The sequence below is a fragment of the Mytilus galloprovincialis genome, chromosome 11 (genome assembly GCF_965363235.1).
Source record: "Mytilus galloprovincialis chromosome 11, xbMytGall1.hap1.1, whole genome shotgun sequence".
Taxonomy (NCBI): Eukaryota; Metazoa; Mollusca; class Bivalvia; order Mytilida; family Mytilidae; genus Mytilus; species Mytilus galloprovincialis.
Window position 1 is genome coordinate 50,451,652 of NC_134848.1, and position 72,089 is coordinate 50,523,740.

The following is a 72,089-nucleotide window of genomic DNA, read 5'->3' on the forward strand; positions in this document are numbered from 1 at the left end:
AATCGGTTATTGACAATTGTATTTGAAGTAAACTTGAACCAACCACTGATATATTTAAAAATTGAAACATTTTCAGTAATTTTGACCTCTTTTTGAATATTCATTCAGATGTTACCTATATTTATAATTGTGCATGATTTACTGACAATTATCACTACTTTCTGGATAACTTTATATGATGTTACCTTTAATCGGTCATTGACAATTGTATTAGAAGTGAACTTGAACCAACCACTGCTATATTTAAAAATTGAAACAATTTAAATAAATTTTACCACTTTTGAAATATTCAGTTGTTACCTTTATTGATAATTTTTCCACATTCTACTGAAAAATATATCTTTTTGGATAATTTTTTATGATGTTACCTTCAATCGATCATTTGATCATGATAATTTTATCTTATGTATTGACAATTGTATAAGAAGTAAACACAACCAACCACTGCTTTTTTTTAAAATTGAAACATTTTCAGTAAATTTGATCTGTTTTTGGATAAATATTCAGATGTTACATATATTAATAATTTTCCACGATTAACTGACAATTTTGACTACTTTTTGGATAATTTTATATGATATTACCTTAAATCGGTCATTTGATCATGATAAATTTTTTCGAATGTATCGACAAATGTATTAGAAGCAACCTTGAACCAACCACTGCTATATTTAAAAATTGAATTATTTTCAGTAAATTTGACCTCTTTTTGTATATTCATTCAGATGTTACCTATATTAATAATTTTCCGCGATTAACTGACAATTTGGACTACTTTTTGGATAGTTTTATATGATGTTACCTAAAATCGGTTATTGACAATTGTATTTGAAGTAAACTTGAACCAACCACTGCTATATTTAAAAATTAAAACATTTTCAGTAATTTTGACCTCTTTTTGAATATTCATTCAGATGTTACCTATATTTATAATTGTGCATGATTTACTGACAATTATCACTACTTTCTGGATAACTTTATATGATGTTACCTTTAATCGGTCATTGACAATTGTATTAGAAGTGAACTTGAACCAACCACTGCTATATTTAAAAATTGAAACAATTTAAATAAATTTTACCACTTTTGAAATATTCAGTTGTTACCTTTATTGATAATTTTTCCACATTCTACTGAAAAATATATCTTTTTGGATAATTTTTTATGATGTTACCTTAAATCGATCATTTGATCATGATCATTTTATCTTATGTATTGACAATTGTATAAGAAGTAAACACAACCAACCACTGCTTTTTTTAAAAATTGAAACATTTTCAGTAAATTTGATCTCTTTTTGGATAAATATTCAGATGTTACATATATTAATAATTTTCCACGATTAACTGACAATTTTGACTACTTTTTGGATAATTTTATATGATATTACCTTTAATCGGTCATTTGATCATGATAAATTTTTTCGAATGTATCGACAAATGTATTAGAAGCAAACTTGAACCAACCACTGCTATATTTAAAAATTGAATTATTTTCAGTAAATTTGACCTCTTTTTGTATATTCATTCAGATGTTACCTATATTAATAATTTTCCGCGATTAACTGACAATTTGGACTACTTTTTGGATAGTTTTATATGATGTTACCTAAAATCGGTTATTGACAATTGTATTTGAAGTAAACTTGAACCAACCACTGCTATATTTAAAAATTGAAACATTTTCAGTAATTTTGACCTCTTTTTGAATATTCATTCAGATGTTACCTATATTTATAATTGTGCATGATTTACTGACAATTATCACTACTTTCTGGATAACTTTATATGATGTTACCTTTAATCGGTCATTGACAATTGTATTAGAAGTGAACTTGAACCAACCACTGCTATATTTAAAAATTGAAACAATTTAAATAAATTTTACCACTTTTGAAATATTCAGTTGTTACCTTTATTGATAATTTTTCCACATTTTACTGAAAAATATATCTTTTTGGATAATTTTTTATGATGTTACCTTAAATCGATCATTTGATCATGATAATTTTATCTTATGTATTGACAATTGTATAAGAAGTAAACACAACCAACCACTGCTTTTTTTAAAAATTGAAACATTTTCAGTAAATTTGATCTCTTTTTGGATAAATATTCAGATGTTACATATATTAATAATTTTCCACGATTAACTGACAATTTTGACTACTTTTTGGATAATTTTATATGATATTACCTTTAATCGGTCATTTTGATCATGATAAATTTTTTCGAATGTATCGACAAATGTATTAGAAGCAAACTTGAACCAACCACTGCTATATTTAAAAATTGAATTATTTTCAGTAAATTTGACCTCTTTTTGTATATTCATTCAGATGTTACCTATATTAATAATTTTCCGCGATTAACTGACAATTTGGACTACTTTTTGGATAGTTTTATATGATGTTACCTAAAATCGGTTATTGACAATTGTATTTGAAGTAAACTTGAACCAACCACTGCTATATTTAAAAATTGAAACATTTTCAGTAATTTTGACCTCTTTTTGAATATTCATTCAGATGTTACCTATATTTATAATTGTGCATGATTTACTGACAATTATCACTACTTTCTGGATAACTTTATATGATGTTACCTTTAATCGGTCATTGACAAATGTATTAGAAGTGAACTTGAACCAACCACTGCTATATTTAAAAATTGAAACAATTTAAATAAATTTTACCACTTTTGAAATATTCAGTTGTTACCTTTATTGATAATTTTTCCACATTCTACTGAAAAATATATCTTTTTGGATAATTTTTTATGATGTTACCTTAAATCGATCATTTGATCATGATCATTTTATCTTATGTATTGACAATTGTATAAGAAGTAAACACAACCAACCACTGCTTTTTTTAAAAATTGAAACATTTTCAGTAAATTTGATCTCTTTTTGGATAAATATTCAGATGTTACATATATTAATAATTTTCCACGATTAACTGACAATTTTGACTACTTTTTGGATAATTTTATATGATATTACCTTAAATCGGTCATTTGATCATGATAAATTTGTTCGAATGTATCGACAAATGTATTAGAAGCAAACTTGAACCAACCACTGCTATATTTAAAAATTGAATTATTTTCAGTAAATTTGACCTCTTTTTGTATATTCATTTAGATGTTACCTATATTAATAATTTTCCGCGATTAACTGACAATTTGGACTACTTTTTGGATAGTTTTATATGATGTTACCTAAAATCGGTTATTGACAATTGTATTTGAAGTAAACTTGAACCAACCACTGCTATATTTAAAAATTGAAACATTTTCAGTAATTTTGACCTCTTTTTGAATATTCATTCAGATGTTACCTATATTTATAATTGTGCATGATTTACTGACAATTATCACTACTTTCTGGATAACTTTATATGATGTTACCTTTAATCGGTCATTGACAATTGTATTAGAAGTGAACTTGAACCAACCACTGCTATATTTAAAAATTGAAACAATTTAAATAAATTTTACCACTTTTGAAATATTCAGTTGTTACCTTTATTAATAATTTTTCCACATTCTACTGAAAAATATATCTTTTTGGATAATTTTTTATGATGTTACCTTAAATCGATCATTTGATCATGATCATTTTATCTTATGTATTGACAATTGTATAAGAAGTAAACACAACCAACCACTGCTTTTTTTAAAAATTGAAACATTTTCAGTAAATTTGATCTCTTTTTGGATAAATATTCAGATGTTACATATATTAATAATTTTCCACGATTAACTGACAATTTTGACTACTTTTTGGATAATTTTATATGATATTACCTTAAATCGGTCATTTGATCATGATAAATTTTTTCGAATGTATCGACAAATGTATTAGAAGCAAACTTGAACCAACCACTGCTATATTTAAAAATTGAATTATTTTCAGTAAATTTGACCTCTTTTTGTATATTCATTCAGATGTTACCTATATTAATAATTTTCCGCGATTAACTGACAATTTGGACTACTTTTTGGATAGTTTTATATGATGTTACCTAAAATCGGTTATTGACAATTGTATTTGAAGTAAACTTGAACCAACCACTGCTATATTTAAAAATTGAAACATTTTCAGTAATTTTGACCTCTTTTTGAATATTCATTCAGATGTTACCTATATTTATAATTGTGCATGATTTACTGACAATTATCACTACTTTCTGGATAACTTTATATGATGTTACCTTTAATCGGTCATTGACAATTGTATTAGAAGTGAACTTGATTCAACCACTGCTATATTTAAAAATTGAAACAATTTAAATAAATTTTACCACTTTTGAAATATTCAGTTGTTACCTTTATTGATAATTTTTCCACATTCTACTGAAAAATATATCTTTTTGGATAATTTTTTATGATGTTACCTTAAATCGATCATTTGATCATGATCATTTTATCTTATGTATTGACAATTGTATAAGAAGTAAACACAACCAACCACTGCTTTTTTTAAAAATTGAAACATTTTCAGTAAATTTGATCTCTTTTTGGATAAATATTCAGATGTTACATATATTAATAATTTTCCACGATTAACTGACAATTTTGACTACTTTTTGGATAATTTTATATGATATTACCTTAAATCGGTCATTTGATCATGATAAATTTTTTCGAATGTATCGACAAATGTATTAGAAGCAAACTTGAACCAACCACTGCTATATTTAAAAATTGAATTATTTTCAGTAAATTTGACCTCTTTTTGTATATTCATTCAGATGTTACCTATATTAATAATTTTTCGCGATTAACTGACAATTTGGACTACTTTTTGGATAGTTTTATATGATGTTACCTAAAATCGGTTATTGACAATTGTATTTGAAGTAAACTTGAACCAACCACTGCTATATTTAAAAATTGAAACATTTTCAGTAATTTTGACCTCTTTTTGAATATTCATTCAGATGTTACCTATATTTATAATTGTGCATGATTTACTGACAATTATCACTACTTTCTGGATAACTTTATATGATGTTACCTTTAATCGGTCATTGACAATTGTATTAGAAGTGAACTTGAACCAACCACTGCTATATTTAAAAATTGAAACAATTTAAATAAATTTTACCACTTTTGAAATATTCAGTTGTTACCTTTATTGATAATTTTTCCACATTCTACTGAAAAATATATCTTGTTGCTTAATTTTTTATGATGTTACCTTAAATCGATCATTTGATCATGATCATTTTATCTTATGTATTGACAATTGTATAAGAAGTAAACACAACCAACCACTGTTTTTTTTAAAAATTGAAACATTTTCAGTAAATTTGATCTCTTTTTGGATAAATATTCAGATGTTACATATATTAATAATTTTCCACGATTAACTGACAATTTTGACTACTTTTTGGATAATTTTATATGATATTACCTTAAATCGGTCATTTGATCATGATAAATTTTTTCGAATGTATCGACAAATGTATTAGAAGCAAACTTGAACCAACCACTGCTATATTTAAAAATTGAATTATTTTCAGTAAATTTGACCTCTTTTTGTATATTCATTCAGATGTTACCTATATTAATAATTTTCCGCGATTAACTGACAATTTGGACTACTTTTTGGATAGTTTTATATGATGTTACCTAAAATCGGTTATTGACAATTGTATTTGAAGTAAACTTGAACCAACCACTGCTATATTTAAAAATTGAAACATTTTCAGTAATTTTGACCTCTTTTTGAATATTCATTCAGATGTTACCTATATTTATAATTGTGCATGATTTACTGACAATTATCACTACTTTCTGGATAACTTTATATGATGTTACCTTTAATCGGTCATTGACAATTGTATTAGAAGTGAACTTGAACCAACCACTGCTATATTTAAAAATTGAAACAATTTAAATAAATTTTACCACTTTTGAAATATTCAGTTGTTACCTTTATTGATAATTTTTCCACATTCTACTGAAAAATATATCTTGTTGCTTAATTTTTTATGATGTTACCTTAAATCGATCATTTGATCATGATCATTTTATCTTATGTATTGACAATTGTATAAGAAGTAAACACAACCAACCACTGTTTTTTTTAAAAATTGAAACATTTTCAGTAAATTTGATCTCTTTTTGGATAAATATTCAGATGTTACATATATTAATAATTTTCCACGATTAACTGACAATTTTGACTACTTTTTGGATAATTTTATATGATATTACCTTAAATCGGTCATTTGAGCATGATAAATTTTTTCGAATGTATCGACAAATGTATTAGAAGCAAACTTGAACCAACCACTGCTATATTTAAAAATTGAATTATTTTCAGTAAATTTGACCTCTTTTTGTATATTCATTCAGATGTTACCTATATTAATAATTTTCCGCGATTAACTGACAATTTGGACTACTTTTTGGATAGTTTTATATGATGTTACCTAAAATCGGTTATTGACAATTGTATTTGAAGTAAACTTGAACCAACCACTGCTATATTTAAAAATTGAAACATTTTCAGTAATTTTGACCTCTTTTTGAATATTCATTCAGATGTTACCTATATTTATAATTGTGCATGATTTACTGACAATTATCACTACTTTCTGGATAACTTTACATGATGTTACATTTAATCGGTCATTGACAATTGTATTAGAAGTGAACTTGAACCAACCACTGCTATATTTAAAAATTGAAACAATTTAAATAAATTTTACCACTTTTGAAATATTCAGTTGTTACCTTTATTGATAATTTTTCCACGTTCTACTGAAAAATATATCTTTTTGGATAATTTTTTATGATGTTACCTAAAATCGGTCATTTGATCATGATAATTTTATCTTATGTATTGACAATTGTATAAGAAGTAAACACAACCAACCACTGCTTTTTTTAAAAATTGAAACATTTTCAGTAAATTTGATCTGTTTTTGGATAAATATTCAGATGTTACATATATTAATAATTTTCCACGATTAACTGACAATTTTGACTACTTTTTGGATAATTTTATATGATATTACCTTAAATCGGTCATTTGATCATGATAAATTTTTTCGAATGTATCGACAAATGTATTAGAAGCAAACTTGAACCAACCACTGCTATATTTAAAAATTGAATTATTTTCAGTAAATTTGACCTCTTTTTGTATATTCATTCAGATGTTACCTATATTAATAATTTTCCGCGATTAACTGACAATTTGGACTACTTTTTGGATAGTTTTATATGATGTTACCTAAAATCGGTTATTGACAATTGTATTTGAAGTAAACTTGAACCGACCACTGCTATATTTAAAAATTGAAACATTTTCAGTAATTTTGACCTCTTTTTGAATATTCATTCAGATGTTACCTATATTTATAATTGTGCATGATTTACTGACAATTATCACTACTTTCTGGATAACTTTATATAATGTTACCTTTAATCGGTCATTGACAATTGTATTAGAAGTGAATTTGAACCAACCACTGCTATATTTAAAAATTGAAACAATTTAAATAAATTTTACCACTTTTGAAATATTCAGTTGTTACCATTATTGATAATTTTTCCACATTCTACTGAAAAATATATCTTTTTGGATAATTTTTTATGATGTTACCTTAAATCGATCATTTGATCATGATAATTTTATCTTATGTATTGACAATTGTATAAGAAGTAAACACAACCAACCACTGCTTTTTTTAAAAATTGAAACATTTTCAGTAAATTTGATCTCTTTTTGGATAAATATTCAGATGTTACATATATTAATAATTTTCCACGATTAACTGACAATTTTGACTACTTTTTGGATAATTTTATATGATATTACCTTTAATCGGTCATTTGATCATGATAAATTTTTTCGAATGTATCGACAAATGTATTAGAAGCAAACTTGAACCAACCACTGCTATATTTAAAAATTGAATTATTTTCAGTAAATTTGACCTCTTTTTGTATATTCATTCAGATGTTACCTATATTAATAATTTTCCGCGATTAACTGACAATTTGGACTACTTTTTGGATAGTTTTATATGATGTTACCTAAAATCGGTTATTGACAATTGTATTTGAAGTAAACTTGAACCAACCACTGCTATATTTAAAAATTGAAACATTTTCAGTAATTTTGACCTCTTTTTGAATATTCATTCAGATGTTACCTATATTTATAATTGTGCATGCTTTACTGACAATTATCACTACTTTCTGGATAACTTTACATGATGTTACATTTAATCGGTCATTGACAATTGTATTAGAAGTGAACTTGAACCAACCACTGCTATATTTAAAAATTGAAACAATTTAAATAAATTTTACCACTTTTGAAATATTCAGTTGTTACCTTTATTGATAATTTTTCCACGTTCTACTGAAAAATATATCTTTTTGGATAATTTTTTATGATGTTACCTTAAATCGGTCATTTGATCATGATAATTTTATCTTATGTATTGACAATTGTATAAGAAGTAAACACAACCAACCACTGCTTTTTTTAAAAATTGAAACATTTTCAGTAAATTTGATCTGTTTTTGGATAAATATTCAGATGTTACATATATTAATAATTTTCCACGATTAACTGACAATTTGACTACTTTTTGGATAATTTTATATGATATTACCTTAAATCGGTCATTTGATCATGATACATTTTTTCGAATGTATCGACAAATGTATTAGAAGCAAACTTGAACCAACCACTGCTATATTTAAAAATTGAATTATTTTCAGTAAATTTGACCTCTTTTTGTATATTCATTCAGATGTTACCTATATTAATAATTTTCCACGATTAACTGACAATTTTGACTACTTTTTGGATAATTTTATATGATATTACCTTTAATCGGTCATTTGATCATGATAAATTTTTTCGAATGTATCGACAAATGTATTAGAAGCAAACTTGAACCAACCACTGCTATATTTAAAAATTGAATTATTTTCAGTAAATTTGACCTCTTTTTGTATATTCATTCAGATGTTACCTAAATTAATGATTTTCCGCGATTAACTGACAATTTGGACTACTTTTTGGATAGTTTTATATGATGTTACCTAAAATCGGTTATTGACAATTGTATTTGAAGTAAACTTGAACCAACCACTGCTATATTTAAAAATTGAAACATTTTCAGTAATTTTGACCTCTTTTTGAATATTCATTCAGATGTTACCTATATTTATAATTGTGCATGATTTACTGACAATTATCACTACTTTCTGGATAACTTTATATAATGTTACCTTTAATCGGTCATTGACAATTGTATTAGAAGTGAACTTGAACCAACCACTGCTATATTTAAAAATTGAAACAATTTAAATAAATTTTACCACTTTTGAAATATTCAGTTGTTACCTTTATTGATATTTTTTCCACATTCTACTGAAAAATATATCTTTTTGGATAATTTTTTATGATGTTACCTTAAATCGATCATTTGATCATGATAATTTTATCTTATGTATTGACAATTGTATAAGAAGTAAACACAACCAACCACTGCTTTTTTTAAAAATTGAAACATTTTCAGTAAATTTGATCTCTTTTTGGATAAATATTCAGATGTTACATATATTAATAATTTTCCACGATTAACTGACAATTTTGACTACTTTTTGGATAATTTTATATGATATTACCTTTAATCGGTCATTTGATCATGATAAATTTTTTCGAATGTATCGACAAATGTATTAGAAGCAAACTTGAACCAACCACTGCTATATTTAAAAATTGAATTATTTTCAGTAAATTTGACCTCTTTTTGTATATTCATTCAGATGTTACCTATATTAATAATTTTCCGCGATTAACTGACAATTTGGACTACTTTTTGGATAGTTTTATATGATGTTACCTAAAATCGGTTATTGACAATTGTATTTGAAGTAAACTTGAACCAACCACTGCTATATTTAAAAATTGAAACATTTTCAGTAATTTTGACCTCTTTTTGAATATTCATTCAGATGTTACCTATATTTATAATTGTGCATGATTTACTGACAATTATCACTACTTTCTGGATAACTTTATATGATGTTACCTTTAATCGGTCATTGACAATTGTATTAGAAGTGAACTTGAACCAACCACTGCTATATTTAAAAATTGAAACAATTTAAATAAATTTTACCACTTTTCAAATATTCAGTTGTTACCTTTATTGATAATTTTTCCACATTCTACTGAAAAATATATCTTTTTGGATAATTTTTTATGATGTTACCTTAAATCGATCATTTGATCATGATCATTTTATCTTATGTATTGACAATTGTATAAGAAGTAAACACAACCAACCACTGCTTTTTTTAAAAATTGAAACATTTTCAGTAAATTTGATCTCTTTTTGGATAAATATTCAGATGTTACATATATTAATAATTTTCCACGATTAACTGACAATTTTGACTACTTTTTGGATAATTTTATATGATATTACCTTTAATCGGTCATTTGATCATGATACATTTTTTCGAATGTATCGACAAATGTATTAGAAGCAAACTTGAACCAACCACTGCTATATTTAAAAATTGAATTATTTTCAGTAAATTTGACCTCTTTTTGTATATTCATTCAGATGTTACCTATATTAATAATTTTCCGCGATTAACTGACAATTTGGACTACTTTTTGGATAGTTTTATATGATGTTACCTAAAATCGGTTATTGACAATTGTATTTGAAGTAAACTTGAACCAACCACTGCTATATTTAAAAATTGAAACATTTTCAGTAATTTTGACCTCTTTTTGAATATTCATTCAGATGTTACCTATATTTATAATTGTGCATGATTTACTGACAATTATCACTACTTTCTGGATAACTTTATATAATGTTACCTTTAATCGGTCATTGACAATTGTATTAGAAGTGAACTTGAACCAACCACTGCTATATTTAAAAATTGAAACAATTTAAATAAATTTTACCACTTTTGAAATATTCAGTTGTTACCTTTATTGATAATTTTTCCACGTTCTACTGAAAAATATATCTTTTTGGATAATTTTTTATGATGTTACCTTAAATCGGTCATTTGATCATGATAATTTTATCTTATGTATTGACAATTGTATAAGAAGTAAACACAACCAACCACTGCTTTTTTTAAAAATTGAAACATTTTCAGTAAATTTGATCTGTTTTTGGATAAATATTCAGATGTTACATATATTAATAATTTTCCACGATTAACTGACAATTTTGACTACTTTTTGGATAATTTTATATGATATTACCTTAAATCGGTCATTTGATCATGATACATTTTTTCGAATGTATCGACAAATGTATTAGAAGCAAACTTGAACCAACCACTGCTATATTTAAAAATTGAATTATTTTCAGTAAATTTGACCTCTTTTTGTATATTCATTCAGATGTTACCTATATTAATAATTTTCCGCGATTAACTGACAATTTGGACTACTTTTTGGATAGTTTTATATGATGTTACCTAAAATCGGTTATTGACAATTGTATTTGAAGTAAACTTGAACCAACCACTGCTATATTTAAAAATTGAAACATTTTCAGTAATTTTGACCTCTTTTTGAATATTCATTCAGATGTTACCTATATTTATAATTGTGCATGCTTTACTGACAATTATCACTACTTTCTGGATAACTTTACATGATGTTACATTTAATCGGTCATTGACAATTGTATTAGAAGTGAACTTGAACCAACCACTGCTATATTTAAAAATTGAAACAATTTAAATAAATTTTACCACTTTTGAAATATTCAGTTGTTACCTTTATTGATAATTTTTCCACGTTCTACTGAAAAATATATCTTTTTGGATAATTTTTTATGATGTTACCTTAAATCGGTCATTTGATCATGATAATTTTATCTTATGTATTGACAATTGTATAAGAAGTAAACACAACCAACCACTGCTTTTTTTAAAACTTGAAACATTTTCAGTAAATTTGATCTGTTTTTGGATAAATATTCAGATGTTACATATATTAATAATTTTCCACGATTAACTGACAATTTTGACTACTTTTTGGATAATTTTATATGATATTACCTTAAATCGGTCATTTGATCATGATACATTTTTTCGAATGTATCGACAAATGTATTAGAAGCAAACTTGAACCAACCACTGCTATATTTAAAAATTGAATTATTTTCAGTAAATTTGACCTCTTTTTGTATATTCATTCAGATGTTACCTATATTAATAATTTTCCGCGATTAACTGACAATTTGGACTACTTTTTGGATAGTTTTATATGATGTTACCTAAAATCGGTTATTGACAATTGTATTTGAAGTAAACTTGAACCAACCACTGCTATATTTAAAAATTGAAACATTTTCAGTAATTTTGACCTCTTTTTGAATATTCATTCAGATGTTACCTATATTTATAATTGTGCATGATTTACTGACAATTATCACTACTTTCTGGATAACTTTATATGATGTTACCTTTAATCGGTCATTGACAATTGTATTAGAAGTGAACTTGAACCAACCACTGCTATATTTAAAAATTGAAACAATTTAAATAAATTTTACCACTTTTGAAATATTCAGTTGTTACCTTTATTGATAATTTTTCCACATTCTACTGAAAAATATATCTTTTTGGATAATTTTTTATGATGTTACCTTAAATCGATCATTTGATCATGATAATTTTATCTTATGTATTGACAATTGTATAAGAAGTAAACACAACCAACCACTGCTTTTTTTAAAAATTGAAACATTTTCAGTAAATTTGATCTCTTTTTGGATAAATATTCAGATGTTACATATATTAATAATTTTCCACGATTAACTGACAATTTTGACTACTTTTTGGATAATTTTATATGATATTACCTTTAATCGGTCATTTGATCATGATAAATTTTTTCGAATGTATCGACAAATGTATTAGAAGCAAACTTGAACCAACCACTGCTATATTTAAAAATTGAATTATTTTCAGTAAATTTGACCTCTTATTGTATATTCATTCAGATGTTACCTATATTAATAATTTTCCGCGATTAACTGACAATTTGGACTACTTTTTGGATAGTTTTATATGATGTTACCTAAAATCGGTTATTGACAATTGTATTTGAAGTAAACTTGAACCAACCACTGCTATATTAAAAAAATTGAAACATTTTCAGTAATTTTGACCTCTTTTTGAATATTCATTCAGATGTTACCTATATTTATAATTGTGCATGATTTACTGACAATTATCACTACTTTCTGGATAACTTTATATGATGTTACCTTTAATCGGTCATTGACAATTGTATTAGAAGTGAACTTGAACCAACCACTGCTATATTTAAAAATTGAAACAATTTAAATAAATTTTACCACTTTTGAAATATTCAGTTGTTACCTTTATTGATAATTTTTCCACATTCTACTGAAAAATATATCTTTTTGGATAATTTTTTATGATGTTACCTTAAATCGATCATTTGATCATGATCATTTTATCTTATGTATTGACAATTGTATAAGAAGTAAACACAACCAACCACTGTTTTTTTTTTTTAAAATTGAAACATTTTCAGTAAATTTGATCTCTTTTTGGATAAATATTCAGATGTTACATATATTAATAACTTTCCACGATTAACTGACAATTTTGACTACTTTTTGGATAATTTTATATGATATTACCTTAAATCGGTCATTTGATCATGATAAATTTTTTCGAATGTATCGACAAATGTATTAGAAGCAAACTTGAACCAACCACTGCTATATTTAAAAATTGAATTATTTTCAGTAAATTTGACCTCTTTTTGTATATTCATTCAGATGTTACCTATATTAATAATTTTCCGCGATTAACTGACAATTTGGACTACTTTTTGGATAGTTTTATATGATGTTACCTAAAATCGGTTATTGACAATTGTATTTGAAGTAAACTTGAACCAACCACTGATATATTTAAAATTGAAACATTTTCAGTAATTTTGACCTCTTTTTGAATATTCATTCAGATGTTACCTATATTTATAATTGTGCATGATTTACTGACAATTATCACTACTTTCTGGATAACTTTATATGATGTTACCTTTAATCGGTCATTGACAATTGTATTAGAAGTGAACTTGAACCAACCACTGCTATATTTAAAAATTGAAACAATTTAAATAAATTTTACCACTTTTGAAATATTCAGTTGTTACCTTTATTGATAATTTTTCCACATTCTACTGAAAAATATATCTTTTTGGATAATTTTTTATGATGTTACCTTAAATCGATCATTTGATCATGATCATTTTATCTTATGTATTGACAATTGTATAAGAAGTAAACACAACCAACCACTGTTTTTTTTTTAAATTGAAACATTTTCAGTAAATTTGATCTCTTTTTGGATAAATATTCAGATGTTACATATATTAATAATTTTCCACGATTAACTGACAATTTTGACTACTTTTTGGATAATTTTATATGATATTACCTTTAATCGGTCATTTGATCATGATAAATTTTTTCGAATGTATCGACAAATGTATTAGAACCAAACTTGAACCAACCACTGCTATATTTAAAAATTGAATTATTTTCAGTAAATTTGACCTCTTATTGTATATTCATTCAGATGTTACCTATATTAATAATTTTCCGCGATTAACTGACAATTTGGACTACTTTTTGGATAGTTTTATATGATGTTACCTAAAATCGGTTATTGACAATTGTATTTGAAGTAAACTTGAACCAACCACTGCTATATTAAAAAAATTGAAACATTTTCAGTAATTTTGACCTCTTTTTGAATATTCATTCAGATGTTACCTATATTTATAATTGTGCATGATTTACTGACAATTATCACTACTTTCTGGATAACTTTATATGATGTTACCTTTAATCGGTCATTGACAATTGTATTAGAAGTGAACTTGAACCAACCACTGCTATATTTAAAAATTGAAACAATTTAAATAAATTTTACCACTTTTGAAATATTCAGTTGTTACCTTTATTGATAATTTTTCCACATTCTACTGAAAAATATATCTTTTTGGATAATTTTTTATGATGTTACCTTAAATCGATCATTTGATCATGATCATTTTATCTTATGTATTGACAATTGTATAAGAAGTAAACACAACCAACCACTGTTTTTTTTAAAAATTGAAACATTTTCAGTAAATTTGATCTGTTTTTGGATAAATATTCAGATGTTACATATATTAATAATTTTCCACGATTAACTGACAATTTTGACTACTTTTTGGATAATTTTATATGATATTACCTTAAATCGGTCATTTGATCATGATAAATTTTTTCGAATGTATCGACAAATGTATTAGAAGCAAACTTGAACCAACCACTGCTATATTTAAAAATTGAATTATTTTCAGTAAATTTGACCTCTTTTTGTATATTCATTCAGATGTTACCTATATTAATAATTTTCCGCGATTAACTGACAATTTGGACTACTTTTTGGATAGTTTTATATGATGTTACCTAAAATCGGTTATTGACAATTGTATTTGAAGTAAACTTGAACCAACCACTGATATATTTAAAAATTGAAACATTTTCAGTAATTTTGACCTCTTTTTGAATATTCATTCAGATGTTACCTATATTTATAATTGTGCATGATTTACTGACAATTATCACTACTTTCTGGATAACTTTATATGATGTTACCTTTAATCGGTCATTGACAATTGTATTAGAAGTGAACTTGAACCAACCACTGCTATATTTAAAAATTGAAACAATTTAAATAAATTTTACCACTTTTGAAATATTCAGTTGTTACCTTTATTGATAATTTTTCCACATTCTACTGAAAAATATATCTTTTTGGATAATTTTTTATGATGTTACCTTAAATCGATCATTTGATCATGATAATTTTATCTTATGTATTGACAATTGTATAAGAAGTAAACACAACCAACCACTGCTTTTTTTTAAAATTGAAACATTTTCAGTAAATTTGATCTCTTTTTGGATAAATATTCAGATGTTACATATATTAATAATTTTCCACGATTAACTGACAATTTTGACTACTTTTTGGATAATTTTATATGATATTACCTTTAATCGGTCATTTGATCATGATAAATTTTTTCGAATGTATCGACAAATGTATTAGAAGCAAACTTGAACCAACCACTGCTATATTTAAAAATTGAATTATTTTCAGTAAATTTGACCTCTTATTGTATATTCATTCAGATGTTACCTATATTAATAATTTTCCGCGATTAACTGACAATTTGGACTACTTTTTGGATAGTTTTATATGATGTTACCTAAAATCGGTTATTGACAATTGTATTTGAAGTAAACTTGAACCAACCACTGCTATATTAAAAAAATTGAAACATTTTCAGTAATTTTGACCTCTTTTTGAATATTCATTCAGATGTTACCTATATTTATAATTGTGCATGATTTATTGACAATTATCACTACTTTCTGGATAACTTTATATGATGTTACCTTTAATCGGTCATTGACAATTGTATTAGAAGTGAACTTGAACCAACCACTGCTATATTTAAAAATTGAAACAATTTAAATAAATTTTACCACTTTTGAAATATTCAGTTGTTACCTTTATTGATAATTTTTCCACATTCTACTGAAAAATATATCTTTTTGGATAATTTTTTATGATGTTACCTTAAATCGACCATTTGATCATGATCATTTTATCTTATGTATTGACAATTGTATAAGAAGTAAACACAACCAACCACTGTTTTTTTTTTTAAATTGAAACATTTTCAGTAAATTTGATCTCTTTTTGGATAAATATTCAGATGTTACATATATTAATAATTTTCCACGATTAACTGACAATTTTGACTACTTTTTGGATAATTTTATATGATATTACCTTTAATCGGTCATTTGATCATGATAAATTTTTTCGAATGTATCGACAAATGTATTAGAACCAAACTTGAACCAACCACTGCTATATTTAAAAATTGAATTATTTTCAGTAAATTTGACCTCTTATTGTATATTCATTCAGATGTTACCTATATTAATAATTTTCCGCGATTAACTGACAATTTGGACTACTTTTTGGATAGTTTTATATGATGTTACCTAAAATCGGTTATTGACAATTGTATTTGAAGTAAACTTGAACCAACCACTGCTATATTAAAAAAATTGAAACATTTTCAGTAATTTTGACCTCTTTTTGCATATTCATTCAGATGTTACCTATATTTATAATTGTGCATGATTTACTGACAATTATCACTACTTTCTGGATAACTTTATATGATGTTACCTTTAATCGGTCATTGACAATTGTATTAGAAGTGAACTTGAACCAACCACTGCTATATTTAAAAATTGAAACAATTTAAATAAATTTTACCACTTTTGAAATATTCAGTTGTTACCTTTATTGATAATTTTTCCACATTCTACTGAAAAATATATCTTTTTGGATAATTTTTTATGATGTTACCTTAAATCGATCATTTGATCATGATCATTTTATCTTATGTATTGACAATTGTATAAGAAGTAAACACAACCAACCACTGTTTTTTTTTAAAATTGAAACATTTTCAGTAAATTTGATCTCTTTTTGGATAAATATTCAGATGTTACATATATTAATAATTTTCCACGATTAACTGACAATTTTGACTACTTTTTGGATAATTTTATATGATATTACCTTTAATCGGTCATTTGATCATGATAAATTTTTTCGAATGTATCGACAAATGTATTAGAAGCAAACTTGAACCAACCACTGCTATATTTAAAAATTGAATTATTTTCAGTAAATTTGACCTCTTATTGTATATTCATTCAGATGTTACCTATATTAATAATTTTCCGCGATTAACTGACAATTTGGACTACTTTTTGGATAGTTTTATATGATGTTACCTAAAATCGGTTATTGACAATTGTATTTGAAGTAAACTTGAACCAACCACTGCTATATTAAAAAAAATGAAACATTTTCAGTAATTTTGACCTCTTTTTGAATATTCATTCAGATGTTACCTATATTTATAATTGTGCATGATTTATTGACAATTATCACTACTTTCTGGATAACTTTATATGATGTTACCTTTAATCGGTCATTGACAATTGTATTAGAAGTGAACTTGAACCAACCACTGCTATATTTAAAAATTGAAACAATTTAAATAAATTTTACCACTTTTGAAATATTCAGTTGTTACCTTTATTGATAATTTTTCCACATTCTACTGAAAAATATATCTTTTTGGATAATTTTTTATGATGTTACCTTAAATCGACCATTTGATCATGATCATTTTATCTTATGTATTGACAATTGTATAAGAAGTAAACACAACCAACCACTGTTTTTTTTTTTTAAATTGAAACATTTTCAGTAAATTTGATCTCTTTTTGGATAAATATTCAGATGTTACATATATTAATAATTTTCCACGATTAACTGACAATTTTGACTACTTTTTGGATAATTTTATATGATATTACCTTTAATCGGTCATTTGATCATGATAAATTTTTTCGAATGTATCGACAAATGTATTAGAACCAAACTTGAACCAACCACTGCTATATTTAAAAATTGAATTATTTTCAGTAAATTTGACCTCTTATTGTATATTCATTCAGATGTTACCTATATTAATAATTTTCCGCGATTAACTGACAATTTGGACTACTTTTTGGATAGTTTTATATGATGTTACCTAAAATCGGTTATTGACAATTGTATTTGAAGTAAACTTGAACCAACCACTGCTATATTAAAAAAATTGAAACATTTTCAGTAATTTTGACCTCTTTTTGCATATTCATTCAGATGTTACCTATATTTATAATTGTGCATGATTTACTGACAATTATCACTACTTTCTGGATAACTTTATATGATGTTACCTTTAATCGGTCATTGACAATTGTATTAGAAGTGAACTTGAACCAACCACTGCTATATTTAAAAATTGAAACAATTTAAATAAATTTTACCACTTTTGAAATATTCAGTTGTTACCTTTATTGATAATTTTTCCACATTCTACTGAAAAATATATCTTTTTGGATAATTTTTTATGATGTTACCTTAAATCGATCATTTGATCATGATCATTTTATCTTATGTATTGACAATTGTATAAGAAGTAAACACAACCAACCACTGCTTTTTTTTAAAATTGAAACATTTTCAGTAAATTTGATCTCTTTTTGGATAAATATTCAGATGTTACATATATTAATAATTTTCCACGATTAACTGACAATTTTGACTACTTTTTGGATAATTTTATATGATATTACCTTTAATCGGTCATTTGATCATGATAAATTTTTTCGAATGTATCGACAAATGTATTAGAAGCAAACTTGAACCAACCACTGCTATATTTAAAAATTGAATTATTTTCAGTAAATTTGACCTCTTATTGTATATTCATTCAGATGTTACCTATATTAATAATTTTCCGCGATTAACTGACAATTTGGACTACTTTTTGGATAGTTTTATATGATGTTACCTAAAATCGGTTATTGACAATTGTATTTGAAGTAAACTTGAACCAACCACTGCTATATTTAAAAATTGAAACATTTTCAGTAATTTTGACCTCTTTTTGAATATTCATTCAGATGTTACCTATATTTATAATTGTGCATGATTTACTGACAATTATCACTACTTTCTGGATAACTTTATATGATGTTACCTTTAATCGGTCATTGACAATTGTATTAGAAGTGAACTTGAACCAACCACTGCTATATTTAAAAATTGAAACAATTTAAATAAATTTTACCACTTTTGAAATATTCAGTTGTTACCTTTATTGATAATTTTTCCACATTCTACTGAAAAATATATCTTTTTGGATAATTTTTTATGATGTTACCTTAAATCGATCATTTGATCATGATCATTTTATCTTATGTATTGACAATTGTATAAGAAGTAAACACAACCAACCACTGTTTTTTTTTAAAATTGAAACATTTTCAGTAAATTTGATCTGTTTTTGGATAAATATTCAGATGTTACATATATTAATAATTTTCCACGATTAACTGACAATTTTGACTACTTTTTGGATAATTTTATATGATATTACCTTAAATCGGTCATTTGATCATGATAAATTTTTTCGAATGTATCGACAAATGTATTAGAAGCAAACTTGAACCAACCACTGCTATATTTAAAAATTGAATTATTTTCAGTAAATTTGACCTCTTTTTGTATATTCATTCAGATGTTACCTATATTAATAATTTTCCGCGATTAACTGACAATTTGGACTACTTTTTGGATAGTTTTATATGATGTTACCTAAAATCGGTTATTGACAATTGTATTTGAAGTAAACTTGAACCAACCACTGATATATTTAAAAATTGAAACATTTTCAGTAATTTTGACCTCTTTTTGAATATTCATTCAGATGTTACCTATATTTATAATTGTGCATGATTTACTGACAATTATCACTACTTTCTGGATAACTTTATATGATGTTACCTTTAATCGGTCATTGACAATTGTATTAGAAGTGAACTTGAACCAACCACTGCTATATTTAAAAATTGAAACAATTTAAATAAATTTTACCACTTTTGAAATATTCAGTTGTTACCTTTATTGATAATTTTTCCACATTCTACTGAAAAATATATCTTTTTGGATAATTTTTTATGATGTTACCTTAAATCGATCATTTGATCATGATAATTTTATCTTATGTATTGACAATTGTATAAGAAGTAAACACAACCAACCACTGCTTTTTTTAAAAATTGAAACATTTTCAGTAAATTTGATCTCTTTTTGGATAAATATTCAGATGTTACATATATTAATAATTTTCCACGATTAACTGACAATTTTGACTACTTTTTGGATAATTTTATATGATATTACCTTTAATCGGTCATTTGATCATGATAAATTTTTTCGAATGTATCGACAAATGTATTAGAAGCAAACTTGAACCAACCACTGCTATATTTAAAAATTGAATTATTTTCAGTAAATTTGACCTCTTATTGTATATTCATTCAGATGTTACCTATATTAATAATTTTCCGCGATTAACTGACAATTTGGACTACTTTTTGGATAGTTTTATATGATGTTACCTAAAATCGGTTATTGACAATTGTATTTGAAGTAAACTTGAACCAACCACTGCTATATTAAAAAAATTGAAACATTTTCAGTAATTTTGACCTCTTTTTGAATATTCATTCAGATGTTACCTATATTTATAATTGTGCATGATTTACTGACAATTATCACTACTTTCTGGATAACTTTATATGATGTTACCTTTAATCGGTCATTGACAATTGTATTAGAAGTGAACTTGAACCAACCACTGCTATATTTAAAAATTGAAACAATTTAAATAAATTTTACCACTTTTGAAATATTCAGTTGTTACCTTTATTGATAATTTTTCCACATTCTACTGAAAAATATATCTTTTTGGATAATTTTTTATGATGTTACCTTAAATCGACCATTTGATCATGATCATTTTATCTTATGTATTGACAATTGTATAAGAAGTAAACACAACCAACCACTGTTTTTTTTTTTAATTGAAACATTTTCAGTAAATTTGATCTCTTTTTGGATAAATATTCAGATGTTACATATATTAATAATTTTCCACGATTAACTGACAATTTTGACTACTTTTTGGATAATTTTATATGATATTACCTTTAATCGGTCATTTGATCATGATAAATTTTTTCGAATGTATCGACAAATGTATTAGAACCAAACTTGAACCAACCACTGCTATATTTAAAAATTGAATTATTTTCAGTAAATTTGACCTCTTATTGTATATTCATTTAGATGTTACCTATATTAATAATTTTCCGCGATTAACTGACAATTTGGACTACTTTTTGGATAGTTTTATATGATGTTACCTAAAATCGGTTATTGACAATTGTATTTGAAGTAAACTTGAACCAACCACTGCTATATTAAAAAAATTGAAACATTTTCAGTAATTTTGACCTCTTTTTGAATATTCATTCAGATGTTACCTATATTTATAATTGTGCATGATTTACTGACAATTATCACTACTTTCTGGATAACTTTATATGATGTTACCTTTAATCGGTCATTGACAATTGTATTAGAAGTGAACTTGAACCAACCACTGCTATATTTAAAAATTGAAACAATTTAAATAAATTTTACCACTTTTGAAATATTCAGTTGTTACCTTTATTGATAATTTTTCCACATTCTACTGAAAAATATATCTTTTTGGATAATTTTTTATGATGTTACCTTAAATCGATCATTTGATCATGATCATTTTATCTTATGTATTGACAATTGTATAAGAAGTAAACACAACCAACCACTGTTTTTTTTTAAAATTGAAACATTTTCAGTAAATTTGATCTCTTTTTGGATAAATATTCAGATGTTACATATATTAAGAATTTTCCACGATTAACTGACAATTTTGACTACTTTTTGGATAATTTTATATGATATTACCTTTAATCGGTCATTTGAGCATGATAAATTTTTTCGAATGTATCGACAAATGTATTAGAAGCAAACTTGAACCAACCACTGCTATATTTAAAAATTGAATTATTTTCAGTAAATTTGACCTCTTTTTGTATATTCATTCAGATGTTACCTATATTAATAATTTTCCGCGATTAACTGACAATTTGGACTACTTTTTGGATAGTTTTATATGATGTTACCTAAAATCGGTTATTGACAATTGTATTTGAAGTAAACTTGAACCAACCACTGCTATATTTAAAAATTGAAACATTTTCAGTAATTTTGACCTCTTTTTGAATATTCATTCAGATGTTACCTATATTTATAATTGTGCATGATTTACTGACAATTATCACTACTTTCTGGATAACTTTACATGATGTTACATTTAATCGGTCATTGACAATTGTATTAGAAGTGAACTTGAACCAACCACTGCTATATTTAAAAATTGAAACAATTTAAATAAATTTTACCACTTTTGAAATATTCAGTTGTTACCTTTATTGATAATTTTTCCACATTCTACTGAAAAATATATCTTTTTGGATAATTTTTTATGATGTTACCTTAAATCGATCATTTGATCATGATAATTTTATCTTATGTATTGACAATTGTATAAGAAGTAAACACAACCAACCACTGCTTTTTTTTAAAAATTGAAACATTTTCAGTAAATATGATCTCTTTTTGGATAAATATTCAGATGTTACATATATTAATAATTTTCCACGATTAACTGACAATTTTGACTACTTTTTGGATAATTTTATATGATATTACCTTAAATCGGTCATTTGATCATGATAAATTTTTTCGAATGTATCGACAAATGTATTAGAAGCAAACTTGAACCAACCACTGCTATATTTAAAAATTGAATTATTTTCAGTAAATTTGACCTCTTATTGTATATTCATTCAGATGTTACCTATATTAATAATTTTCCGCGATTAACTGACAATTTGGACTACTTTTTGGATAGTTTTATATGATGTTACCTAAAATCGGTTATTGACAATTGTATTTGAAGTAAACTTGAACCAACCACTGCTATATTAAAAAAATTGAAACATTTTCAGTAATTTTGACCTCTTTTTGAATATTCATTCAGATGTTACCTATATTTATAATTGTGCATGACCATATTTTTACCCAAAATACTGATACGTAACAAAATTTCAGAAGTTTTGATACCTCATGCTAACTTTTACAACAAAATTATTAGACCGCATTGCCCAAAACTGACCATATGTGCACTTTAATTTGTAAATCTATATACCCGCATAGTAAATAAGCCATATCTTTTATGTCAAGATTCAATGTGTAATACCATGGACAGCAATATTCTAATATAATAAGAACAAATGTTTGTTCGCATAAATTTCGGGTCTGTCCCAAGTCAGGAGCTTGTAATTCAGTGGTTGTCGTTTGTATATGTGCTACATATTTGTATTTCGTTATTTTTTTATACATAAATGAGGCAGTTAGTTTTCTCGTCTGAATTGTTTAACAGTGTCTTATCGGGGCCTTTTATAGCTGACTATGTTGTATGGGCTTTGCTCATTGTTAAAGGCCGTACGGTTACCTATAATTTTTAATGATGTTTATGTCATTTTGGTCTTTTGTGGATAGTTGTCTCATTGGCATAATACCACATCTTCTTTTTTATATCTTCTACAAATTTGGTGCTCCTACTTATAGCCACCAAACCTGTCTAATTGCTTACACACTGCGTGTTGAGGCATTTTGTGTAAAAAGAATGTCACATGTAATTTCCCGCGGATGATATCATAGACACGTTTTCTCGCGAATAGATTGATTTGCTCAATTAGTAAACATGGTAAAGTCTGAAATATTTCTTGCATATCATACACGAAGTAGCAAGTATTTAATTATACATGTTTGATTTCTACACATATTCAAATAAAGATAACAAAAAATAGATGTTTGTTAAAGTTCGGTTGCAAGTATATATCAGACAACTAAAACTTAATGCCAAAAAAAAATGAAAAATTCAAATTAAATAATTGTTTTGGCTCTGTCTTGGAGTTAAGGCATATAACCCATATAATACATTTATAGAAATTTTCCATAAAAGTACACACCAAGACTCAAAAGATAGAATTTTAAAAGAATTTCAAACTGAAAGAAAAAAGGACCCGATGTGTGATTGCTATAGTTATTTTTGGTATGGGTCTAAACATACGGGACGTAAACTTTTTAGTACATATTGGATGCCCTAAATCTGTACTCTTTTAGTGGCAAGAGGCAGGCCGTTGTGCGAGAGATGGCCGACAATAGCTAAGTCTCATTTTCGACATGTTCACAACATGTCTTTGAAAAATGCCGCTAGAGATAATCGTACAGAACAAAGATAGCATGCGTGTCCATACGCAATTACAGTCACTTATTTCAGACAAGAAAACAGTTGCAAGTCTGTCGGAAAGTAATATATTTATTTATTTATTAATGAAATGCACATGTATACCTCTGGGGTTTGAAGGCATATACAAACAATACAATACAATATACACAATAGAAAAATTAACATATTAAACATCATATATAAAGTGGGAAAACAGTTATATTTATGCAGGCGTTGTGTCCACTCCATTCAGTGCAAATGACTTTTTAATGAACGGAACAGTAAGCTGCATAATATCAAATGAAGATATAATTAATTGTAATCTATCTGTTTCAGACAAATTAAAGTATTCTGGAAATATATTATTTATATCTTTTTCAAGCTGATTCGTAAAGATTTATTAACTTTACATTTTAAGAAAAAGTGGAATGTATGCAGTGGATGCGACTTGGAACATTGTGATTGTTCTTCCTGTAGATCTTGCTCTGTGCGCATTAAAAAGTGTCCACGCGAAAAGAACTGTTTTTGCTATGTACAGACTTTCCTTAACCAAGATGGGTTGATGACAAACTAAGTTAAAAGTTTCTAGTGGCATTTACAACTAATAGGTGAATGAAGATTTCTTTGCTCACCCATGGAGTTGTACATAGAGACTTGTCTGGTTAAAACTGAATTGTATAATAAATGTCAATACTGTCAATCCGACTAATGGGTGAATGAAGATTGCTTCGCTCGTCCAAGGAGTTGTTCGGTTCAAACTAGACTGTACATTAAATAATGATACTATCATCGGTGTTTCACTTCAATTTTTATTTAAAAACCAAGCATAAACCATAATTATAAAATTATTCAATTGAGCCAATGCAATGTTATCAAACTGTTAACTAAATATAAAATCATTCCTGACTTAGAAGAAAATGACTGAGATAGTTCAGCTGTACAGGGAGACCGTTAATTGAATATTAATCAACTTTGAGTGTACCGATCATTTACAGGTTTTTTTTATATTCTCTCTGGTTTTTATTTTCGGTACAAAGAAAATCTTCTTGTTAATCTATCATATAACAAAAAAAACTTCTGTTATGTCTATACGTTTCTTATAGTGAGGGGTTTTCATCATGTGCTCCTGTTCAAAGGAGGTTTACACACAGAAGAATAAAATTTAATTTCGTTTCACGAAGGAATCCGTTTTTGTATTAGTTGTTTTGAAAGTTTGAACCTGATGTTGACGTATGTTGAAAAATGTTGAATTGTTATATTATAACACATTTTCGTTGGATTTAAAGCAATATTTTATGATATTTCGCTTCTTAGTATGATTGGACACACTTGAAAATAAGGTACACATGTTGATTTAAGATTTTTTTTTGCTACGCGAATTTTGCCTATCGCAGAGGTGTTTATATCAACGATTTTGCCGTAGTTTCTACGGATTTCAGTGGAAAAAATACGGACTACAATTGTCATACCAAAAACTACGGGTTTGAAAAAAAATCCGTTAAATTTTGAATCGTTCCGTTTCAAAATCCGTTAAATTTTGATCTTGATCAGTTAAACGATTGAATTAATCAGAATATCTATGCTTTAAAGCGCATATAAAACAAGGTAAGTTGAAAGCATGTCCAAGAGGACGACCACTGATGACAATAATACTAATACTACAACCGGACCAACATCGGCAAAGAAATCATACCAAAAGTTCAGAGAATGTTACAGGAAACTTTCCCTTCTTCGGGGGTTTCGAAACATTTGTTTACTGCTTCATATGTGAACGGGATTTTTCGTGCGCACATGGAGGCAAGGATGATTGCCGGAGACACGTTATGACAAAATCACACGTTGAATTTACACCCCAAGGGTGACTGGGGTATAGAAATATGGTCACTTGGTCTTCTCCCGACCGGCAGTAAAACGCTTGCCGAAGTGGGGCGTCCGTTTTGCTGTGCGGGATGTATTAAGTTCGCAGTCACGTCCGGTCAGAAGGGGGACGTTAAATCCGATGCCTCGCGTAAAGAAAGTTCCACGCTCTTTGCACGTTAAGAACCCTTGCAACAACTCTGTGAGGGGTCCGTAGGTGGCCTGTTGCAAGGCAAAATTTCTGTCCCTATCCAATATACCCTCATTTTTCAGTGGCAGTCCAAATTTCCCCGACCATCATCCTAGATGGCCTCTATTACAACAACCTACCTATTGTATTTATTGTAAACTTGTTCTCGTCCTGAATATGTATGAAATATTTGCCACTGGATGTTACGCAACCAACAATCAATCAATCAATCACGTTGAATATAACAAATTGAAATCGACTCAAAGGCCTATATCGTCGTTCATAAAGTCAACAGAACTGGAGAAAAGCAGAGCTGTGACCAAGGCAGAAGCAGTAATGTGCCAAATCATAGCCAATCAGAACCTTTCCCTAGCAAGTGAAGATATGTTTTACCAAAAACTTCAGGTCAAATCATGCAAATTATAGGATAAAATCTTGGTCAAAATCTTTGTTCAAAACTCATCGAGAGTACTACTGACAACATTGCAAAACTACTGACAATTCTACTGATAGACATCAGATTGGGTAAACAGTTTTGCTATCGCGATATGACCTCGGGTGGCACATTGATAGTAAAAAAAAATATCAGAACAGTAAATAGAAATAGTAAATAATGCCCCCGAGGTCATATGTTATAGGACTAGGTCTGGATTAGATAAAACTTCCCTAACAACATCACATATGTCTTCATTATTTTCAAAAAAGAACTGCTCAAGGATATTTTTACAGATCGTATCACGCCATTCTATTTGCTGAATTTTGTCCATGTTATCAAAGTTGTCAGGAATAGGGATATCTGATTCTAAATCTGATAAGTCAAAGTATGTGAAAAACATTAATAACAAAACGGCATCCAAAACTGTATAATACAGCAGTTTATATGCCCTGTAAGAGTTTTTTTTACTTTGCCTTTCACATTACTCAGATTCAGTAGGTTACGATAGTAGTAAGTTGTACATGGGTCATGTCCACTTCAACTGTTGTATGTCAACTTGTGTATGGCCTGAAAAAGTAAGGAACAATAGTCAATCATACAACTAAATATTTTGAAGTCAAAATACACCTGCTTTGGATATAAGTTTTAATCTGATAAACAAACATTACATGTAATGCTGAGTATACACCAATAAACAATAACAATAAGTTCAGGCCTCACCTACCCTGCAGATGGACATGTGAACATTCATACAACACAAAAAATACATTTAGCTTATAGTATCTGATTTATGGACTTAACCTTAACACTTATCAATTAAATAAAGGCAAAAGCGCTTTTGAACTAATTTTTATAGTTTCTCCTTATGTTGTACTGTAACAACAATGTCCTAGGCAAGACTAGGTTTGAAAGCTTATGAACATGTTTTTACCTGAACACAACCAGGGCTGTGTAGTTCAGGGGTTTTCATTTGTACATGGCTGTCATAATTGTTGGGATTTGTTAATTGTGCTGTTATAAATATAAGCACTTAGTTGTATGTCAGAACATTTTATAGCAGACTATACCATGTATACAGTAGGGGCAGCCCCGATGTTCCGACACCCCGTTAGTCCGACACCCCATTGGTCCGACACCTCATTGGTCCGACACCCCACTGGTCCGACACCTCATTTGTCCGACACCCCATTAGTCCGACGCCCCATTTGTCCGACACACCAATAGTCCGACTATACAATTAATCCCGACCAATAGAAGTAAGCTGATACACAGAAACTTACTAATTTGTGAACCTAGTGTTAGACCAGTTTTCAGAGAATCAGGGATACATCGATAGTACTATTATGTAAATGTTTATCTTTACGAGGAACAACATAAGATAACTTGCATTCTGAAACTAAGAACACACTTTCCACATCAATTAACCCGCTATCCGAAAGGACTTGCTTACCCCTCAGCCCTCCATTGCGGGAGATGCAAACAACGATCTTAAACCTCAACTCATTTATTGGTGAATAAATTGATTCAATATTGCTAATTAAAAATATTAATTCATTGGTTAGTAACCCCCAAGGCTGACTTGGGAATAGAAATATGGTCACTTGGTCTTCCGACCGGAAGTAAAACGCTTGCCGAAGTGGGGCGTCCTTTTGGCTGTGCGGGTTGTATCAATTTCGCAGTCACGTCCGGTCAGATTGGGGACGTTAAATCCGATGCCTCATGTAAGGAGAGTGCCACGCTCTTTAAGAACCCTTGCAACAACTCTTTGAGGGGTCCGTAGGTGGCCTGTTGCAAGGCAAAATTTCTGTCCCTATCCAATATACCCTCATTTTCCAGTGGCAGTCCAAACTTCCACGACCATCATCCCAGATGGCCTCTATTATTTCAAGACCTACCTATAGTATTTATTATGAACTTGTTCTCGTCCTGAATATGCATGAAATATTTGCCACTGGACATTAAGCAACAAACAATCAATCAATCAATCATTGGTTAATTTGAACGAAACCGAAAACTGTGAGTTCTTTCCGTATTCATTTGATTGTTTATTGTTTGTCCTATTATATCTTGTATCTATTGTATTTGAATAAAAGTGAACAAAAATTTAGGAATTTTGCTACTTAGATCAAGGGTACCCCATTAGTATTTATATCAAAGGCAACACAAAAATCGACCCTTAAGTATATAAGAAAATAGGAAAATACAAATGTTCAAGTAAAACAATCCCTATACATTTTTCTTTAGGGGCCAACTGAAACAGGCCTCCGGTGCGGGAGTTTCTCGCTGCATTGAAGACCCAAAAGTGGCCTTCGGCTGTTGTCTGTTCTTTGGTCTGATTGTTGTCTCTTTGACACATTCCCAAATTTCTATGCTCAATTTGAGTATTAAGAAAAATAAAAGTTGTTCAAAACAAAAACTCGCACTCACAACCTGAAATGCAACTAGGTGATCTGGAAGGATTTAAACAACACTACAAAGAAAGTCTCATCAGAAGATCGTTATATTCTTACTTGTTACCGGTATTCGATTGTGCAATAGTAGTTTCACGAAATCAAGAAAAAAAACCACGTACATGTATATTATTACAAAATGCACCTAGCTAGGCAAGGTATCAAAATATCAACAAAATAAATGCAGGTTCAAATATTGAAAGTAATGTTATGACAGTTCTGTGTATGTTTGTATAAGCCCGTCAAAATTTTGAATGGACGTATTCTAATATGGTAGATATACAAATGTCCGTCTGTCCGTTTGTCCATCTGTCTGCCCGGCGTAGACATGTCGCATCTTAACTTGAGAACGACTCATCCAAATTTCATTAAACTTCACATAGTTGTTTCTTATGATGGTCAAACGATCTGTATACTTTTTGATGACAATAAGATTAAAACTTTTGAGTTACGGGACTTTGTAACTAAAACAGGGGTGTAATTTTTTCACACGTCGCGCCGTCTCTCAAAAGCTATATATGATTTTTGCTTAAAACTTAATATACTTCTTAGTTTTATAGTTTTATTAATCTAAACATCTATATACTTTTTGGTTTCAAAATTTTATTAAGAGATATTGAGTTTTTTTTTTTAAATAAAAAATGGAAGGGGGGGGGGGGGGGGCTGTGGGTCACATGTCGCGCAGTATCTCAAAAACAATTTATGATTATTTTTTACATCTTTATACACTTCTTATTTATATAAATGTACAGATCTGTATACTTTTGGGTGATGATTCAAAAGTTATTTTTGAGTTATTGATTTTTTATTTTATAAAACTAGAGGCTCTTACTTTACTGAACATTCTTGCTACTTACAATTATCTCTATCTATAATGAACTTGCCCAATTAGTTACAAAATTTGTGAAAAGTGTTAAAAAAATTGACTGTAAAAGGTAATAACTCCTTAAGGGGTCAACTGACCATTTTGGATATCCTGACCTATTTGTAGATCTTACTTTGCTGAACATTATTACTGTTTACAGTTTACCTCTTACTATAATAATTTTCAAGATAATAACCAAAAACGGCAAAATTTCCTTAAAAATTACCAATTCAGGGGCAGCAACCCAACAACCGGTTGTCCAATTCATTGGGAATTTCAGGGCAGATAGATCTTGATTTGATAAACAATATATTGTCCGATTTGCTCTAAATGCTTTGGTTTCAAAGTTATAAGCCAAAATCTACATGTAACCTATATGTTCTATTTTTAGCCATGGCGGCCATCTTGTTTGTTTGGCCTGGTCACCGGACACATTTTTTGAACAAAATACCCCAATGTTGATTATTGCCAAGTTTTGTTAAATTTGGGCCAGTAGTTGCAGAGGAGAAGATTTTTGTAAAAGATTACAAAAATTTACTAAAAATTGGTAAAAAATTATTATAAAGGGCAATAACTCCTTAAGGGGTCAACTGGTAATTTCGGTCACGTTGACTTATTTGTAAATCTTACTTTGCTGAACATCACTGCTCTTTGCAATTGATCTCTATCTATAATAATATTCAAGATAATAACCAAAAACGGCAAAATTTCCTTAAAATTGCCAATTTAGGGTCAGCAATCCAACAAACGGTTGTCCGATTCGTCTGAAATTTTCAGAGCAGATAGATCTTGACTTAATAGACAATTTAACCCCCATATCAGATTTGCTCTAAATGCTTTGGTTTCAGAGTTATAAGCCAAAATCTACATTTTACCCCTTTTCTATTTTTAGCCATGGCAGCCATCTTGGTTGGTTGGCCGGGTCACCGGACACATTTTTGAAACTAGATACCCCAATGATGATTGAGGCCAAGTTTGATTAAATTTTGCCCTGTAGTTTCAAAGGAGAAGATTTTTGTAAAAAGTTAACGACGACGGACGACGACGACGAACGAGAAGTGATGAGAAAAGCTCACTTGTCCTTTTAGGCCATGTGAGCCAAAAAAGGGGGTTCCCACATGTCACGCCATATTTATGAAACTATAATTTATGATTATTGCATAAAAATTGAACTAGACGACGGACGTATCATGCGCTCATGGCGCGGCTGTTCATTAAACAAATATGGCTGTGCATATATCTACATACGCTGACGTCATCGAATGCAAAATGGAGTAGTTTATCGCTTCATATATCGTATACCGGGTTGTTTGTGTAGGGTGTAAATTTTGGCGGATAGAATAAAATCTCCAAATTAAATTTCGCAAGTGAACATGCAACGGTATGATAAAAGTTATGAATCCGCCAAATTAATGACTTCCAAAATATTTCGCATTTATACATTATTCAATGAAAATCATGAATTGTTACACCCGCGAAAATAACCCGCTATACGGTATATTAATATAACCAATGAAATTTCAAGAGCATATTTGTTTTAATAAAATTGAGAATGGAAATGGAGAATATGTTAAAAAGACAACCACCCAACCAAAGAGCATAAAACTTTCAATCATAAAAATCATGCATATTATAGTCATGATAATAATACGCATAATAGCGTTCGCAGGTACCTACAATGTAGATACATGGGTCGTCTTATTGGCCATAATGCACGCGAATGCATTACAAAATTGTATGCATGTTCCTTATTAACATAATTTTACGGACGTACTTATACAGGCATTTCCCTTTTGAAAACTATCACCAGTTGTGTTTATACCTTTTAGTTTATAACATACATAAATAAATAAATAAAAATAAATAGATAAATAATCTATAATCTATGAGGATGAAATTTTTGAACAAAATTTACTAAAAATTCAATGAAAATCAATTTATAGACAATATATACTGTCATCTCATGACTGTACATAATTCAACTAGAGTCTCTCAAGGTTAAAATCATAATTAATAGTATTAAATACCAGATAAGTATTAGATATAACAATTATAAAATATGCAAAATTTCCGTAAAATTACAAACTCAGGGGCAGCAACCTAACAACGAAATGTCGTATTCGTCTGAAAATGTCAGTGCAGATAAATCTAAATCCAAAAAACATGTTTGCCACCGGTCAGATTTGCTCTATATGCTTTACTTTCATAGATATAAACCAAAAACTGCATTTTCCCCCTATGTTCTATTTAAGCCATGTCGGCCATGTTGGTTGGCAGGCGTGGTAATTGATCGGAGATATGTGTTAAGCTTGATACTCTAGTGATGATTCTGGCCAAGTTTGGTTAAAAGTCATTAGATTCAGAGAAGAAGATTTTCGTTAAAGTTACCAGACGACGACGAAGACGGACGACGGACGCCAAGTGATGAGAAAAGCTTGCTTGACTCTTAAGTCAGGTGAGCTAAAAATGTACATATTTATTAGCATATGAATCATATTACACGGAGTCTAATGAACAGCTTGATAATCATTGAATAGAATTAAGGAGTAGTTGATAACATAAATAGAATAATTTGAAGTAAAAGTTAAGAAATCAGAACTGTAACATAATCCACGTTCCTCAATTAAAGTTTTTTTGATTTTGCTAATTTTCAGGTATAGGCTTCAACAAGTAAATATATGAAACACCTTTTAGGAATTTATAAGTCAACTGAGATTGCCGATTCTCTGAAATGGAACTTATTTCCCCTAAAATTGTGTGATAACGATGTTTTAATCGTGCCAATATATATATATAAAAGAAGATGTGGTATGATTGCAAATGAAACAACTCTCCACAAGAGACCGACATGACACAGAATTTTACAAATATATGTCATCGTATGGTCTTTAACAATGAACAAAGCCCATATCGCATAGTCAGCTTCAAAAGGCCCCCAAATGACAATGTAAAACAATTCAAACAAGAAAACTAACGGCCTTATCTATATAAAAAAAAATGAACGAAAAACAAATAGGTAATACATAAACAAACGACAATCACGGCATTCCAGGCTCCTGACAGGCACATACATAGTTTTACATAATTTGGCGGGATTAAACATGTTAGCGAAATTCCAACCCTTCCCCTAACCCGGGACAGTGGTACAAATGTATAACAGTACAACATAAGAACGTACTATACAAATCAGTTGAAAATGGATTAACTCTGACATCAAATGGACAAAAATACAAGTGGATGTGGCCGGGTACTTATGTAAATTTTATATATCTTTTAATGTACGAACGTAGTTTGCAATTATGTTTTTCAGTATTTCAAGCATTTGCATAGTTATATATAATGTCATAATCTATGTTAAAGTGTCGGACTAACGGGGTGTCGGACTAGTGGGGTGTCGGACTAATGGGGTGTCGAACTATTGGGGTGTCGGACCAATGGGGTGTCGGACTAACGGGGTGTCGGAATATCGGGGCGACCCCATTATGAACGGAGAAGTTGCTACAGCAGTCATTACGAAATCTCAGTCATGCATTACGAAATCACACCCGTGCATTACGATATCACAGTCATGAACAGATGACCGGGACATCGATTAAATCAAAATGTCGTTTATTTCTTTAAATAAGTGTGACATTTTTTTTAATTTTTTTTTAACCTTTATATCATAAAAACAAGTTTAAATGATGTTCAGTGTTTTGTAACGACTTGAAACGGAAATATTTCACAGCCTTTTTCGAGTGCGACTTTCGATTATTATCCCCGTTTAATCCTCAGAATGCAGACTTTAAGAATAGTTAAACTGTCTGATTTATTCTTCCCAGCTACTTTATATTTGCTAGATGTAATGAATTTTAATAGCATAAAATTAAGTACTTGGATGAGAAATCAGAAATTGCATCTGACAGTCACAATGTTGATTTTTTCAGGTGCAAAATATGTTTTAAAAATTTCAGGTGAACTTGTTCGATGACATCATTTTTCTCAGATCCCCAAACTTCACATCCATACAGAAGGATAGGTTTAACTCTTTTGTCGAACAGATCAATTTGACATTTTATAGAAAGGTTAAATAAACGGCTTTTTTTGTATAACACCATACTTGGCGTTCGTTGCCTTTTCTGCAATTTTTTTCTTTGCTTTTGTAAATGTTCCTGTCCTGGCAAGATTTATATCCAAATAATTGAACTCGTTTACTATGTCTAGTTTGTTTCCTTTATACAAGAAATGTACGTTACTCGGTGGTCTTCCCTTTGAAAATATCATAACTTTTGTTTTTGCCACATTTACTTTTAATTTCCATATATCACAGTATTCACTAAATATATCTAATTGGTTTTGAAGATCGTCTAATATATATATATTTATAAACTATACGTAGAAAGTATCTTTCTTATCTTTTAAGTTAAGATGATGGGTAATAAATATCTTAATGATCTGAAATTAATATGATCAATTAAGAGTGAAAACAATATAGATTAATGAGTAACATATCTACATCCACGCATTATAGTTTATTAATTTATTTAAAGTATATTTAGTTGTTTTGTTTTGTATCCGTTTTTTATGCATCTTTAATTGATATGAAATGTTCTTTTACAAAAGTCGTATGGGGCTAGTGTCAGTAACACACGATTTGAAGTTCCAACTTTCTTTCTCACGATTAATTTGACATGTGTATTAATGTAACCAGATGATGGTCTACAGGTGTTCACCCAGACAAGTCGACTCCTGGTCATTTCCCGTGCAATACACATGCCATGTTAGGGGATGCATTTAAATAGCATTTGTAAATTTAACTTATCAGTATAGTTCGATATCTTCACATACCATGCCGAAGTTTAAGCTTACACATCAAGACAACCTAGAAATCATCGCTTTGTATAGACAGAGCTGGCCAGTTTATGCCATTGTAAATAAGCTAGCCGCCAGAAGCATAGATGTTACCTGGGGTACCGTTAAACATGTCATTAAAAGATACCAAAGTGGCAAGATAGGCTACGAAAATTTGAGCAAGGAAGAAGAAAAATTAACAACTTTCCAATATATCACTGATCATGATGTCAACTTTGTAAAGAATGCTTTGGCTAAAAACCTACTCAAACGTCTACCGACATTCAGCGTCTTTTAGCAGACAATTATACACACCAGCAAATCAACTGTCAAAAAAGTCATTAAAGCAGCCGGTTATACAGCTTCCTCACCTAGATATGGACAGATGGTTCGAGAACCAAACAAGTTGAAACGGGTTCTGTTTTCTAAGGCGGCCATTGCCGACAACGATAACTTTGACAATATAATCTTCACTGACGAATGTTCCGTGCAACTGATCGATAACAAGGTTATCATCTATCGAGAAAAAGACTCCGTTGCTCCAGTTCTACCTAAACCTAAGCACCCACTGAAGGTACACGTTTGGGCTGGTATAAGTCGTCCGGGACCACAAGTATTCTGATATTTGAAAACATCATGACATCAGACTTCTATATCAACTCGATACTGGCGACAGGCCTAATAACATTCATCAACCGAGTATACCCTGACACTCATCGATTTCAGCAGGATAATGATCCTAAGCACACTGCAAATGCAACAAAAGACTTTATGAGGCAGCACAATATTAACTGGTGGGATGTTTGGCCAGCAGAGAGTCCCGATTTTAACCCAATAGAGATGGTGTGGAGCATGATGAAGTCTAGATTGTCCAAAAAAGAACCAAGAACAAAAGAAGATCTCATCAATGGCATCAAGTCTGTTTGGAGAGAAGATATGACCATAAGCATCTGTTACAGTTTCATCGACCATATCTTCAAAGTACTACCGATAGCAGTTCAAGTAGACGGGCGAGCTACGGGAGATCTACTCAAGAAGATATTCCCAGAGAGATCCAGTGGCAAGTCTCTCAAGTATTTTGATGACAAGCTGAAAACACCAGAGTACCAACTGAAAGTCGTGGGCATGAAGCTGAAATGAAGATGAATGCAAGATTACATCAATTCAAAACAGTCCTTTTAAGGGCTACTTATATTGTACGAAAAGAGTCTAACAATTGTTGTTTAATACATTCAAGTACCAATTTTATTTTATTACTTCTCATATCCACGATCATGTCTTTATTCGAACTTTTTAAGTTAATTAAGTTCGGAAATACCCATCAGCATGAAATTTAGTTTAAATGAATAATTCAAATACATTTTTTTTAAATCCGCAAATCATGATTAATTTTAATTCCAACAAATCAACATCAAAATTAAAAACATTCGTGTATTGATTGGCACAATTCGTAAAAATTGATTTAAAAAAAGATTCACGTGTCAGCAAAATTGTTATTTCCATTATATGTAAATTTAGTAAAGTTTGTTTAATTTTAAGATATTGTAATAAATAAAATAATTGTTTAAATAGCAAGCACGCGTGATCTGGCTGACCAAAATGTTTAACTTTCGAGTAATGATTGACAGGTATGAACTTTGATAAATAGATGTGAAGGCTCCGGCGGGGAACGTTATGTCGAATGGAAAATGATAGTTTAATTAATTTGTTTGTTTATAAACTTTAGAATACTACAATCAGCTATTTAAACTTTTATATAAATACTCGAATCCGAAATATGTTCAGGGCTTTATAAAATTAATCCAACGTTTTCAATACAGACTTGTTCTGAATGCTGTATTACATACATCAAATGTGAATATAGGGCCAATATTTCCAATACGGACTGGCAATGATGTGAATATAGGGCCAATATTTCCAATACGGACTGGCAATGAATCCTGAATTACATGCATAGTTACACCTAATATAAGAATGCCAGAATTTGATTGGTTCAACCGTTGGTAGCCAGTGTATTTTTCGCATATTCTAACAATTTTTCTTCATTTCAAACCAAATTGCCTGTTTTTCACCACTGCCGGTGAATATGCCTCAATACCATGGTATTTGCCATTTTGGATATTCCTTTTTTACCCTCCCGGGCATATTTCCGCCAATTTGTTTCGGATATATGACATTACATAAAAAAAAGAGAGCTAACACGTATTAGTACATGCATAATTCCTATAAGTTCTATGATAATATCCACTTATTTATCCTCAAAATTATGCATAAACATGTTTATGAATTACACCTTACAAATAAAAGAAAAAAATCAACTCCACCTGTAATTTTAGTCCTTAACTATTCGGTGTAGTCTTTAGTCTTTAGTAAGTGTCCCAAATGACACTGTAAACACTTGTGTACGTTTCCTCTTTTGTTGTTTCTTCACATAAGTAATGTAAATTTAATTAAACAGATATATCATGTTATGGAGTGGTATTTGCAAAAAATACGAGCCTTGCAGGCTCGGGAAATTTCACAGCCCCTTGACTGGTATTTTTCGCAAATACCACTCCATAACATTATTTATGATCTGTTCACAATGTATGTTTACGGGGCCAATGATTTTTTTAAAAACTGACTTGCTTTGAATCCAGCTTACAGAGTTACATGTATGTCATTGATATGTGTCATAATGTGATCAGCGCCAGCGGCCAATATTTCAAAAGACAAATTTGTATGAACTGTCAAATTTGTAAGATTCATATTTTTTCAATAAGAATAAATATAGGACTTTCCGTAAAGAAGATACAGAAATCATTTCATATCTGAACTCGTCAGTGCTAAAAATTCGCTTTTACATCATCATGCATGGATTTCTTGTCAACATTGTCAGATGAAATTTCTGATTCCTCGTCCAAGTACTTAATAAAATGCTATAACAATTCATTTTATGTAGCAAATATAAAGTAACTGGGAAGAATAAATCAGACAGTTTAACTATTCTTACTCGTCTTGGATCGTCTGCGTTTTGAATGTGATGATTGTTTACCTTAACGGAAATGCAACAGTGTCAATAATAGAAAGTCGTACTCGAAAAGGCTGTGAATTATTTCCGTTTCAAGAGTGCAAGACGTTAAAAAACATTGCACATCATTTAACCCTTTTATTTTATGATTACACAAATGTACCCCCAAAGTTAAGTAATGGCCTTGGAAAATTGAAACCGGAAGTAAATGTCCTGTATTAGCCCATGGGCCAATACAGCTTTTATCTGTATTGGCCCTGTTCGAAAAGCAGTATGAGCTCTTGATTTATATCGACAGTGGAACGTTATCAGTATTGCACATGCCGATTTATCCGTATTAAGGCTGTTTTAATCGTATTATTTAATAAATATTGTTATAAAAAGGTAATTGTTTTAAAGGTTGACGGAAAATAAGTTTAAATAGTAAGTAAGCACGCGGGATCTGGTTTTAACTTGCGGGTATGGTCATTGATAAATAGATGTGGAGGCTCCGGCGGGAAACGTATTAATGTCGAAAGGAAAATGATAGTTTAAGTAATTTGATACTACAATAAACTTTTAAAACTATAATACGGGATCAAGTTTATTTTTGATTGATGGCTCAACATATTTTATGAAAACTTCAATTGAAAATCGTCCTGGTTTTTATTATGTTGAATAATATGAAATATTTACGATTAGCAATACATTGTTAAAACTCGTTTTTTTTTCCATTTGTATAACAACTTCACATACATGTACATGTAAAAGTTATATATCTTATTCAATTTTCATTAGTTTATTGAAGTTTTATTCATATTTAACATTTATTTATCCTCTATTAATAATAAAATATATGTACAGGTAAAATTCAATTCTTATCAAGCTGGGACATATTTACGACCCTCCACTGATATTGCACAGGTAATATCACAGCAGGTGTTTATTACACAGGGACTACTGTCCGACTAGTCTGACATCTAGACGGATTAAGGCTTCCATAAAAAAAAAGTCCCTACCTGTACTGTACATATGCACCAACACCTGACTTGGCAGGGTCGACGTCAGGATTGGGAAAACAAACAATATATTAATTTAGGCCCTGGGTTCCATGTACATGTACATTGCAACAGTGAAATGCTAGACATGAAGTCATGACAGTTAACCTGTTAAGTTAAATTATTTATTTTAATTTTATTAATATTAGATAAACCTAAATATTTGAATTAAGATATCCAAATAGAAAGATATGGAATAATAGTCGTTCGCCCTGATTCACTTTCGCCCTAGTACCTGACAGGTACTACCTGTTCGCCCAGGGTCCATTTTTCAATATTTTTTCCCATAATGTTTTCTAGTTTCTTTGTTTTTCATGTTTATTTTGTGTCAGAACAGAATGTGTTGAAAGTTTGTTGAAAAATTACGGGTAACCCTAATATTTGTCATTGTTTGTATAGCCAAAACCAATTTATTTATTTTTTCCTTTGATTTGTTATGTCATTGATCAACAATTGATCCAAAACAAGCAATCAGCTTTGAAATATTTTCATTATACAGTTTTCATAAATTTTAAGAATAAAAATATCTTTTTTCAACTTCAATGCCCTATGTCAATATATTTTTTTAGTAGGACGAACAGACTCTATGGGAGAATTAACATAGGGTGAACATGTTATTAGCATGATTACGGTGAAAGGACCCAATAACAATGAAAGCATTCTTTATTACCATTACCATGATAATTATATATAACAGGTAGACATGCTAGAGATCAATTGACAGTCTGTCACAGTCACATACTTTCTATGTTACTTTCATTAACACTACCATGACTATACATCCTTTAACAATGAGTTAATCCATACTGTCATTGACTATAACGTACATGTATATACATGTACAAAATGTAGTAAGATCTAAATAACCCAGAAATAACAAATGTAAGGCATTCCAAACAGAAAACTATTAAAAGTCTGATTTATATCAATTTTTTGTATATAAAAAACAAATGCTGGTATAATATACGGTACTCAAATTTCTTGTCATTGATCATGAGGACCTGTTCAGTTTTGGTGACCTTCTGCTGTTGTCTGCTCTTTGGTCGGGTTGTTGTCTCTATGGCAAATTCCCCATTTCCATTCTAAGTTTTATGATATATATATTATATATACAACATTTAGTTAGTACATGTACATAAACAAAGGACAACCTCATGCACTGAATTATATATGTATAACAGACTTTTAAGGCTGTTTTTAAAGGTCAATGTGAGTGTGTAATTTGTGTGCTTTCTTGTTATCTTTTATGTAATATTTTTTTTGCCATTTACATGTACATGTAGTTGAAAAGGTATACGGACATAAAATCACAAATTTGATGGGATATAATAATTTGTTGACTACAATTGAAATGTTTTCTTTTCATACGACCGCAAAAAATGATTTTTTTTTGGGCGTATAATGGTATCACAGTGGGGTCGTTGTCGTCTTAAGACAATTGGTTTTTGCACTCTAACTTTAGGAATAAGGGGCCAAAAAGGGCCAACATAAGCATTTTTTTGGTTTTCGCACAGAAATCTATGAAATTTTAGCATAGGTTTATGACCACAAAAGGAAGGTTTGGATTAATTTTTGGAGTTTTGGTACAAACAAATTATGGGCCAAAAGTAGCCAAAATAAAATTGAAAATTAAACCTTTTTTTTTGTTTGATTTCACCAAAAAATTAATTATTGGGGTTCTTTGATATGCCAAATCTAAGCGTGTATTAAGATTCTCAATTGTTGGTCCTGTTTTCAAATTGGTCTACATTAAGGTCCAAAGGGTCCAAAATTAAACTTAGCTTGATTTTAACAAAAATTGAATTCTTGGGGTTCTTTGAGATGCTGAATCTAAACATATACTTATATTTTATCATGGGCCCAGCTTTCAAGTTGGTCCAAATCAGGGTCCAAAATTGTTATATTAAGTATTGTGCAATAAAGTATGTGGCAAGGTTAAACATATCCAAACAGATAACATATGATCACTTTCCTTATATTATGTGTGTCGCTCAATTTTTTTCGACATAAACAAATTATGAAGGTCAATTTTACATGCTATTTATGAAACTTTGACAGGTCTCAAAAATTGCATTGGGAAAATTATGTTTATATCAAGTAGTCTAGATGTTTTTTATCAACACATTACACATTTCCTTAACAGAATTTCCAAATTGATGTCAAATAATCATAGTAAATAAAACAACGTAAATTAGGAGTGGTATTAGCCTGTTGTATTTTTTACATTTTTAACTTTCAGGTATTACTACATGAAAAAGAAATGAAGGTCTACTCATGAAGATTTAGACAATTCTGACAAAAGATGTAGCCAACAATACAAGAGCAGACAGTACCTGAGGCTAAGAGTTTTGTGACAGGTCTATGCGAAAGATATGGTGATGAACAGCCTGACATTCTTGAAATTCATTTGCCATCATGTCTCTATACTACAAGTTTGGACCGATTACAAATCTTCCTGTGAGAATTTAGCCTCGCCCTACTTATCTTACCAGAGGTTCTATGGAATGTGGAAAGAAGAGTTTCCTCATGTAAAGATTCCAAAGGTTTGTATGGAATAATATTTAGAACAAAAATGTTGGTTTTTGAAAATGATAAGCAGATAAAATAATATACAGATGTCTAAATTATATCTGAATGCACACTAAACATATATATGCTATCATCTGTATTTCACAAAATTGCTTAATATGTACAAAATATATTTTTTTGTTAAGTAATGACAAGTTCCAATTTCTTTCCAATAATAATGTGTCAAAATGTCAATTATGTCTGAGTCAACATGATTTTGAAATATAATTTTTATTCTGCACTTTAAGTTAAATTAAGGTCGTATGATGTGTTGTAAAACTATTCTTAAGACTAAGAGTCCATTGACATGGATTTAGGTAACTAAATGTCACCATGGACCTTCAAAATGAAACTGAACTATATTTCAATCTTTTAGTTATAAAAATAAATTAAATTATGTGGCAATTCTATATAATTTATTGGTATGACAGTGCCTTTATATCATACCTCCAGCTTTATGTTATATAATTAACTCCTTCGTCATAATAGCAAATATCCTTTCATGCTTAAATTGATACATTCATATACTTAAATAGATGTATTGTTTTTCTTTATAGTATCAGAAACTCAGCAAATGTAATGAGTGTGTAATCTTTAAAGAAACCATCAGCAAGAAACTGACAAAGATCGATTTGGGGGAGCTGAAAGACAAGAGAAGAGCACACTTGCTTCTTCACAAGTAAGAATTTTATTCACTCTTAAAAAAGATTTTTTTACTTTTCATTATTGATACAAGTACATCAACATTATTAGCCCAACTGACCTTGAGTGAACTTTTCCTTCTATAAAAATCTCTGCAACAATCTCCTTGGGTTAATAGTATACACAAATGTGGTCAATGACCATGCCTTCAAACCGAAATTGCTAACATATTGTTAAAATAGAACATTGGGGGTTAATGCAAATTTGTCAGATTATCTTGAAAGCTGCTATTATTGAGGCAAATATGATGAGAGATGTTATGTTGTGATCTGCCAATTAATACAAAACCTTCAGTTGACTTGTTATTGAGTAATTAATCTTGGTGACATCTTCCGTTTTTATATAAAAAAAAGAAGATATGGTATGATTGCCAATGATACAACTCCCCACAAGAGACCAAATGACACCGAAATTACCAACTTTAGGACACCAACTTCATTTAACAATGAGGTCTTTAGTTAGTTTAGTCACTACTGTGCAAAGAAATGTATTTTTCCTAACATCACTACACCTTGATGTTGGGCAATTATTCCATTTAGGATAACTCACCACTTCTAAAAAATGTGTTGGGTTTAGGTAAGCAAAGGTCATGGAATTAGCACAACTATTAGTTATTTGTGAGTGGTATGTTATATTTTGATTTTTTTTTCCAGAATATGCAGAGAAAAATATTATAAACATATCAAGAAATCGAAAGAACATCCAAGCATGTATACATCAGTAATCATTGACAATATGGATCAGTCTAAAACCAATCTATCAAGGTTTCCATTACATTTCAAGGTAAATTTATTTTATAAGGACCAAGGTTCAGATTGCATTTATTTCCCCATAACATATTGTCTATAATACATGCAAAGCTTTTCAATATATATAGTTCATTTCATTAGATATTTTTCTAGGACATGACATACCTATTTATGTTTGAATTAACATTTTCTTAATACTTTTATCTAGTTATTGCTGATTTTATACACTCTCCGCCTAATTTGTTAAGGCATATTGAATCTTATTGTGACGTCAAGAAAAAACAAAAAAGGTAACTTTAAATAAAATGACCTCATATTTGATATTTATTCAACAGCTTGACAGTGATGACGTGTGATACAAAAACATCACGAGATTTGTCAGATACCTAACTCTTGTTGGCATTTACTTTGATTTTTTTTAATATTTGAAGGAAAGGAACTCAACACATGTCATAATTTTATATCAATGACTTTATTTGGTCAGCAGATGAGTAACATGTGCACCCTCAGATAAGTCAGATAACTACTTCCTGTTTGCCAATATTTTGAATTATGATTGCATTCTTCTTATTAAGTTATGAGCACATGTTTTTAAACCTTTTTTTTTCAGAATGAAACAACTCTTGAAAAAATGCACCACCATGTTACAGGTGTTTTATGTCATGCATTAAAAAAGGCCTATACATTTACATGGACAGATCAGTTTTCATCTGATTGTAATATCACCTTGAATTGTTTGATGTCAGTGTTGGGTGATGTAGCAGCCGTAAGTATTAATTATCAAGTTTAAAGTGAAACAATTAACTTAAAGTTTTCAGGCGAGAGAATAACACATTTTCATTTATTTTGCAATTCATGCAACAACGATAAAGTGTATAGAAGCCACTTTTGGTCCATTAATTTTAAATATCAAAGATATGAAAGTTACAGTTGTGATATGACTGCCAATTAGAAAATATAACCAATGATTTCAAATGACACAGACACTGGGAAATATTACAGATAAATCTAAGTTAGCATTACTATTTAATAAGAAATAATTGGACAGGGTTGCTTTAAAACCCTTGATGGTACATACAAATCTTTTATGTAAGATGATTGAATAACCATTCAATTGAAATGTCTGTATCAAGTCAAGACCATGGCAATACAAATGATCTGGTAAATTATCACATGTTTTGTCAGTTCTATAGCTATAGATGTATGACACTGAATATGTCAGTTCTATAGTTTTGTTTAACCCACATAGACAATAATATTTTTTTCAAATGTTAATTATGGGTTAAATACATAAATGTGAACGTGTTTGACATTATAGTTGTACTTTTGCACAAGATGAGGAGAATTGGTATTTGATCAACTAAACAGTATATTTTTACTCAACATGAAAAAACAAAGGAAAAAAGGAATAACCTTATATTCTGTCATGGCAGGTTAAATATCAATTTATTGTGGTAAGGTTATACAATGAATATAAATGTGGTTTTTTTTTCTCATTGTGCAGTATTCTGGACAGGGTCGGGTCTATTTGTTGCCTACATTTCACTGGTTGTAGGCAAGATGATATACAGAAGTAGACAGCAGAAACAGCCACATCTTCCCATAACAATATCACAACAGGATTCAACAGCGACAACGCAAATACCAACACTAGATATTACTCCGTCCTTTGAACTACCCACCATCATTCCCATTCCAGAAATATCCCCCCCCAAAAAAAACAACAAACAAAACAAAACCAACAGTACCTAGAATTAGTTCATTAAGATCCATTGAAAACATCCCTCCTAATTTTACACTCCGTACCTACTCCTCCTCATCAGACACTGAAAGCTTCAACAGGGAATCATCTCCAGAACCCTCTGCACCACCAATGGAAGATCCGACACCACCAATAGCAAGAAGGACCAGAAGTCATCGAATGAAGACCCCCTTAACAGAAGAGACTTACATGTGAAAGAAATTGTTAAATTGTGCTGAAATTAGTTTTATTGTTTGAACATAATATTTGGATTCTTTTTTAGATTAAATTATAGTAAAAAATACTAAATGCAAGATTTAAATTAAAACAAAATTAAATAGCTTTTGACCATAGTTTAGTGAAAAACATTTTGGGGCAAACAAATTTTAGATTTCATTCATCTTTAATTTTAAAAACCTTTTTCAAACCAGTGTGAAAATATTAGACCATAAATTTGTGATATGGCAGGTGTATAAATAAATAATACTGACAATGGAATAAAGTATTTTGTGACTTCAAAACAATGTAAATAGATTTTCAATTGTTATATGCATGCACAGTATTCGTGAAATACTCAGGATAGTTTTCAAGTTTTGTTGTTAATTATACAATGCCCAGTCCCATATTTTAAGTGGCTCATCAATCAATATAGTTTTTGTATAAATTATCTTTTGTATATTGATAACTAAACTATATTCTTAAAAATTTCTGAGATGACACAAAGAGAAATTTAAAAGATGTTAATATCAGTATGACCTCTTTTGTAATAATAAAAATATAAAAAAAGATATGTTGTACTCTTTTTTTTTTGGTTATTGTTTGCAGTTAAAATTGGTGCTAAGTATGTTTCTAAATTGCATTTGTTTATGTCTTTATGGCTGGTCTTATTTAGAAGACTATTGTTTTACTGACCAAAGACATTTTTCTAGTCCCAAGTTTTTATTATGAAAATGGTGCTAAAATAGTGTTCCATTAATGTTGTTACTTTAGGGTTTTTTGTTACTTGGAATGTTTTATATTAAGAATGTATATTTTATTATGACTTTTTATTAAATATGTTGTTTTTAATGTCTTCAGTTATTTATGAAAGGGGAAAAAACCCTACTTTAATCTACTAAAAGGAAATTAATGAACCTAAACATAGTATATTAATGGGATATAATTAAGGAAATTAATGAACCTTTAATTTTAAATAACACAGAGGTTAGAAGTACAATCAAACAATTAACCTACTTTTCAAATTGCATAATATGGGGGGCTTGACACTATAAGAAGTGAAAAGAACATGATAGATTTATTGGAGGTATGGGAGATGAGACATAAGGTAGGACAATTTATCCACATTAGCTTGTACTATCAGTCTTCATGGAAGCAATTTTTATGTTCTAATAATTGTTTTGAAATTTGTTTTATTCCAAAAATAGTCGTTTGTCAAAATAAAATACTAGTAAACAAAAATGAGTTCACTGAAGGAACAAATTCTACGTTTTTTTTAGTTGAAACCATGAAACACAAACCACCAACCTTGAACAATGTCATCAACAACTTTACGTCTTTAAACGAGTTGCAAGAATGGGTCTCAGACAATGATTCATATCTTGGTACAAAACAGAATAAATCATTTTCAGTCGGTCAATTTGACAGATGTACTAATCAGTTTCACTGACGTCAACAGTTTATTAAGATGGGCCACATATAACTTTCTCTTAAACAGCTCTCAAGTATTAGAAAAGCTCGTAATTTTACTTGCATATACATGGGGTAAAAAGAGATTTTATTTATCATCCGAGTTGATTGATTGATTGTTGGTTGCTTAACGTCCAGTGGCAAATATTTCATGCATATTCAGGACGAGAACAAGTTCACAATAATTACAATATGTAGGTTGATACAAAAGAGGCCATCTGGGATGATCGTCGGAGAAATTTGGACTGCCAACGGAAGAAGGAGGGTATATTGGAAATCCATGAAATTTGGGTGATATAGACATGACCACAAGTCAAAACAAAACTGTAGATATAACCAATAACACTACAGTTGACCATTTCAGCGATATATCTGACGTACCCTAAACAAGCTTTTTCTAACCAATATACCCAAAAGTTGGAAAACGAACTGGTTACACCCAATGCTCTACACTGTCAATTGGATGATTTGGGAGACTCCTTCCTCGCAAATTTATCACCTTTTCAGTTTACCAGTTGCCCCGATACTAATAGGTCAAACATAGAAAATGTGATTGATGATACTGACCAACATGTCACACTGACCATGAACGATTCTTCAGAAGAAGGTTACGGCGCAGAACCCAAAGAAACCCCCTATTTATTTCGAAGGTCCGGACAAAAAACATTCTCTAGAAATTTGGCAAGAGACCACATGTAAAGTAAAATTTAATGACTAATGATACGTGGAAGGATAAAAAAAATTACGTTATCTTTAAAAGGAATTGGAAAACATGTTTGATTATGTTCTACACAAAGCATAGGAAATGAAAACGATTTAGGACGAGTTATCATCTCTCATCCCGAACTTAAAAATTCCCTCGTTGCACCCTAAGATAAATGGTAAAACATAAAATCACAAAGAGTAATGGAAGCTGTCGAGAATGTGCTGAATTCAGAGGAAACCCTATCTTTAGATACGTCAATGCATGTCACGATAGGAAATATAACAGTACCTAAAGGAAGTGGGAGATTGCCAATAATTCGCCTAAAAGGGGCATCGAATTCCATGGCTTTGAAAAGATCGATTTTACAGGTATGCAATGAAGATAAAACGTGTTTGGCAACATCTATAAGCCCTTTCACGATAAATCCCGAGCATTCGCATAAACGCTTCCGGACGGCAACTTGTTTACACTGGATACCAACATGGCGACCCGGGAAAGTTTAAATAAGTTAAATCTCAGTTCTTTAAAGATTCTTGCCGCGGAGCATAATATTGAAGTGGAAAAGAAGAAAAAAGAAAGGATAATTTCGGACATACTGACAGAACAAGTTCCTTCATCTACCTTAACACCGATTATCAAGCAAGCAGTCCTAGTGGGTGATGTGATGATTCCCAGTGAAGAAAATGAAAACCTCCCGCCCTTCAACAGAGTGACTTACACCATCTGTGACCAAACCAAATTTCCAATAATCAAATTTGCACATATTTACGATTTTATGGTGACAAGACCTACGTATTCAGGGACAACAACTCAAAATTTCAAGGGCCTTGACAAGGCAGTCAAACATTATGATGCTGGTGATATCCAAGACGTAGGGATGGCACAGGTAATAAAACCCAGAATATTTAAGATAACAGGCTTGAATATGACAGGCACACTAAATTGAAATGATATATAGAGGTGACACTAGATAATTAAATGAAAATAAAGACACAAAAAACATAATAATTTATATATATTTATGCCCATGATCATTAAAAATCATAATTAATAAGAAACTTAATTATAGAAACTCATTATTTTGATGTGTGAATTTTTGGTAATGAATACATTGACTAGATTTTCAATTTGCACAGCTCAATATATAGGATTTATATGTGATTTTTTTGTATTTGTGGTCAGGAAAACTTGCATCATTCTTAAATGTGGTAGTTAATAAAGAAGATTATTCTGCAAAAACATATCAAATCAAATAATCACAGCAATTCCTTTAATTTAGACTATAAAATTTATACTTAGAATTTTTTGTAGTTGCCATTTAAAAGCATCAAGATGAGTATTTTGGCAGAAAGTAACAGTTAAAAACAAAACAATTATACTGTGTATATTCAATTGTAAAGACAAACATCACTTTTTAAAGGAAAATTAATTATATTTTTGAAGAAAGAAAATACTGTTAACAGAGACATATAATATAGGTCTCTGCTGTTAATAAACAAATAATTTATACAAAACTTAAATCTTTCTTTGTGATTTCAGATCAATGAACAGACAATTTATATCCGAGCAATGTGTCAAGCATCCATGAAGAAACAAAGATACCAGGTGTATATATGCACTTTGAAAACAGATAGTGGGGATTTTATGGTGCAATATGGATACTGTCAGTGTCCTATAGGGTAAATATTAGAAAAAAAATATTATAATTATTTAAAAAAAAAATAATCTTAAAATAATTCCACCATTATTTTGTGCTTATGAACAAATTAAAGTTAACCCTTGTGCCACTAACAATTTAAAAAAAAGGGGGCTGCCTTATATTTTAGATCTAGGTGTATAGGTTGACAAACTTATTGCTTAGGTGAAAACAAATTTCATTTGGGTTCAAATTTCTTTGAATTTTGCCCTCCCCCATATTTTCTTTATTAGGGCTGTATAGAAAACTAAATTTAAATCAGATACCAGATTTTACCTTAAACACTGTCATTGTAATTTTCTTCTTAGATTTTATATCATTTAGACATCAGGATTTAACCCCTAAATATATATAAAAAAAAATAATATACTAAGGCAGCAACCATTTGATTTTCTGGGGGGGGCTATGGTTTTTTGGGAAAAAAAAGTTTGTTTCCAGTTTTTGGAGAAAAAAATAATTTGTTTTTGATTCTGAGAAAAAAAAATTGTTTGTTTCACCCTCAGCTGCCACTATATGTAATGCTGAAATTGAAAGAAAAAAATTGTTTTCGACTTGTCGCGAAAAAAATTTGTCCAGAAAAAAAAACCATAGCCCCCCCAGAAAATCAAATGGTTGCTGCCTAATGAATAATATTATAGTAGAAATCATACTCTATTTATTTGTTATGTAATTTGTACATGTAACTAAAATGTTTATTTTTATCAACAATACAGTCTTCTTATATTATTTTTTTTATTTTTAGGTTAGCACAGTCATGTAGCCATATTGGCAGTCTCTTGTTTGCATTGAGCCGAGCTAAAGTCGGAATAACAGAAGCAGAGAGCTGTACCTCTAAATCCTGTACATGGAATGTTCCGAGGAAAGATGTTCAACCAAGACCATTATGTTCCATGGCATCAAAGAAACCAAAGTTGGCTTCTTCATCTGAGGAAAGGAATGCAGGTACATCCGAGACTGGTTATACCACATTCCAGTCTTTTGATCCACGCCATACAGCTGACCGTACAGTAAATCTGGACTTAACATTACAACATTTAATGGAACTAAAGAATGTTTTTCCTAATACAGGTATAGTAACAAGCATTATATTAAAAAAAAAGTGATTGGATGTAAAAATTTTGAAACTCATTTTTATAAAGGTGACAAATCATACCACAATATTGCTTCTTCTGTTATGTTTTAAAAACACTATATACATATGCATGTACAAGAAAATGAACCCCTAATTCTCACTGAATTGCTCAATTTTCCACGTTGTCCAAAATTTTCCCAAAAGTAAGCTTTCTTTCTTTTCTTAAATTAAGTAAATTTTCTCTTTAAAAAAAATCAATAGTATAATGAATCAGTTTACTTTGTAGATTATGGGTTTTTGTATTGAAGTAAAGGGGAAATAATTTGAATTAATGGAAATATGCATCTCATTATAGAGAAACCACAACATTTAAAATTTCTCTGCAATCAAATAATTTTCAGTGACACCAAGATATTATTTATTTTAAATAACCATCTATTTATCTTATAGGTAAAGTATGAAAAAATATTGAACTATATTGAAGTGTATAATTTCAAAAGGGAGGTAACTTATTATTAAAAAGCAAATATTAGGTGTACAAAGTTTTGCAAAGTTTGTTTTGTCTTTATTAAACAAATAATTAATTTTTGAAATTTCATTTAAAAAGGCATGTCTCATTTATGGAATATTCCTGAATCTACTCCTGATGTACACCAAGAAGTGGAGATGGATACTTGGGTTGACCCAATGGAAAGAAAGATGAAACAAATGCTATATACAGAAAACAACTGTAATTATATTAACACATTTTAATTTATTTTGTGAAACATATTTAAATGGCTTTTAGCATGATTCTAAATAGATTTATCCAAGATAAACTCAAATTAGTGAGGAAAATTATTTGATTGAAAGGAATTCATGCCAATTTGTTTTATAAATACAATATTATATACTCACAAATACATGTAAATATTAATCATTGGTGGACCCAGAAAGGGAGGGGGTGTCCAAACAATGCAATAAAATTGAGACATATTGTAAGAAGTTGATGTGAAAAAAATCTTTTATTTGATGATTAATTTAAATGTTTGAGCAAACACCCTAGCTTATACCTTATATAATACTTTAAAACAGTACCACCACCATCAATAGAAAGAGAGCTGGTTGAATATATAGAGAGCAATACAAGGTTGCAGAGAGGGAGTACAGTGTGGAGAGATCTCCATAAAGGAAGAATAACAAGTTCCATATTCGGTGATGTAATGGCAGCAGGAAGAAGTCCAAATTCTCTTATAAGACAAATAACTGAGGGATCCTCCCTTGATAGGTATTCAAATTTAAATGGCATAAATTTCTACATAAAAGATGTATGATTACCAAGGAGACAACTCTCTATCAGAAAATAATTAACAACAGATTTCTTTTTAATTTGATCTTAACAAAAGTACTACTTAAAGTGATAAATGTAATTTGAATAGTACAAACTACTTATAAGTACAGAACATTTGAATTTTCAACAGGATGTCTTGGTAAACTATATGACCATTTAGACTAGTTGATAAATCGGATGCAAAAAAATACAGGATTTTGATTTTAATTTAGTGTGACATTCAAACATTCTTATTTCTGTAATAGTTATTCATGTATAAATATCCCAATAACCACATAATTGACAGAAAATCAATACTATCAGTCAATTCATTTGGATTACTAATTTGGACAAAGGTTTGTTGACCAGTCAATAAAGAAATTATTATTGTTTTAATTGGTCAATGCATATATGAAAGTCCATGATTATCTTTGCAAAGTTGTAGTGATAAAAATCTTCATGTACATTTCTGTTTTGCAGGTATTCATCACTTCCTCAGGCTATTCAGTGGGGAGTAGACAATGAGGACAGGGCAAGGGCCCAGTATATAGAACTAAAGCAATGCATGGAATATGATGATTTCAAAGTCGAAACAGCAGGCTTAACTTTAAACAACATCTACTCGTTTCTAGGAGCAACTAGTGATGGCATAGTGATTGAAGGAGATAGTGTTGGTCTCCTAGAGATTAAATGTCCATTTTCTCTGAAGGGAGTGAGGGTCAACACATTGGAAATTAACACTATTCTTGGGATGAATGACCCTAGTTTTTGTTTGATTTCTACACCTGATGGCCCAACATTGAACCCATTTCACAAATACTATGCACAAGTCCAAGGTGAAATGGCAATTAAAGAACTTCCTTGGTGTGACTTTGTTCTGTGGACAGCAGCAAAAGAAAACAACATTTGCATTGACAGGGTGTACTTTAATGCTGAATTTGTACAAAACATGCTACAGAAACTTGTAAAATTCTATATGGATAACATTTTTCCATGCTTTTATCAGTAAACACATTATTACAATTTTAAGAATAAGTATAATAGTTGAGGCAATTTGAGGGTATAACTGCATAACATCACCATATTGATTTTTTATCAAAAAATGTCATCAAGATATAAATGATTGTTGTGTTTGTGTAACTATTTTTTCTAATTTTTAAAATGCAGAAATCCTTTAAAATAAAACTTGTATGTGGCAATTTAGTATATTTGAGATTATATCAAAGGGAGATAATATATGATTTGCATATACAGCATAAATTAGCAAATTTTAATGAGCTATATGACCATTTTTTTTTTTTAATTTTAAGTTTTCGTTCTAGTAATAACAAAATTAATGAATATGTATAATTTCTTTCATTCAAAAACTTATCCATCATGAAACCAATGATTTGATGTTTGCGTTTACCCTCAAGTTTGTACTCCTTAAAATTATTTTAAAGTGACAAAAGAATGTCTGGAAATTGCACTGTAAATTAATAAAAAGACCATTGAACAAAAATCATTTTATATATTTTACAATATTATTGAGCATAGCATGAAAATATTATGAGTTAATTCAGAAGCCCATCTACAACTTTGACAGACACAATGCTATTTTAAACATATCTTCAATAGACTTTATTATTATTAGTCCATTTGCCAATTTGTCATCAGTTTGAAAAAAAAGAAACAAGTATTAACATCAAACTTTTAGGTTAATAAAAGATTAAATGGAATGACAATATTTTTAAAACTTTATAAGATCTCAATCATAACATGAAGATAAATATTTCTGCTATCTCGTGGTCAATAAAATATTATGTCCAAAGGGAAGTAACTCAAGGAAATGAATATCTTATTACAGAATTGGCAAACAGACTGAGAAGAGTAAACAAGTGTAATAATTATTGAAAAACAGAATCAGGAATGCAATCAGGAAATAACTGACCATCATCATTGATTCTTTTTATTTGCTGAAGACTTTTTGAAAATGCAAATGTAGACCTTTAAATTCTTATATTCAGTAAACTTTGTTTACCATTTTATTTTTCAAAGACTATAAGACTTACAGCCTATTACTTGACTAGGGGTTCATCAAAATTTGTTAACCAACAACACACTTTAAAAATTTGTGTAGATTGTGGTGCAATAGATAAAGGCATAACACCATCAAAAATATGAAAATTTTTCACTCTTCCAATACTTCTTTCCACATGAATTCTTAACTTTGCAATTTCTTGTGTTTCAAAAACCTGTTCAGTTGTAAACTGAGCAGATATACCTTTAAAGGGTGGCATATTTAGTGTACAATTCTTTTTTTCTAATAAATCTTTAATAGTAAAGCCTTTTTCGGCCATTACAGAGTCATTCTCATCCAACAAATCCAGTATACCAGATTCAAGAGTTATCTGCCTGTCAGAAACTCTACCACCCCAACCTTCTGAAACAAAAGATATAACACCAGATGGAGTGATTCCAATTAAAAATTTAACAGTATTATGATTTTTGTAATTAGAATATGTAAGGCTTTGGTTAACAAGACTAGCAGAACGTTGTAAAAAAAATTCTGTACAGTCTATAATGACCCTTGTTTTGGGATATCTGGTCTTAAAAGCATCTGGCATGGTACGGTCAACTATTTCTCTGCTTGGAAATGGATTAATGACTTTTAGCTCTTCATACAATAATAAAAGCCATGAGGAAAAATATTTTGAAAATGTGGATTCTGAAATTTTAAACCTTTCGGCTATATCTCTAACAAAAAGGCCTAATCTAAGTCTCATTAAGACTGCAAAAAACTGATCAATTAAATCAATGCAGTTGGTTGATGCTCTTTGCCTGTCTTGCTTCTGGTAGGTCTCTGAACCAGTCCAGTACTGCATTCTCTCTGCCTTCGGTTTCAGATAACTGAAATAGAATTGACAATATCTTACAGTACTGCATTTAAGGAAAATTCTGTTCGAAAGATAGTATCTTACAATTTTTCCATGTATGAGTAATACTACAAATTCAGTAAAAAGATTTAACATGAGTGACATCGTTGACTTATAAACATTGATTTTTTTTTTGGAAAGATTAAAACTGAACTTAATTATATATTTTGCCATATATGTTGATTTATGTTTATATAAAAAAAATAGCACCTCAGTTTGTGTTCATTCATCTTGTGGTAACTTTATACTGGTACATCGTAACATGTATGATTTAACTCCAACCGTTCATTAACTATATACAATTTATTGGATTTGTGTGAACTGATTGATACTTAGTGCATGTAGTGTGGGAGAATATGATTAAAGTGATGTTACTGTATTTTAGTACATGTATTAGTTCTCTTATTTCAGTGTGTTTCGTCTTTTTTTCGTTAACCCAATTGCAATTTTTCATGGTAAGAAAACATTTACTCAATGTAAACTTCATGCAATACTTGTATTAATTAAAAGTTTATAATACATAGTTTCAACAAAATTTTTAGTGATAAGCAAAACAAGGACACATTTGAGTGTGCAATTTTGGGTTTAGATTATTGTGAAAAAAAAAAATTAAGATCTTACTTGAAGAGCCACATAAACACTACAAATTTAGGTAGTCCTGTGTAAAACCTGGTCTTCTGGTCATTGTCTGCTATTTTTTTAATAGTCCATTTATGGTGTTGCAGTGCAGCTCTCAATTCTTCATTTTCTTTCCTCAGCAACAGGTTTTCCTTTAATAATGGATCTGTATCACACTGAGACCCTGAATTTCAAAATTGGCATTTCAGCAACTTTAAAAAATAATAAAGATAGTTTTCAATTTATAAGAATATATACTGAAAGATGGAAAGGTAATTTTTTTTTTCAATTTAAGTCACCACTCATTATAAGGTTCTATAGAGATTTTTTTTTAAGAGGAAATATAGAACAAAAAGGGCTTGGTATTTTTTGGGGTGTATTTGAATAAACTTGAATTTGACGCATAGTTAATTTTTTAAACAAATAAAACTGGTTCCTTAAAAATTGGACAATAGTGTTTGTACTTTATAAATATTTATGTTATAATATGTTGGTTTATAATGGTATTAAACATTGCTAAGTAGAAAAGAGAAAAGTTACTGAGAGCAACCAGACCTATATCTAGAGTTGTGTTTTAATTATACCAAGGATCTTAGTAAAGAAATGTTTTAAATTTGGGTGAGCATGGAGAGGGAGAATTCAATTGGACTTTAAAGTGGGTAGCAGCATAGAGATCTGTCTTTTTTGATCTTTCAAAAATGGCGCTTTGTTTAATTTCAATGAGGCTTGTGCAATTGCTTACCAACATTAGATGTAAGTAACATGCTTGTATCTGACAAACTCTTATCAAGCTGATTATACACTGGAGGTTCCTGTAACTCCTCCATTTCCACATCTGGTCCAGCTGTAGCATAAGATGAATGCATCATTACTGAGCTGGTAAGGCATGCTGTCTCTGTTTCCTGGACCTTCAACTTCTGTTCTTTAACAGTCTAGATTTATCATGAGAAAAAAGTATCTTTCTAGTATTGGTCATTTGTCTCAAAAACAAAATTTACCAAAAGATTTATGAAATATGGTCTTGAAGAATAGCCAATTAGGTCTTATAACATTTCTACATACAATTGGCCTTGTTAAAATATGCTCAAAGGATATAGAATATAAAAGATAATGTATTATGGGAAGCAGTTATTTGAAATAGACTGTTCCAAGCATTGATTTTTGGCAAAGTGAAAAAGCTAAACTAACTGAAAACTGGGTCAATTATTTTATAATAAGTTTTTAGAAACTTTCATGTGAAAATACTCAAAATCAGAAAAGAAAACTTTTTGACTAATTTTCTATATTCATGATATTTGTCTTTTTGTTTAAAATGATGTGGGTGTGTGTGTTTAATTAAAAAAAATCACTAAATTGTTTCTACATATGTATATGGAGTAGGATACTATTACAGTGCAAGATTTTTTAGGATATATTTAAATTTATAAATATCCTTTAATCAATGTTAATGAAACTGTTTCGTCCTTGCCAGAGGAACTCTTCAGGTGGCTTATGGCTACCACGACAGTTTTTCCTCTAAGTTATTATTCATAAAAATTGAGGTACAAATGTATTACATGTATATATATAGTAATCAGCTTTACAATACATGTACTTAGTGAAATTACCTTCAGTTATTATTATTCAACTGTAATAATATTAATAAATTATTTTATGTCCACAAGTAACCCATATTTTAATTAACTTATAAAAATGTAAAATTAATCTTTGATTTACCCACTCCTGACTACCCAATAAGGGGTGTTCCTTAGATAAGAAGCTCATACACAAGAAAAAAAGAAAGTAAACAGTGATAAAAAATGTACAAACATGACAAACAACATTGACAAATGATTGAGGGATGAATAAAAATAAGAATGAACAGGTTATAGGAATAATTATTAAGTACTTTGGAAGTAGATCTCTAGCAATAAGAAAGTACAGTAAACATGTTTTGGAAAATTATGACTTTAACACTGACATTAAGGAGGTATTTAAAAACAACATTAAATCACCTGCAACAAATTTCTACTGGCAAGTCTGACATTTCGATCTAGCTCAGACACAGAGAGGTCTTTTTCTTTGTATGAAAATAGTGTTGGTCTGTAATTTATATCACTTGGGTCGTCACTGTGCCATCCGTCCACAAAATGTGCAGAACAAATTCTACTGTACTCATTTGGAGCCAAGTCTGCCCTGTTTACAGCTATTACCCATGCTTTCCTCTTCCTTAAGTCCTTTGGGAAACGGAAAAAACTACAACGATTCTCTTTATCTGACGTACTTTGCCGGTTTGAACACTGAAACACGACACAATTGAAAACCATAACGAACGTAACCAATGTAAACATAAATGAAAAATGGTTGCCGTCCGGAAGCGTTTCTGCGCATGTACGTATAGTAGGACCGCAGTTAACGTGAAATACTTTATTGGTAGATGTTTTTTTAAAAATTGTACCATTAGAAAAATGGAGGGAAAAAAACAAAAAAATGACGAAGACATGAACACTTTTCAAACATTCATAAAACATGGAATGAAAACTAAACGTTATTTCAAACACGTGATTGGATCTACTCTAAAGAATACACGTTACAGTAAAACAATGGCGATAACATTATGCAAAGAAGCCATTCTTTCAACAGACGAAGCCTTAAGTATAAGAAATATCGAAAATTTCGAAAATGTATTAGACGTTAATATTTTGGTACTTTCTGCAAGATTAGGCAACACGTTTCGTCGAGTCAGTACCAAAGCACAGCTTACAAATATTTACTGGTATCTGATAGAAAATGCCGATGGAACGGGCCATTTTCATGGCATAGGTAGTATAAATGATTTTTTGGCTATGGTTTTTTTGCGAATCTTGTTTAAAACCTTACAAAAATAAAGGAAAACACTACTGCGTCGACACATGTGCCGTATGTGGTATCCGTTCGTGTTGCGTTAGTAATCATCCTGTTATTTGCTCCCAATGCAACCAAATATGTCGCAGCCAAGTGTCACAGGGTGACTTTGGTTGCTCACATATATGTTGTTATTTTGGTTGTAATTCTATTTCGATTTGCAGAGCGTCAGTATCTTATAGATGCTATATTCTGCAGACTTCAGTGTATAATACATGTCCACATTTTACATCTAATTAATTAGGTAGTGTCCACTATTTACTTGGGCATTTACCTGTAAACTTGTCGAACGGGTTGAGTAACATGTGATACCTGTATTTGATGAGCTGACTATTCACTCTCAGGTAACACCTTAACGAGTCAAGGTGTGGCCAGATATGTTTTGTATAAAGTTAGTGTACAATGTGGCGTGGACACACACACTGGATTTCTGAGGTAGGACTCAATTTATTCTTATTTATTTAATCATTATTCGTTCTAAAGTGTTCAGTTTTCTGCAACAACGCAAATATAGAATAATTATTTAATTTGTAATTCTAATTTTTGACATTGCTATTTTGTAAATGTCACAAGTTAATTAATGTTCATTATAATGAAAGTTTAACACGGTTATATGTTTTCGGTTGTAGTAAATATTCGAGTGTCGAAATCGTTTGGTATTTTAGGAACGTTTGTGTACGATAATGCAATGATGTATGTATCTCCATAAGTATGTAAAGTAATATGCAACGTATAAGCATAAATGTATATTCAGCGTTAAAAGCTGTATATTGTGTGTAGTAATTGTATAATGATAGTATACAATAAAGTCAATTATGTGACTTGTAAAGTAAGGCATTATACGATATGCCGTAGCTTGTATTGTGTAAAGTAAGGCATTATACGATATGCCGTTATTATTTGAGTATAAGTAATGCATTATTCAATATGCTGTAATCTTCTATAGTTTGAACATAAGTAGTTGTACTAAGTATTTGTCATTATTTAAGCGACATGTGTAATACATAAACATAATTATGTATATTTCTTGAGTATATTATTGTATTTTAACGTACAGTATGTATTTCAATAGGTCCCAGTTTCGGGCTAGATGTTTGTAGTTTTGATTAGTAAAGTATGGAGATATATTACAAATGGTGGTGAAACCTGTTGACAGTGCGACGTTCCATGTTTTCATCAATAGTTTGGCAACCTACAATATTTGGAGTCGAGTCTAGACAATAGGGCAGCCGTAATGTGTACACCGCTTATGTTGGGCCAGTTTTGTGTAGTTACCAAAAACCAAATACGTAAAATTCCGTAGTATCGTTATCCAGATTTCAAAGCTAAATATAAAGAAGGAACAGTTCATTAAGCATTTGACATTATTATTTCATTTGATTTCATTTATTTATATTTGTAAATTTGTACAATATTAAATTGTTATTTTGTTTAAAGAAGTAGTCATTTATTATCTGTAAGTACAAACTCCTAAGTCAGCTCTCGTCTATACGTGACACCAAGACTGTTATGACAGACACAATACCAAAACGTCTAGAAGGGACAAGGAAAACAACACGATGTGCGAAAGATTTTACCAGAGTAAAAACTGTCATAAGATTCTGTGTCGACAGAAACGCTTACCGGAACAACATTAATGCGGTGAGTGGCAGTGTACAAATTGTTTCGAATATCAAATAGGTACACATTGGTGTTGTCAACGTAAGACAGTAAAAGATACGACGAAGAAATAACCGAGAAAATACTTTTTTTTACGATTTCGAAACAACCCAAAACGAAAAGATGTCGAGCGAAGGGTATGCACCTAACGTTCCGTGTGGGAAATCATGCACGGACAGAGATAGATGTAGGAAATGTAAAACGTGTACCCATTGCCATCGGATTTCATGCAATTATAATAATCAATGCACGGACGGTCATGTACCTAGCCGACTCTGTCTCAAAAAATGTTCAGCAGATGAAAGATGTAAGACGTGTAGAATTTGTGAAAACTTGATATTTCAAGACACTAAACAGTTATTGTCTTTATCCTTCAATTAATTCTGTAAATTGTTTGTATCTTGAAAGACACAAAAACTGACATATTTAGCATTTATTTTTGATTTGAAATCCTTTGAGGCCCGCGTAGTAATATAAAAATCACACATTACGCTGAAGGCGGTTCGCAAAAAAAAAAAAATCTCGAATGCTCAACAATAATACATCGCCCAAGGTGAATAATTTTCTATTTCAACACAATCATACACATTCAAGTTTTGTAGTCGACAATTGTCATCGTCATTGGAATGCAACTTGAATACACATTCTGAGGTCACACAGGTTCAAACAATACTCAGTCCGACAGTGGTTGGAGCTTTAAAGCGATATCTGTATAGTATACTGATACAGCATAGCGATATCTGTATAGTAGGACAACCAATTGCAGGATAAACGACTTTAAACTTAAACATCACGAGATTCAAATGCAAGGTGTTAATGGGGCCTGATCTCTTCTTTATTTAAATCTTTGATAGACATACGCCGTTTAAGCCCTGATGTTGTGTTTATGCAGATCGATAGTAATGATATTGGCAGCAGTGAAAATTCAGTGGTGAATATGAATTTGCTATTCAGTATTTTATAGAAATATTAATTTTAATTAACATTCCTTTAGTTATGGTTGGCTTATTGTTCAATCGGAATAAGGTTTGGGCAAAACGGGGACTCACAGTGTCCAAGTATAATGAGAGAGTAATTGAATTAAGCTGCAGCACTTACAACGTTTCTTCAGCAAAAGAATTACATGTTGGGTGCATCGTGGGCTTCAGTATCCAACACATGAAATTTTAGACAAGCACGGAGTACATTTAAATACTGAAGGAAATAAAAGATTAAGGTTGAGAATCAGAGGAGCCCTGATATACGCAGAAAAAATAGGGTAATTTAAAAAAATAAACAATGAAATAAATAAGAACATTCAAAAATACATGTACATATCAGTGCAATCCATATAACTGATACATTGTATTTAATGAATTAAATTCACATATCAACTCTTTCTTGGTTATGGGCTTCTAAGAAACTCATTGTTTCAGTATTTACGTTAAATATGTTGTAGTATTTAAGTAAACGTAGAATATAATTTTACTATATATATATTTTAAATACATGTTTGATTACATTTACACAAAGATGTAGACGCATATATACAACATCTTCCATGCATACATTGAACAGTTCTTTGCTGTTCTGATACATATAAATATGTACAATATAAACATTTAATACAGATTTTAGCTGTCATTTTTTCATTGTACATTCTGAATATGTACATTGCACCCTCTTTCACATGTAACCAGCTCTTTGCTAAACATGGTCACCAAGTATAGATACTGTCATCAGATACAGACATAATTATTGAAACATAAATAATATGTTACTTAGAAATGAAAGGCTATAATGCAAATGTATATGTATTATAAATACAATGTACATAATGACTCTAATAATTGAACCGAGTATGCACTGATTACATATATATAATGTCTATACAATCTGGTATGACACTAACAGTCATATATGTACATTATACGTGTTGTATGTGAACTACCAGTATAAAATTAAAAAAACCCATCTAAGCATAGACTTATTTGGCACTCAATATTCGTATATTATAATATATTTAAATCAATACTAATCAATTTAGTTAATTTAGTCGCTACTACAATTAAAATATTTTAATGACACTTGTCAGTAGAACTTTAATTTCAGGATGCCTGCAGGAATAAATCCAGAAACAGAGAGGCGGTCAGCGAGGGGAAAGGAAAGAGTATTAGTTCCGAGACAAAACCAGACAGGGGACATTCTAGGAATTCTATCACAGCTAGAAGACCCACAAAAAAGAACAATCCACCTTTATATACCAGAAATCAAATTCTTCAAAATGCAGTACAACCACCAGATGTAAATTTAGAAGAAATTAGTACAAGCACAACAATTTACAATGGTAATGATGAAATAAGAACTTCTATAAATACACTTTCAAAGGCAGTATCTGACTTAAAAGATCATTTAACTTCTGTCTCAGATACTGTTAAATCACTAAAGAAGCAATCTGACTTTTCAATGGAAGACCAAATTCAACAACAAAATACCGTTCAAGGTGACATAATGACTATTAAATTCATCGACCATAAATATAATATTGGATCGGTACATCCTTTAGCTATTTCTGTTAGTGCAAATCTAAAGGACATCAGAAAAATTCCTGTTCGTCTTAAAATTTCAACTGGGAACTATATCCTACAAACCCACAAGGCATCATTTTCAAAGAATAATTATATAAGCCCAACTTGTAAACTCTGTAGTAAAGCGGATGAAACGATGGAACATGTTATTCTATTGTGTAAAAAGTTAGAAGAGTCAAGAATACCACTTTTATCAAAGATCCTAGATAATGGAAGCCTGATCCTAGCCAAAGTTGCAACTTCGTTTCCAAGTGATATTATCCAACTAATTATCAATCCATTCTGTAATGTAGACATTTAATAATGCAAACAGAACTGTTTTTGAGGAAACCAGTAACATTTTGGAACTCCTGTGTAGACAGTTGCTTTATAATTCGCAGAACAAACGCTATGCTTTATTAGATAATATAGATAAGCAAGGCAGTAGAAAATCTTACTTCTAAATACTTAATAGTGAAGTTTAGAAAGCTTGGCCTTGCAAGTACATAACGGGCACACATGGTCCCAGAATGAGTTGATTTTGTATTCAAAGAACATTTCATTTTATTTCTATCAAAGAATTTTCCTATGCTTTATTTGTGTATGAAACTTAAATTCTTGAGGTGGCGGAATTTTTTTATATTTTAATATATAAAGTGATGCGCGTTGTGTTGTGATATATTGTGTATTGACATTTTACTCTATGTGAATGGAGGTGTGCCTTGATGGCAGAACTACGTTAACAGATTACAGATTTCCTGATATTCATGGTCATGAAATAGTTACTCGTTAATTTCATTGTGATTATCTAACATAGCTCTATTATGTATACTGCTTTGAGCAAATCTGGTGAATTTGTATATGAACAGCGATAATACCTGAAATAAAATAACTTACATTTTTCTGTACTAACAATGTCAACGTCATTTTTTTTTATTTCAATGTACCTTTGTGAACCTACCTGTGTGACGTGGCATATCAGTTATGAAAAAAAAATTAGGGAAACTCCCGAGAATTGTTTTATATACAGTCAAGCAGATTTAACAAGGATTTGCCGTACATTGTAGGACGAAAGGGAAACATAGTGAATACGATCTTCATTTACAGTCATGAATACTACAAACGACAAAGTAATTTTCGGTTACCTGTATGTGACGTGGTTAAGTTACCTAACTTTGATTGACATGTTAGCATAACGAAGAAGGGTCTTTTAAAAGCGTAAATCATAGTGATTTTCAGCTAAGTCATGTAGAGGCTATTCATTTATCTTGTCAATACATTGTTAACGAATACAACATAAGTTAGCAGTTTTATCCTATTTAAGCAGTTGTAACGATCACCCTTTTCAGAAAGCCTATCAAATTATAAGCGACCTTTATTACGAGATTGATTGGTAAAGACGAATTGATTTTTTGTTGATATCATATAAAGACGACGCCAATTTAACGTAGGGTCTATGCATCTTTATACTAAATTAGAATTTATTTTTTCTATCTAAAAGTGTAGTCGAGAATAATATTTTAAGAACTTAAAACGACAAAATTGTGTATGTAACGGAGCCCATTTGGGTTATTTGGAACACACCTTATTAATTTTATAGACCTCATGATTTACATTTTCATGTAGTTAAAAGTTAATACCTGTTGTTTACATTTTTCTGAACTAACAATGTCAATGTTATTTTTTGTAATCTGTTAATGATTATAACGTGACATATCAGGTATGGCATAATATATTTATGTCGTTTCAGTGACGATACCATGTAGGTCTATCAATTTGTTTCCTTTGGTGAAACTCCGGAGACTTGTTACATATACGATGTTTGCCGAACATTGTAGGACGAAAGGGAAACGTATATACAAATACAAATACAAATACAAATATTTTATTGGCACTAACACAATTACAATAATTGGCAATGGCCCATACAACTGGTATACAAATAGTAATAATGCATAGAATAGCAATAGGCATATTTAGAACAATATCATCGAACGATATCAATATCATCAACAGTAAATGATTAAAAAAAAAAATATATCAATTACATAGTTGGTCAAACATATTAAGTATTGAAAATAATGACAATATTAATATGTAATATTATGAACAATGATTATTAGCAATTTTATAGAGTTTGTTCTGCTTTACGCAGGTTCAAACTGTCTGAGATGAAAGAGGAAGTTAATTTTAGGATTGTGTATGAATTATTATTTAATAAAAAGATTATATTATTTTCATGTTTTTGAAATTTTGTAGGATCAACGATTATATTTGAAACTTTATGGTAAAATATGTCCCTCTTAGTTGAGTATTTTTCACAATGTAAAAGAAAATGTTTTTCATTTTCAATTTGACCAGAATTACATACAGAGCAGTATCTCTCATTTCTGGGAATATTTAGATGTCTCCCTCTTTCAATCATCAGTGTATGAGCGCTTATACGGATCTTACATATTGCAGCTCTGTCACTTCTGTTTTTTAATATATCAACATAGGGTGGTCTTCTGCCCATTATGTAGACACTTTTGAAAAAGTCTAACTTTTTGGATTCAAATATATTTGCATTTTGAACTTGCAAACATTGGTCATTAATTCTTTGTTTAATAGAATTTAAATTACCTTTAACATAATTAAAGTTATTGATGATATAAGACATTCCAAGTTCATTCAAAAGACTCTTGACCTTTATGACCCAAGGGTTTGAATCTACAGATTTAGTGAATATATCATATGCCAAAGAATTTTCCGAAGAAACTATATGGTTCAGGTAGTTGAATATTGAATATAATATTTTATTTTTCAAGGGAATTCTATTAAGTTCAGCTCGACATCCATCATTAGATGCCTTACAGTGAACCCCTAATATGTCTTTGATAAATTTAACATGAAGTTTTTCAAATGGATCAGAGTCTTTAAAATGTGAATCCACCCCCCAAATTTCACTACAATATGTAAGAATGGGAGTAACTAAACAATCAAACAATTTTTCAAGAAGTCTACATGGGTTGTTGAGACCTATAGTTTTCTTTATTTTATAGTATGCCTTCCTGGCTTTTTCCATTAGAGTATTCACAGCAAGGCAAAAATTGCCATTATACTTTAAAACAATACCCAAGTAACAATAATTTGTTACTGTTTCAAGATATGCATTATCATAAGTAAAATGGTTTAACAATGTCTTGCCATTAGAATTAAATATCATAATTTTTGATTTATCAGTATTAACTTGTAGTTTCCATGTTGAACAATATTCATGTAAAATATCAAGAGATTTTTGTAGACCCTCTTTGCTTTCAGATAGTAAAACAATATCATCTGCATATAAAAGAATGTTCAAAGAGGTATCCCCAATAGCAACTGGATCCGTATGTTTGTCATCAAGATTACCTACTAGATCATTTATAAAATAGTTAAAAAGAAGTGGACTCAATACGTCACCTTGTTTAACACCCCTTTCTGATAGGAATGGAGGACTCAACCCATTAGAGAATTTTATTCTACTTACTGTATCAGTATACATTGAATAAATAACATTAAACATTTTTTGGGGGATATTATGTTTTATGAGTTTAGAAAACCTAGTCGCCATACAGTATCAAATGCCTTTTTTAAGTCTATGAAGGCAGCAAAAACTTTTTTCTTTTTTTGTCTATATTGATCAGTTATGGTCTTAAGAGTGAATATGTGGTCAGCTGTACGACTTTTCTCTTTAAAACCTATTTGATTTTTACTTATTAAATTTTTGATATCCATAAATTTTACTAAACGTTTATATAAAACTTTATTAAAAAGTTTACCTAGGTTGGAACTAATAGATATACCTCTATAGTTCCCTGGATCAAATTTGTCCCCTTTCTTATGCAAGAGAACAAGTAAGCTCTCATTCCATATTCTCGGAAATTGACCAGATTCGAATATGCTATTAAAGAGTTTATGAAGTGGTTTTATTAAGATGGGGATTGCATTTTTCAACATTTCATTTGAAATCATGTCGGCTGATGTGCTTTTGCCATTTTTAATTAAACGAATAGCTGTTACTATCTCTTCAATTGTTATCTCTGAACTCAAGTGAGTTAAGTCATCTGTAACATGTGATAAATTAAACTTTTCTTTTAGAGAGTCAAAATCTTTAATAATTTTAGAGTGAAAACTATTGTGATTTATGTCACAGTTATTCAATTTTTTATAAAACTGGATGAAATCTTCTTGTGGTAAAGATTCTGGTTTTTGCTTGTATTCCACTACACTCGAACAAAGTGTTGTAGTTTGACGGGAACCAGTTTTAGAATTTGTAAACTACAAAACGTAATCGGTTATTGTTCATTCCGTTTTGGTGTTTCATACCGACTTATATGGTTTGAATGAGCTTAAGACCCTTCAAACATTAATGTGATAGGTATATTAAAGATTGTTTAAAAAAGGATTGAACTGTTTTACTTTCAAAGTCGTACTATAGGGATATCTGTCATATACGGATTTCCACTCTCACCGGTTAATTTCTTCTTTTACACGTGCTTTGGAAACTTCCTGTTTAATCGCAAGTTTTAAAATTGTTTTTGAGTGAATTAAACTTATTTTAACAATCATGAAGCGTTCCAGAATCATTTTAAAGCAGTTTCTTCTTCTCTTTGATGATGGAAAATAGGTTTTCTCAAGAAAATACCGCAAACGATCGCAGAGGAATTGAAACGTACAAGTCAAGTCGGCACCTGGTTAAATTGGCATCTAGTCAAATCGGCACCTATTCGACGTCAATTCGGCATCCAATAATATTTGTTATAATATTTTCTATTCAATTAATTAATTACTGTTACCAAGTACATAGTGAATATGTTGTTGTGTATTTTGGTAAACCACGAAACGAAAGTGAATATGTAGTGTATAAAGGTAAACAACGAAGCCCTTACCAAAGCTGTTGTTTTAACAATTAGACAATTTGTGTAATTGTAAAAACAAGTCAATTATTAAAATAAAATGGAAAACTATGAGTCCCTTTCAATAAATCAAACTTTCATGCCAAATAATTAGCAAATTTAAGGTGTTTGTTTTTCAGTAAAGTTTAAACAGCATTAAACCAACAATCCTGTAAAATGCTCAACTGGTTAAAATAATGCAGAAAAATACACAATATCTCATGTATTAGTCCAAATAATTATGACGTCTGGCAAGGCTATTTTATTATTTTTCTGGGACGCCTTCCTACGACGTTCGTAGGAAGGCGTTCCAGAAAAAAAATTAACATAGCCTTGCGGTCATAGGAAGGTGTTCCAGAATAAAATTAAAAAGCCTTGCCAGACGTAATAATTATTTGGACTACTCATATATATATATATATCATTAAAAATACACCAAAAAAGTCATTAGTTGAGAAAAATAAATATATACAAAATGTACATGAACACCCAAAAATGTGAAAGTTAGTATTTAACTCTTTTTGCTTAAATACTGAAAAAAAATTATGGCAACCCTTTTTTTATTTTTACCCTATTGCTTAAAATACTGTTAAAAATATATATTTAACATGGGTGACGAATTGAATATATCAGGTGTCGATTTTAACCAGGTGCTGATTTGTCCAGGTGCCAATTTAACTAGGTGCCAGTTTGACTAGAATTCTTTGACAAATGTTTGAAACTATCTGAGTTTCATTAGACCTTTGATAGCAGTAACAAAAAGATTATTTACTTAATATTTTGTGGGAGAAGGGGGTTCAGACTGTGTAGTATCAGGTCGGTTTGTGCCCAATACATTTTCGCACCCTACACGTTCGCACATTCACACTCTACTCATTCGCGCCCAATTTTAATTCAAATTCAAGTTGAATAATTGGAAAATCATGGTTGTTGTTTTAAATTGCTTTGGTGTAAATACTGAATGTATTTATAGCTTGGTATGAGTAAAACATTGAAGATTTTAAAGGAAAAAACACAAAAGATAATTGTTTTTAACAGCTTGGTCCCATTGATCTGAAACAACGAAACAATAAAACATAGAAACCAAAATATAGCAATCCACTAATATAACCAAAACATGATAAAATTTATTCAACACGCAGAAACAAACATAGTCAGAGTTCATTTTGAAACAAGTCAATGAAACAAGTTATAGCAATACACTCACCAAAACATGATTATGAGTTATTCAACACAAAATAAAACGTTGACAAAATACCACTTTATTTAGAAAGGATCATTATTATTTTTAGCAATACCTTATCCAAAACATGATTAAGATTTATTCAACACAAAAAAAAAATTGCTGTCTCACTTTATTTTGAGACAATGACAACAATTATACTTATAAGAAAACACTTGCTTACAGAGTTATTAAACACAAAACCAATTAAGATTGGGTGCGAACATGTAGTGTGTGAAAGTGAAAGGGGTGAAAATGAGTGGGCGCAAACGTGAATGGAAGCGAACAGACCCAGATTCAGACTATGTACCAGTGAGAAATATACAAGCCTTTCTACAGTATTTATTTGTACAATTCAGCTAGTCTTGACCTATTCATTTGTCTTAAAAAAACCAGCCAGTTGTCACCTTCACTTCACACACACACACACACACATACGAATATCAATTATATGCTCACGATACATGTTGCATTGTTAAACTAATTACGGTATGTGAAAATCAAGACTTGCATAAAAACTATCCCAATATTAGAGACAGTGGCGTCATTTTTCTTCAGAGCTTTCAGCTCTTTGATTGAATAAATGTGTTTAGTTTCGACGCAAAGACCCAATAAGTAAATCAATATTAACGCCAAAATATGCAATCTTTAACCTGACAACAGTATCGTAGCTATATCCCTTCTTAATAAGTCTATTCAAAGGTTTTGTTAGTTTCTGAGGTGAATACTGACACCTTTGTGCTTTATTAAGAATTTTCCGTAAAAAATTGAATGTGAAATATATATATATATATAAAATCTTTCCGAGAATAAACTTGGGAATAGTTGATAAACAAAAACTCCATTAGTAAGTAAAATACTGTTCAGACTGACATATCAAGTAACAAGAAAAGAAAATAAACTTGCGAAACATTTGGTGGAAAAAAATGTTCCGACATGAATCGGACTACTCTCCACTCCCCGAAACCCTGCCATGTCTTCAAAGAATCTTCATTTGTAATCTGAAAGTAAAGAGATAAATATTTATCTTTATCTTTCACACTTATTGGAATATGATTAAGAGAAATTGATTCAATTGTTAATAATTTTTTTAAATTGCATATGTTAAGTTAGCTGATGGTATAGATGGAATTTGGAACTGAAAGCTGAAACCAGCTGGTGGGGTTGGTAGTCGCCTTTGCCTTCTTACATCTTGAACATTAGTTTGCTGTTGAATATAGAGAAAAAAAATCAAAGTATGACTAAATATAATGATTTATATTCACTGCTTTGGGTCTTGTATGGAGGGAGGGTTATCTCAATGAAAATCATACTATATCTTTTTATGTTTATATGAAGAATTAATAACAAATAAAAATAAACATACATAAACAATAACACACAAAACAATACTTCCCAAGAGACAAACGTTTTGCGCGGGAGACATATTTTCATATCTCATTTTTATTTATTCCTCTATCGATCACTGAAGAGATCAAAGTTTGTTGACTGCTTATTTTAGTATGGTAGTCAGTGCTGTATGAAGTCCATCATATCTGATGATAATTCATGAAAGTATCAGCCTCTTGACATTGTAGTATCTGTAGACTTCCGGCTGGAGGACTTGATGGTGGTTGTTTAAAAGAAGATTATAAATCAGGCTGTTCATTTATAAGCAGCTGATGAATCCAAATCTGCTCTGGTAACATATTTTTTTCAGTTCGTAATGAATGGTTATTCCTCTGAACAAATCAGTGTTTATGCATTTGAATTATTGAAGGTTCCTCCATTCATACACCCGATCGAAACGATACTTGCAAATACATACAGATTGGTATTTGCAATATTTACAAACATCTGCAACTCATTTGAACAAGTCACTGCACATTGAAATACTGAAGACCCACAACTGTGGGTTCATAAAATGGGGGATGGTTACTGAACATTCACAACTGTGGGGCCATAAAACCTAGAAACTTACTTGGGGTCATAATATATGGGATGGTTACTGAACACCCACAACTGTGGGGTCATAACACATAGGAACTTACTTGGAGTCATAACATATGGGATGGTTACTGAACAACCACAACTTTGGGGTCATAAAACATGGGAACTAACTTGAGGTCATAAAATATGGGATGGTTACTGAACGCCACACCCCACAACATTGGGGATTATAAAATATGAGATGATTACTGAATACCCATTGAGTATATACTTACTTGGGGACATTAAAACATTGGGTTGTACTGAACATCCACAGCCTTGGGTATGTAAAATATGAGATGGTTACATGGGGTCATAAAATATGGAATGCTTAAATATGAGCTAGAATATAATTAAACCGCAACACCTGCACAAGCAACTCCTCAATATGCTTTAATTATGCAAAGCACACGTGACGTGTGTTTTAACTTCTTTACTACCATTCCTAAAATCATGACACGACAATGCCAATGATCATAAGCAAATATATCCTCATATCATCCAATTGTTTTAAAGAGAATTCTCTTGTCAAAAAAGATATTTGACTGCTAGTTGAAAAGCCGCATTTTCTTATTATTATACAAGTTTCCAAATTATTTAAAGATTCATTACCAGTCGAAAAATTCCTCCGCCAAAGCACTTCATGCAACAACATCATTAGATCGGTAACCCTTGATTTGTTTAAATCTTAACTTCAAATGTGAATATATTTCAGTTAATACTGAAGAAGGCATTTGACATAAAACATCACGAGTCATTAATGCTACTGGTGACTCAATTAACACCTGAATAATTCTATTGATGGACTGATTTTTCAAACATACGACCCTTAATCCAACGCTTCGTCGTCTATGAGCTCCTCCACTATGGGTTTCTTGATTTTTTTTTACTATTCTTCTTTTCTTTAGTGGTAGTTGCGTTTCTTCCTCATCCGATAGTAAAGCAGGAAGATCCTCGTCTGTTGACAGCTCTTCTATTATTGTCGGTGACGCCGGCACATCTTTTGGTATCGTCGGGGGTATTGTTGTCGACACATTCTTCTTTCCCTCTACCATCTGCAAAGCTTTCTCTTCCTTTGAGTTTGAATTGAGTTCTGCTCTGAAAAAAAGTGTTTTAATTTTAAATTGGATCCAGAAATCAAAGATGTTAAATCATATATTGTTTTAGAATAATAAACACAACAATAGACATAATCACGTAAAACAAGTTTGTATTAATATATATTATGACATACCAGAATACCGAAATACTGACAAGAACCTACTTCTTCAAGGTTATATTTTTTGGGCATAATAGCCTAAATTCTGACATATTGTGAAACGAACTATCATGGTGTCTTAACTTAGAGTTGGGTCTACAAATTGAAGATGTAAAAAAAAAACCAAAGATAAACATTCTACATTGTGAATGGTCGGATTTCTAACAGACTGCAAAGAATGTATAATCCATGATAGTAGTGCATATTATCAATTACTTCTAGGACAAACAA

General features: G+C 30.0%; 2 protein-coding genes across 2 annotated transcripts; one reads left to right on the top strand and one right to left on the bottom strand.

Moving 5' to 3' along the window:
* Positions 1-48,204: 48,204 nt before the first annotated feature.
* On the top strand, positions 48,205-53,456 carry LOC143052337 (uncharacterized). The gene is made up of 6 exons (XM_076225342.1): positions 48,205-48,682; positions 49,336-49,475; positions 50,235-50,560; positions 51,172-51,294; positions 51,639-51,831; positions 52,354-53,456. Exons 1-6 carry the CDS (start codon positions 48,278-48,280, stop codon positions 52,880-52,882), a joined length of 1,716 nt encoding a protein of 571 aa, XP_076081457.1. The 5' UTR covers positions 48,205-48,277; the 3' UTR covers positions 52,883-53,456.
* Positions 53,457-53,554: 98 nt separating this feature from the next.
* LOC143050793 (uncharacterized) lies at positions 53,555-56,272 on the bottom strand. The gene is made up of 3 exons (XM_076223908.1): positions 56,149-56,272; positions 55,410-55,596; positions 53,555-54,762 (listed from the first exon to the last, which is right to left on the bottom strand). The coding sequence occupies exons 1-3, from the start codon at positions 56,270-56,272 to the stop codon at positions 53,931-53,933; spliced, it is 1,143 nt and encodes a 380-aa protein (XP_076080023.1). The 3' UTR covers positions 53,555-53,930.
* Between the last annotated feature and the right edge of the window lie 15,817 nt (positions 56,273-72,089).

Excerpts from the sequence above, each read along its gene's own strand:
- LOC143050793 (XM_076223908.1), bottom strand. The coding sequence starts at position 56,272 with ATGCATTCATCTTATGCTACAGCTGGACCAGATGTGGAAATGGAGGAG. Across the intron at positions 55,597-56,148 it reads GTTACTTACATCTAATGTTG|ATTCAGGGTCTCAGTGTGAT; the intron begins GTAAGCAATTGC and ends GCCAATTTTGAA. Across the intron at positions 54,763-55,409 it reads GTGTTTATGTGGCTCTTCAA|TTATCTGAAACCGAAGGCAG; the intron begins GTAAGATCTTAA and ends ATTCTATTTCAG.
- LOC143052337 (XM_076225342.1), top strand. The coding sequence starts at position 48,278 with ATGGCGACCCGGGAAAGTTTAAATAAGTTAAATCTCAGTTCTTTAAAG. Across the intron at positions 49,476-50,234 it reads TACTGTCAGTGTCCTATAGG|GTTAGCACAGTCATGTAGCC; the intron begins GTAAATATTAGA and ends TTTTATTTTTAG. Across the intron at positions 50,561-51,171 it reads GAATGTTTTTCCTAATACAG|GCATGTCTCATTTATGGAAT; the intron begins GTATAGTAACAA and ends TCATTTAAAAAG.